At 43.9% G+C, this 72,089-nt stretch overlaps 1 protein-coding gene across 1 annotated transcript; it reads right to left on the reverse strand.

The window, feature by feature from the left end:
* Positions 1–35,897: 35,897 nt before the first annotated feature.
* Positions 35,898–57,316, reverse strand: BMP7 (bone morphogenetic protein 7). The gene is made up of 6 exons (XM_027646061.1): positions 57,069–57,316; positions 46,560–46,708; positions 42,277–42,474; positions 40,670–40,746; positions 39,937–40,047; positions 35,898–38,717 (listed from the first exon to the last, which is right to left on the reverse strand). The coding sequence occupies exons 1-6, from the start codon at positions 57,314–57,316 to the stop codon at positions 38,568–38,570; spliced, it is 933 nt and encodes a 310-aa protein (XP_027501862.1). The 3' UTR covers positions 35,898–38,567.
* Between the last annotated feature and the right edge of the window lie 14,773 nt (positions 57,317–72,089).

The raw sequence follows: 72,089 nt of genomic DNA on the forward strand, positions 1-72,089 counted from the left end.
TGAGTCAGTTCTGCAAAGTTTTTTAGGTTCTTGTCTTCGGATTCAGAGATAGTTTGGCACTTGCAGAGCAACCAGGTATTTAAGCACCACTGAGTGTGTGATCTGTTTTGAGAAGAAAGGATGGGAAAATTATAGATGTCTCCAGAGTGTGGGGGGCATAGAGGGCGAGCAGGGAAAGTTTCTCCCAAGGAAACAACAAGGAGGTATCAAAATGAAATGAGCAGGTGGCAGATTCAGAGCAAGGAAACGAAATTCTTCTTAACACATTCTGTATTTAATCTATAAAATTCGCTCTGGAAATTTAGGTGGGTTCAAAATTCAGCAAACTAAAATCACAGGTGGCTGGAAGCATAACCACCTGCATTCCCATGCTCCCCACCAGGAGCCCTCACTGCCTGCTGCCAGCAACCGCTTTACAGACCTTCAGTCGGGATCCCTACAGCCACTCCTAATGCTCCTAAGGAGCCTAAACAGATATTTCACAAGGCAGCTTTGAAACTTGATTAATATGGACAAATCACTCTGACATTTTTGGATGAAAGGGGCTGCATAGTTGCTAAGTCTAGCCCAAAACTCGCCTCGCGTGATGCAAAAGCGATAACTGAGTTGACAAAACTCATTAAATACAGCGCCTTTATCGCACGGTATAATCTGTAAAATGTTGCAACACAAAATGTTGGCGAGTTGCCAGCACACCATCATCATCCCATTTCAGTTACAGAACAGTGACCTCGTGATAAGCTCCTACTTGTTCAGCATCGAGCTCTCCCAGGATGATGAATTAGGAAACTCCCCACTGGCTACTTAAGGTAATGCCGGACTGGAGAGTTCAGGCTCTGCCCCCACCAGTGACTCCACTGTCGTGGGGCAAAGGCTCCAGCAGTGCTCCAGCAAACAGCAAGAGACGTGGGCAGAACTGTCAGAAAGCTGCTCTGGAAAACGCTGTACAGATTTCACAATTAGGACACATGTCAGTCTTTTGAGGATTAAGATGAGCCTGGTCCTTCTCATGCAGCTGATCTCCACTTGAAGGACATAAGGGTTGTTTTTCTCGTTTTGTTGTTACAAAATTAAGGTCTGCATCATGAACATTTTGTCATGGGGGTAAGGAGATTGTAGAAGCTTTTGGCATGGTGATAGCATTTTGGAAACATTTTGTCAGAATTCAGATTTTTTGCTGCCATATGGATGGAGAAAAACTAGGTAGGTATCATGGGGGTGCTTTCCTAGATTTTCTTACAGTAAAATGAATTTTAAGTAAAAAGCCCAGTGTTTTAGCAAAATGATCTGCATAGTCTATTGTTGAGTTCATAGGGAAATGTAACAAACAGTATTTTCAAGTGGTTTTGTATTCCAGCGAGACTATTTCACAAGCTTGTTCTGAGCACTTATGGAACCCTTTATATTTTCAGAGCTCCTGAAAACAACAAGCTTGCTAAAAAAAAATACAAGCACTATTTTTAGCATGGAAATGTCTCAAATAATAACACATTGACAGGAACTTCACCAATTTCAATAGGATGCCACACTGCTTGGTGGTTTATGGTCCCCCTCCAGTTCCCAACTGGTTGAGCTTAGACAGACAAGCCCAGCTCACTCTGTCGAAACCTGAGTGGGCAAATTGTCTGGGCTGACCAGCCCTGCCACTGAGCTGGGCAGGCTATAGCAATCTCTTCCTCTCTGCTGACATACAGCACCAGAAGGTTTTCAGCCTTCCAGTGTGAAGCCTGAATTTGGAAAAAGAGTGTTTTCAACTGGAGAGCTTCTCCCATTTTACTGGTATTTTACCCTCTCCTTGATTTCCCAGTGAAATCTCTCACCATTATTTCTCCCATTCCTGAATTGTTTTCGCAGTATTTTTTGGCAGATAGCAGAGCCTCTCTGCAAGGACTGAGCACCTACTTTGGCATAAAGACATCTGCACAGGGAGTGGGACTGACATGCCATTCCCATCCCTTGGCTCTCTGAGCTGCCATCAGAGCTGCCTCTGGGCAGCATATCCATTCTCACTGTAACCCTGTTGTTTCTCCCAAAATGTAATATGAATCCAGGAGCAGCTTTGTTGAACTATAATCTGGGTCAGCAGTGTCTGGTAGGTTGAAAGGTCATGTTGAAACCCCATCTGTTTTAGCTCTCCGTTGGAACCATGAAAGTACTTTAAACTTGAGATGTTCTGTAGCATTCCTAAATTATCAGTAATGTGTAGTGACACCAAGAACTGTGGTCTAGAAATGCCATGTTTCTCTCTTTTTTTTTGATCTAACTGGGTGAAGCATCAGATTTAGGAAGTAAATTCAAATCAGCTGGACATAGGTCAGTGGCTGTGTGTGGAAAAGGACTGTATGGTAGGTGCCTCTGGCCCATAAAAAGTCTGTCCTACTGAGATCTGGCTCCAGGGCTTATTAAATACCAGCCATTTTTGACTAGTAAAAGACCAAACAAAATGTGCTTTTTCTCCTTTGATGATTAAAATCAGCCTGAAGTGAGTGGCATCATTTATATAAACACTTGCTTTTGTGCATGTGCTGTCCTAAGAGATTAGCACACTGCATGCTTCCTTGGAAGGTTTTTTTACTTTCAGGTGATAGCAAATGTTAACCTATAGACTGAGGGACAGGCTCACTAGACCACGTTGCTCAAAGTCCCATCCAACCCGACCTTGAAAACTGCCAGGGATGGGACAGCCCCAACTTCCCAGGGCAACTCTTTCTCGATATGTCTCCTCCTACCAGCAGTCCCTGTGCTGTTTGGGGTGGGTCAGACCTGCCTTGGTGCAGGGCAGCTCCCTGTATGTGTATTCCCAGCACCTCACTGACAGCCTCCAGTACAGTGTGGGTTTAAAGCCGGGCTACAAACCAAAGACCACACCAGTTTCTATTATTTATGGCTAACTCAGCAACGGTGACACCCTCAGTGACCTCCTCCTGCCACCTTTAACCTTTCAGCTCTGTCTGCTGCCTCCCCATCCTCAAGTAACACAAAGATGAGAACCAAACTCCTCACTCTGGACTACAGTGTGATAATTGAGCGGAGTCACGCTAACGACACAGAGACAAATCTGCAACTGATTATGAGGTTTTCTTCTCAATTAATTGTCAGAAGCAAAGGGATGTTTGATGTTTAATGTCGTCTTCTTCTTGTTAAATACATTCCCTTTGCCACCCATCCTCAGACAGTGGGAATAGGCAGAGCTGTACAATGCAAAGCTGTGGAGTTGTCAGTGTGTTCATGTATAATCTGTCTCCAGCGCTTGTCTGCTGTGCACAGGTCTCTAGGGGACCTCAGATTTAGGTTTACTGACAAAATAACATTGACATCTTACTTGGAGGCACTGAATGAATCCTAAACCAGAGTTCAGGGTGTGAGATTTAGATGCTCCACGTGTTCTCTGGGCCAGGAGAGGGAGGATGTGTCTCTTCTGATTGTGAGCGTGTCCTCACAGATCTGTCTTTGGATGGAGGAAGACAATTCCTCTGTCTGAAAATCTTCCTTGGAACTGATGTTTCTTCATGTGGTCTGAGCCCAGGAACAGCCCTTTGGCTGTCAGGAGTTTATGCAGAGAAAAAAAATAAAAAAATAAATAAGACAACAGGAATGGGAAGGAGGTTAGTGAGAGTTTTAAACAGGAGAGGAATCAAGATGTGCCTTGTGCAACTGAACAGCAGAGACATCATTTAAAGTGAAAAACTTGGACCAAAAGGACAGTTAGTGTGTGAAAGCATCTGCTTTTGGGCTTATTTAATTTTTATTCTTAAAAATTGTGAGAACACCAGCGGTTTGTGCACTTTTCGCATCTTACAAAATAACAGACTCCAGTGTTCTATAAATTTAGAGGCTTTACAAAGGGCAGGGGACTAGCTGCTCATTTCTGAGATAGGAGGATGAAGCTGAGCATCCTGGGGTACCTCAGTCTTGCTGAGGTCATTGCAGGAACATCTTTCTTGTTCCCAAAGCAGCACATCTCCAAGCTAGTCCTGTGGGGGAAATCCTGATCCAGGTGAAGTCAGTGGCAAAACCTGTGCTTGTTCCTACAGGTCTTGATTTCAGCTCTAGTGTCTCCCATAAGGCTGCTCAGTACCACTGAGACTCAAACTTGAAGGATTTAAACTAACTGTAATTCAGCAAATTACTGGCAGAGCTCTGATTAAATCTTTAAGAATTCCTGGCTCACAGTTGTCTGCTGCATCCAGAGATGGAGTTGAACTGATTACTAAAAAATCTTTGAGAGGGTCATTATTTAAATCTAGTATTTTCAACTTTCAGGAAGATCAAATGTAGATCAGAAAGTAATGAATAGCTCTATGGAAACATCATAAAATAGGGACCAAGCTCTTGTAAAGTGGAAATCGCCAGAGAAAACAAGTAGATCATTCTGCACTAGACTGTATTTTAAGTTATGAATCGCACCAATTATTTAAGATAAATATCTTAATTTGTCCTGTTTCCGAAACAGCAGGAATACCATATTTCACTCAAAAAAAAGTCCAATAAAAACATATTCTAATAAAAACTAGATATTGTTTTCCAGATTTTTATAGTGAATCTCATGTTATATTAATGGTGGTTTACATTCTACTTTAGCTCTTTATTGCAGCTGGAGGGGAGGTTTCTATATGTATGTTAATACTTATATATGTATATAAAATGAATAATTTGGCAATTTTTGATGTGCTGAGCGAACTGATGTGCTGAATGGGATGGGGAGCAGGACCAATTCAGAGGAAAGCCCAGCCCTGCATATGAATCTGCCTCACTGATGTTTCTAGTGCAGTTAATAATTTCCCTTGAATGCTCTGCAGAAGCCAAGTCGATAATGATTTGTTCAGCCCAGATGCACAAGCCAGTTGTGCATTGTGCACCGTCCAGCTGGCATTTCTCCTGCCTTCTCTGTGCTTTTCAGGGATACAAGTGCAGAGATCCCTGACTGTGAGAGGTTAAGGTTTAACTATCATACAGCTAAACCTCATCACTGCCTGCTTTGGTGGGAGGTTTCGGTTCTCTCTCATGCCTAGGGAAAAGATTACAGGACTTAATGAGGACTTTTGTTTTGCCTTTTTTTTTTTAACTTATAAATTAATGAAATGTTTAAATGCGCTGTCAGATTTGATTTCAGCTGCAATAAAAGTTCAAGTCACTTCTTGTCTTATCCAAAACAGTGCATCCCATCTTTACCTTATGCACACACAACCTCTTTCAGATGTGTCAGATTGAGCAGCCGAACTCATGAGTGACTTTTGAAAAAACTGGGCAGCACAAACACCCTGTGCCTCATTCAAGTGGTCTGCCTCTGCTCTCCTAAAATCCCTCCCTGTACTTCAAGCATGGGAGATGCCAGAGAACAGCAGCAAAAAGCAGAGAAGCATTTCACATTACGAAAATACCACTTCAAGAAGTTATTCAGACCAATTCCCCCCAAAATGTTGCATGAAATCATCTGTTCTTCTTTCAGGTTTATCAAAGAGACCATCAGTTTCCGGATCCCAAGGGATATAAGGACAAGTTCAATTTGCATCGTCCTTCTCAATTTCCTTAGCTGACATGTAACTTCCAGTTGGATGCATCATGTAAGTAGACACAAAACCTTGCAAGAGACTTTGTATACAAAGTCCTTCCTATGAGTTCATGTGGGCATTATAATATACATGGAAATAGTGTCTCTAGGCAATCTAGGTTTTGTAACATTTTATTCAGGTTACAAGCAGCAATTAAAATCTGTGCAGAAAGGAGGGAGAAGAAGGGCTTTTCAGATAAAACTAGGGTGAATATGTTTATTTTCTCACTGCAACTACAAACTTAATATTTCTGTTCCTGCTGAAATTTGTTAGCTGCTTAGGACAAGATTTGCCATGCAGAGTCTTCTACAAGAAAAGAAATAACAAAAATATAAGCCCAGCATCAGGAAACACTAACTTGCAGATGAGGATGGCAAGGTGTTCTTGTCTGCTCCAAAGTTTAAGGTAAGAAAGACGTGGGAAAACTGTGTTTGGTTCCATCTTTGTTCTGTTTTGAAAAAAAAAATTAATGAGCAAACACAATTCTGGACCTTAGAAATCACCTCTATCATCAAACTATTTGTGCCTTTTCCAGGAACCCCAAAAGCTCCTGCTGGAATTGTTCCACTAAATCACTTCCTTAAATGATCACTGAATCTGGGAGAGCTGATAAAAAATGGGTTTCAACATCCCCTCCAGCACTCTGAAGCTGGATCTCCCCCATTCCCATCTACCTGCTCTAAGCACTGACCTACACAGAAAGGGGACCATCTCCCTGGGAGTGGGACACCTGTCTTGGAAATATTTCTTTTGTTTGAAATTGCAGAAATGGCAAAGGGTTTTGCCTGCATCTAGTTCTTGGCAGATAAATCAGCTGGTGGGTTTGTTATCGGGGTTGAAGCAAGGTCCTGACCGTGGCTCTGGCACTGCAGACAGACCCCCAGGTTGTGAGGTCTCCCACCACCACCAATAACAGATGATGAGGGAGGGACGTGTTTCACCCACCTTCTCTGCTCAGGCAGTTCAGCTGAACTGCCAGGACATGGTTCTGGGTTGGGTTTTTTACCTTTGCCCTTCGTACTGGCCCAGTGCTGACTGGGGAAGTTCATAGTCTGGCTGTAGTCACACACACGTCATTTTGACTCCTGTGGGCGTAAGGGAGGCTGACATGTGGTTTGTTGGGCTCACTGTGTTATCTCTCAGGCTGGGCAGGGAGGCCTGCAGGCTCAATGCTGAGGGTCTTCCAAAACTAAGCCTCAAATCAAATGCAGCAAATTAAGCTACGGCATATGCAACACATCATTTCAGTATTTATGTTTGCAGCCTCCAGCTCTGGTATCAAAAAGCCTCGGAGACGAGTGCAATAAATAGCCAGTTCACAGAGGAGTTGGCAAGATTTATTATGTTTATGATTCTGCACGAATAGTGTTGACAGATTTCTTTTGATACAGAGATAGTTTGTGCACTCAGATCACTGAGGAGAGTTAGACTTGGGAGGATTTGTCCCCAGTAGAAGCCTGTATATTTAGGTGCCTATAATGCCTTGCATGCTGTGTTTTAAACTTTGCCATGTAAAGGGGCTTTATAAAGTCAGTGATTTTATGCTGCCCTTCTGAGATGGCAAACCCAGCATTACCTCCTTGGCTGGTGTTATGTCACTACAATTAAATGATAATCATTACTGGCTATTCAGCAGAGTCCTAAATGTGCATGGTGTGCTGCAGTAATTAAAACACATGGAAAGCATCCCATTAAATTTACAATCTGAGGCTTTAGTACAAGTGCCATGGAATTAATGGGAAGTTTTTCCTTGGTTTCAGTAGGAGCTGGATCTTGCCCAAATCGCGCAAAGCAACCTCCCACGCTCCAGAACAAATACAGAGACATATGGTTACTGTCAAGGGAACAGGTGGATGTTCATATGGTTTGTAAAGGAGCTGGAGACAGCTTGTTGCATTTTGATAAGGAGGTTATTCCAGGCAACTGGAATAGTGTAAAACCAGAGAGAATTACAGCACTGGCAGCCGAGGCAGCAGAAGCAGGTACAGATAAGACTGGGATATGAGGGAGAGGGGAAGCCTGACAAAGCTATGCAGAACTTTGGAAATTAGGAGGGAAAGCTCAACTAAATAAGTGGAAGAATTGGAGGGAAAACTCAGCATGTTTGAGAGTAAAGGGCTTTGTGGTGTTTTTTGCTGAGGTTGGAGGTATTTGTGGGGGATAGAAGGAACAGGTGAGTGCAGTGGGGACAGCACACTGTCCTTCTCAGTACAGGAGGCTGCACCACGGCTGCTGCTGATTTGCCACCTTTCTTTCCCCTGACAAACATGTTGTCAGGGGAAAGCAGCCAGGGCAGCCCACCTTGCCCAGGGCACAGTGCTGAGCAGTGCAGGGGTATCTGGGGTTATCACACTCAACAGCAGCACCCTAATGCAGCCCAGACTCCCTGTTGCTCAAGCCTCTGGAGAATAGTAAATTAGTGGGCCAGTAGAATTGCAAACAAGATCCTTTTTCAGCTCCTGCCATTCAGCACAGCAGGAAACCAAAATCTTCTGATGGCAAAGATGAGATATGGCTTCAGTGGGGCAGAACTGGGAACAGGGACCCATTCCTGTGCACTTGTCCCCACCATGAAGCTGGTTCTGTGGTCCTGGAGCACAGTCAGTACAGCTCACTCTGAGAGTATTCTGCTCTTTCCTCTGCCCCAGGCTTGGAATAATCTTTGTGTGTGACAGGACTGGGTGGACAGGGTTTGGATCAGCTCAGGCTGGGAAAAGGAGATAATCTCAAGAAATGAGCAAGTGAAGGGATTTTTGTGCAGCAAACCTGACTATGGGTTAGCCTGTTGTGTCGTGATGAGATACTGCAAATGCTCAAAACAGAGCAAACTTTTATGAAGTGTTGCCATACAGTAGATCAGAGATCTGTTAGAGATCTTGTAGAGGCTATCCCAAACTGTTCCATGTAGTGAACTCCAGTGCATAACTTCATAATGGGAGCCATTGTATTTTTGCCATTTGCAAAATGAAGGCAATAAAATGTAATTAAAAAAATGAAGAAGAATCCTGTGCGTATGAGAGAATTTTGTAACTGGAACTCCTTGTTTATACATGCTCAGCAATTGAGCTTCTGTGATGCTAAAACAGAAGTGTTAATAATTTGGAAATGCTAAATCAGCACCATAGCAGTTATTCCTCTAAAGGATGTGTTTGAGAAGGTATTGGGAGAGATAAGTGAACCTTGTTGCTATTATTTTATTAACTCAGGAGTGGCTTTAAGAGTGCTCTCAAGTATTTATCTGATCTGTCTGCCAACCCCAAGGAACGATTTCTGTGTGAACAAGGCCACGTTTCTGCCAGAGAAGGTGCAAACCGGTCACTTGTTAAAAAAGGCTAAGAGAAAATCCAGTGAAGAATCCTCTGGTGGTGGTGCAGAGATGTCACAGAGGCTTGTCACTGTGAAAATACTCCTCTGTGCTCCAGGAAAGGTTCAGGTTGCTTGTCTTTGAGACTAAAATTTCACTTTATTCTAAAACTTGAAGCTAAGAGCAAAGTTGAAGGGAACCCTTGCAGATCTCTGTGAGAGGGAAGTCACAGCAAAGCGAACTTGCAGTCCTGCAACTGAGGGCTTGCGTCAGGCTACCAATACTCTGCAGGGTCCCTGCCACCGGGCACTCCTTGGCACAGCAATGGGGGCACAGCAAAGTGGCCTCGGCTCCACCAGCCCAGTCGCCCTTCCAAAATACTACCGAAGCAATGGGGCCTGAGACGGGCTGGCACGGACCCGGGCTAGGCTGTGTTTGCCTGTCCCATTCGCTCAGGCTTTTGCAGTAGGTGTGAGCGGCGGGCAGCGGCACACGAGGGGCCGCGCTCCCCATTCCCGATCCCATTCCCGATCCCATTCCCGATCCTGTTCCCGATCCCATTCCCGATCCCATTCCCGATCCCATTCCCGGCGCCGGGAGCGAGCGGCGCGGCGCGAGCGCCGCCTCCCGGCGGCCGCGGGCACTGCGGGCACTGCGCTCACAGCCCGCCCTGTCACACCCCGGGAAAACCGCGGGTGCAGAAGCCTTTTTTTTTTACGTCCCGTGAACACAGATCGCTGAAAGGAGGGGACAGGTGGGTGAGCGCAGTCCTTGCACCGTGCCCACCCCGGTCTCAGCCCGCCCTGGGCTCCGCACGGTGGATGCTGTGGCACAGCGGCGACTCCCAGCGCCAGTTCTCCCGCTCGCTCCCTCCCTATCAGAAAGTAAGATCGGCATCTAGAGTACCTTGCACAATAAGCACGGCAAAATATTTACCTAGGTATGGCATTTCAGTGAGGTGAAAGGTTTGTGGGTTCCCGTTGGAAGGCGGATGATGCCAAAGCCACAGCTCAGGAGTGGCTCAGGGATGCTCTCGCTGGGAGGAGGGAAGAAGCCTGACAGCGTATTTTCAACAGAAAAATCATGCAAATATAGTTATGCAAATGAAAATATAAGGTGGCTGGAGAGCAAGCAGCGTAAGAGGACCTGCAGACCAAACTGGTGACCTGAGTGATGTGAGATACGGCGTGAGTTGGACAGCAAAGGAAAAGGAACACTGCATCTATGTAAAATGTGATAAAATATATATTTTTAAATTAAAGCAGGGCTATTTATGGTGTGGCTAACTAAGTTGTTGGTTTCATAATTGGTTCTGTCTATCCTCTGTTAATGCAGGATGTAGCATTTCTATGGAATACAATTGGCATGTGCAACTCCCATCCAGTTTGGGAGCACGGTCAGAGTTTCCACTCCAGCGTTGTGTGCAGTATAGAAACATCACAGAAGTTTACTTGGGCTGCCAACGTGGAGTAGATGGAAAATGTTCTTATAAGAAAAGTAACAAACACACTTGGCAGTCTGGCAGTGCTTGTGCAGGTTCATTCCCTGTCAGTTTGGGCATGTTATTGTTTTGGCCTTGTGCATCAAACCAGAGAGCAGTGATCCCCCGCTCAGGCTGGTACAGAGGGCATGCAAAAGGCCGTTGTCAATGTCTACAGAGTGTGTTCACAGAGTTTCACCTTCCAGGAGCAGTGCTGGCCCCGGACAGCTGGTTCATGCTCAGCCACCCAGCGCTGCAATCCACACCCACCCATCCCTTGTCTCCTCCAGTGGCCTCTGTCCATACCAGACACGTGGTTTGGGGTGACTTTAAACTTGTAGGGACACCTTCTGGGGCAAACAGACCCAGCCTGATGCCAGCTGAGGGGCTTGGTGAGCACTTTTTAAAGGAATCCAGACGGCGCTTGTTTTCTCCAAAGCATTGCCGAGAGCAGCGTGTGTGGGCTGGGCCGGAGGGGCTGGAGGACAGCGGGGGCAGGCGGTGCCTCAGGAGAGGTCGCTGTGGCAGGGATGGGAGGGGTGCCTTGATTCGTCGGTGTTTCTAAACTCTGCCACTCTCCGTTTTTCACGCCTCCTGCTAACACTCCATCCCGCCGCCTTTCTTGTTGTCCCTGTTTTTCCCCAAGAGCTCTTGGCTCTCCACTTGCTCCCGCAGAGCAAGAACACGGAGCCCACCAGCCCCATCCCGCTCCGTTTCGGAGCCATCTCCCACTGCTCGTGCCAGCGGCTCTCGGGGGCGGGATTTCCCATCCCGGGGATGCTGCGGTGCTGCGCTGTTCCCCAGCTCTGCCGCCAGAGCGCAGCAGTCCCCCTCCATCGCCGCGAGGACCCTCTGGGACCCTCTTTGGGACCCCTCGATACCGCCGGGACCACCTCAGGACCCCCTTGGTACCTCCCGGTACATCTCGATACTGCCAGGACCCCCTCCTTGTACCCCACCCGGTGCCTCCGATACCTTTGGGATCCTCCCCCCGGACTCGTCTGGTACTCCCTGATACTCCGGAACCCCCCCGAAGTATCGCCAGGATCCCCCGGAACCACCCCCCTCCCCCGGGACCGCCCAGACCCCCTGGCATCGTTCTTTCTAGAGTACATTGAATTCTGTCTTCATCTTGCTCTACTTTCAAGCTATTGATTTTACCCAATACAAATTTCTCATCCATTCCAGGGTGCTCTGCTGGTGTCTAGGTTTGACAAACTCTTCTTGTCAAGGCTTCATTTATTAATAAATATAGATAATGTAAAAGATTATTTAAAATGTAATTAAGATCGTGTGCCTTGTATACTGAAAACACAAACAAAAATGTGAATATGTGTTAAAATAACCTCTGATTAATGAATTTCGTATCTGTGTTGTTCATAAGCAAATGGATTTAGTCATAAATATGCATTTAAAACTTACAGACTTAATGAAATCTTATTTTTTTCCCAGAATCCAGACATTTCAGGTCATAGATGAATGTTCTCAAAGATGGCTCCTATCAAATGCTTCATGTTGTAGACATAATCCCAAAAAATGAATGATCTGTTTTCTTGTTGGAGGAAGCCCTTCTGTTCATCTTGATTGAGCAATGGTGATTCTTTTTCACCCTGTGCCACTGGGGCAGTTTTGGCAATCAAAAGCTGTTCAAAGTAAGCCTGAGAAGGAAGGTTGGTGAATGAACTGGTGTGTCTGGAACATGCTGTGTCTGCTTTTCTGAGGGTTTCTCAGGAAAGGAGGAGGGTGTTGGGATTTTCCTTCAGGGTTGGGAACATTCCTCACTCTGACAGAGGAGTTAATTTACCTGCTGTCTGTTTGTAGGTGCCTGGAGATCTTGGTGACAAATACTGGCCAGAGGGACAATGTGTGAGTGGCACAGGGACAGGCAGGTGGCATTCCCAGGACAAGGCTCACTGAGTTCAAAGAGCCTTACGAGAGCATTTCTGTTGCAGCTCCACTTCCAATGGCAGCAAGTACAATAACGAAAGCTCCTGCAACCTCACTCTGTGAGCAGTGTGAAATAATTCCATTTCAGTCTCATCTCCAGAAGGTAAGAACTGTTTGGCTCTATTCAGTTTGTTAAGGCAGTCAGTAAAAGCATTCTTAAACCTAATGAGTGAGATGATTTTACCTAAGCAGAGCAATATCCATTGGTACCACTGGCAGTGAGATGGTGCAGAAATGGCAGCTTTTTACCTCTTTCATCCACAATGATTCCTTAGTGAATAGCAAAATGTTCATTCTGATGCCCCAAACATGCCACCTCTAATTAAGGTCTAGTTCTGGCAATCAAAAGAAGCAATTTTGGTTTTGAAAAGCTCAGAAGAACTAGACTTGTACTATGGGGAAGATATTTAGATCACAACGACAGGAGATCTGAATGCTTATTCCTGCTTGATTTCTGAAATGAAAGGGGTAAGGAGGACCAGGAGTGGGAGCTGTGTGAACAGTGTGATCCTCCCCTTCTTATTCAGCCCTCTGGGACACTGCTCATCAGCTACTCTGTTGGTAATAACAAATAACAGCATTGCTTGATTCTTCTCCAAGGATTTTGAAGTGATTACAGTGGGATTACATATTGTCCCTGAGTTACAAACATCCCCACAGAAAAACAGGATTATGTGGTCCTCTCAGTTTAAACCATTGGGAAGGACTGGCCTGTAAGATGAAAGAGACTTTTATTCCTGGAAATCAGGATTTCCCGAGGCCAGGGCTTAGCAGAGCTGTTCCAGTGGTGCTGGTGTAAGCTGTCCCCAGCCTGCACCCCCGTGCAGGACTCGTGTCCTTCCCTACCACACAGTGCCAGGGCTTTGCACCAGCCTGCTCAGGTGAATGCAGGACTAGACAATGCACTCTACTTCCCCTGCCTTCTCTCTCTGGTGCTGCTGGGGCCTCCAGCCAGGGCTCTGTGGGATTTGTGGCATTCCTGGAGGCATTTCCACAGTGCTTTCCCAGCTACTCCCAGTGCCTCCATGCCCTGGTGTTGGTGCACAAAAGGATCAGGAGAGCAGGGGCTGACATTGCCACAGAGAGCACACTTGGTCTGGTCACCTGCATGTTCCAGATGTCCTGGTCTTGTTGAGCTCCTTTCCCATTTCACTTCTAACCACCACAAAATCAGTTTTTCCACCGGAGTCATTTCTCTTTTCTTCTCCCATGAAAAGACATGTGACACTGAGCACTCATTTGGGAAGGAGGAAATTCTCCAGAGATACCCACAATTGTCACTAAGCCCCTCTGTCCTCACAGTCTCCCTGATTTGGTTCCCACCCTACATGTGGACCACCAGCAATCAGAGGGGACCTGAATTCCCATCAAGGTGCTTCAGCATTTGCTACCTGGGACTCTCTCATTCATCAGACTCCTTCCCTGCTTCCCTGTTCCTGCATTAACCCACAGCAGCTGCAGTCTCCACACTCCAGGGCAGGGCTTTAGTAGGGTTTAGTTCTCTATGATCTGGTCCTCATCAGAGTCAACCTGTGCCATGAGCTGCTCAGCCAGGAAAAGCTGGTGTTAGAGATCATCTCTGGTCCTTACAGGTCCTGGACAGGGAGGAGTACAAGGTCCATGGGACTGTGCATGCTGGCACTTGTATGGAGGTGAGGTTGATCCCTTAGAAAAGTTAAAGCCACACTTAAAAATCAATGATTTTTCTCTTCTCAAGTCACATGTGCTGCTGCTGCATCTCTGCTGGCCATGGGACACTGGGGAGCAGTGCCCATCTCCAGGCAAAGTCACATTGAGGAAGCAGTGTGATGGATAAATCATAAAAGCAGTGTTGAACATCTTTTCCTGTTTCCTTTATGTCATATAACATTGACCAAGTGTTTTAATCAATGCAGATTCTCCGGGGATATAAATGAGCCCAGCTCAGCAGCCTCCTGGGTAAGGTATTTATTTCCTGGAAATCTGGTACTAAGTCCTTGTCTTTAGCACAGGGATGCAATCTTTTTTTGTTGAAGGAAGTTGAAATGTGCTATTGTTATTATTGATTTAATATGATCTAATTATATGATATTATACAATTTGCAGATTCTACCTCAGATGTTTTAATCTCAGGTTTGTCTATTACTTTGATACATTTAGATAAATATTATCACAAAGCACCCATTTATTCTCTAATCACCAGGTCAGTTGGAAGTGCTTTATAAATGCGTGTAGAGCGATCTGTGTTGTGTGTTAACGTTTTTAATTCTTCTGTGCTAAGATAGTTGATCATAACTAAAAGCAGGGAGTATATTTTTCATTTGTAATTTGGATTCTTTTCACTGGTGTCAGTTAGACACAGCATACCAAAAATAGCACGGACACAGTTTGGCTACTTAAAAAAATGCCATGAGAGATTAGCAAAGTACACATAGACACAAGCCATGTGGAGACAAGAAAGAAACAGGACAAATCAAACCAGTTTTAGCAGGTAAGGACCCATACAGCAGCATGTGTCATATATCAAAGAGGCACAGACTGTAAAAAGCGTCCTGCAGTTGGCAGTGAGTAGAAAGTCTCCCAATAAAAGCTTGATCATCCCTCTTCTTTGGTTTCACAAGGTGTTCTGGATAGTGATTGCAAAATTGAGCTCTAAGCATCAAAAGGAGACTGGAGTCATCCTAAACCATGTCTGTAGGTTTCCCTGGGATCCAGGAGGGCAAGAGTACTGAGTGCTTGGAAAATGCAGAATTCCTGCTCACTTGGGAAGTTTCTCTTTGCTTCATACCTAGAGCTCCTATACACACTATGAGGGAAAACCAGGTATCACAAGGGCAGTTCTGCTTTCTTCTCAGCATCCATAATATAGGTGACATTCCTAATTCCCTAAATAATACTAATTCATTAAATAATACTAAATGATATGATAAAAATAAGCCAATCACTAACTGACTAACACCTGAAGGGAAGAACTATGAACTCCGTTTTTGTTTATGCACACACACACATAGTAATATACACACACGTAGTAATATAATGAGAGAAAAATGTTATTTATTATTTATGTATTTATTCAACTTCCAACTGGTTTGACTTATTTTCAGAGCCTTTCACATTTTAGTTTCCTGAAGTGGGTGAGTAGCAATGCTGGGAGGCAATGCCATACAGCCAGGAGGAATATGCAGTGCACTCTTTTATGGAGATATTCCTTGTTTGGTGGGTTTCCCAAACTGAAATGAAGGTCACTGACTTCACATGTGCAGATGGTCTCCATTTAAGGAGTGCATGGCTTCTGTTACTGCATGAAATTCAAAGGTGGTTACAGGATTATTTTTTGAGGTTAAAATTATCCATTTGCCTCCTGTTTTCTGTGGGAGTATATTGGTGTCTGAGGGCAGCGTTTCTGTTTAGCAAAGGAGCAGCAGGGAAAATGTCAGGTGTCTTTCAAGATGTCCAATACTCAGAATAACTCTGCTGACCCTGGTGGAAAGACCAGGGTCAAAGGGTGGAAAGACCTGATGTACCTCAGGCTACATCAGTATGAGAAAGTGTTGGATCAGAGCCTGTATAAATTAAGATCAACACAGCTGGAAATTCTGCAAAATGTTGAGCAGCTTGGGCTGACATTGCTCCAGCTCCGAGTCATGGCTCGGCAGGAGCAGGTCCCCAGTGCCCGAGGAGTCAGGACTGCCCAGCTTCCCAAGCCATATCCAAGCCCAGCAACTCCCTGGGGACAATAAGAACTCTTTCAATGCAATTAGGACTTGGGTTACAGCCTGGCTTTACCGTGTAATTATCAACATTACTGCAGCATTCTCAAACCAGGATTTCACTGCTGATCCGGTGGATAATCCTTACCTGTGTGAAAGGAAAAGCTGCTGCTCCTCCCCAACCTCAGCCAACCACCTCCTACACCTGTGCCTGCAGTGGGCAGAGCACAGGATTTCCCACCGCAGCTTGTGTTTGCAGTATCTGTTGTTTGCTGAATTATCTGCTTTGATGAGCACATGGTGCGAGAATGGGCCAGGGCAAAGGAGGATTCTTTCAGTTTAGCCCTTAACGAGGGTAGAAGAATAATAGCAAAAATTAGCCAAAAATATTTGTGTTTCCTGCCAGTCCCTCTCAGTGATTTCTTTCTTTTCCCTTCCTTTTTTCCCCTCCAAGTTTCACACAAAGCTCCGTCTTTAGGATTAGCTGTCTACAGGCAGTTCTTTGTATTCACCTGAATTTAAGATTATGGCTGAGCCATAAAAGGGGAGAAAGGTGACACTGGAGAGTTTCTGCAGCTGTAAATCCTGAAATATTCAAGCCCATGACACTTTTGCAGCTTTGAAATGCTGAGCAAGACATATCTGGTCAGCACTGAAGCCCAGACCTGGTTAGATTTCTCAGAAGAACCTGCTGTGAGTCTCAGGTTTGAGTGGCATCATATACATTTAAAGAGATCTTTCTGGTCAGACAGTGAAATGCTGTTTCCATTTGCTCTGCTTGCAGTGATTGCTGAGAGGTTTTACACTGGTCTCCAAACAGTCCTGAGCTGGTGATAGCTATGGAATACTGGGATGTGTTTCGAGTTAGGTGTAACTACATGTGTGTACATCAGTTAACTCTGAAGAGGTAAATGGGTTGGGGCTATGCAAATCCAAGCAGCCTTATTCTGGTTCTGGTTCATCACTGGAATGGTATTAAATCAAATTCTAGTTACAGATACATGTCTAATTCACTGAATTTCGATTCACAGACATTGAGACGAAGAGGATTATTAACCTAATAATAAGAGGATTAATCTTGGGGATTATTAACCTTACGTGCTTACCACAGGCTTCCCTGCTGGAATTCCTGTGTTAGAAGTCATATTTATCCAAGGGAGTCTCATATAGACAATGAATTTTAACTCCAAAAATCGTGTCTTTGGTGTTCAGAGACAGGAAGGCAGCTTGAGATGTGGTTTCTCCCCATATCTAATCAGTATTTTTACAAGGAAATCTACTTGGTCAGATGCTTCCAATGACTCTTTAAAAGGCTTTGGATATGTTTAACAGAGTACCAGAGCTCACCACAAACGGGAAGAGGAAAAAATTTATGAAGTCTGAGGCTTTGTCACCATGGTGACATCTATTTGAGTTTGGAAGTTGCATTAGTTTGAGCTCACAAATTTTTCTTTTCCTGTCATTAAAGTCACGCCTCTTATCCTCTCAGTTCCCTCCTCCTTCTCTTCCTACCCCATGATGACTGCATTTAAAAGCCATATTTCCTTTCAGGGAAAAAAATACACAGGATAAATTGCCTCCATCCATTACTGCCTCCAGCAAGCTGCAGCTGGTGAGGTCCATATCTAAGTGAACCTTATATATAAAGTGAGGGGGAAAAAAGAAAGTCTCTCTCCTCCTGTGCCAAGAAATCGAACAGCTATGATCAGATGTGAGAGGTCTTTATCCATCCTACAGTAATCACAGAGCTGACCACATTCGCCCCTCCAATGACTCCACTGGATTAGGTGGAGTTCATGGCAGAGATGGATTTGACCTCGTAAGTACATCAGTGGTCTTTTGGGTTTGCTTTACATAGCACGCAAAGAAGCTCTTCAAAGGTTTGTGGTACAACATAACCTTGACTTCAACTCTAGTTTTAATGGCTACTTGGAAGATGACAAAGACCACACTCTTTGGGAGTCTGCCGTAGGGTGAGAAGCCTCAAAACCACACGGCCAAATCTAAGCATAGATGGAGTCTGTGCAGCCCACACAACTGCAGTGGCAGCTGTCAGAAGGATGCCAGAGAAAGCCCTGCTCCTGGCTGACAACTGCAGGGCAGAGAGTCTGAAGCAGAACTTAAAGGAAAAATGTTCCTTTGATGGATATCCAAAATTGGTGACTGCTTCCTTTCAGGATGAGCATGCTGTGCCTGGGGAGATGCCGATCATCTCTCACGACAACTGCAATCAGCATGGATTGATGGTGTGACAGGAACTGTGATCCATAGGCAATGGCACTTAGAGCACTTGGTTTTGATGAATTTGGGCGTTTGTTTAAGTTGTCAGAGGGAGAAGCCAAGCTGTGGTTGATGGGTAGAGCAGGACCAGGTTTATTCATTTGCTAATGGTTTTCTGCCGCTGAGAAGCTTGGTCTTAAACAGCAGGAATTCTGTCCTAGCACCTGGGGTTAGAAGGAATTTTCTCCCCTGCACTGACCAGCATCACAGATCATCCCCCCCTGCCTTGGCTTGTACTCACAGTCTAGTTCACTCTCGGTAGCATGTATTTTATTAAATTTGGCTGTGAGAATGTCACCAATTATGAAGGGAAAACAAGAGTGAAGGTTAGGGGGGAAAGGTGAAGGTTAAATTCAGACATTCATGACTTTATGGGGCAGTTTGTCCTCAAATCAAAGCCAGGCATTCATGTCGAGCTGCGTAAACAGGAATAAACACTCGTGTGAAACTTGCTTAAGAAGCAAAAACCCATAAGAATGTTTGCTACAAAATAATGTGCTTTCTTCTCCCTTCCTTCCCCTCCTTTTGGCCCCGAGGAAGGACATTGCTCACAGTGTGTTTCTAGCCTGGACAACATGATACCTCCAAAGATAAAGACAAACCCACCCTTGCCCACAGACACACATTCATGCTCTGAAGGCTGCTGTCTTCTGTGGCCACTGCTGCCAGCACAGCCTCACACTGGCCAGTGTAGGATCCCAGAGCCCTGGGGTTAGGAGGACGCATTCCAGTCCTCCTTGAGTTGTCCAGTGATGTCTTTCCTCCAGTATCACACTCTGTGAAAGGTTTAACTCAAGGTAAAGATTTGGGAAGGGATAAGAAATCTGGTGAGAGCATTTTTGAAAAAACCAATTAACCTCGGATCCTCAGGTACCTTTTATTTACCAAACAGAAGTTTCTCTGTGTGATACACTTCTTAAATTATAGGTTTCCCATTTCCTGGTATCCTAGTAAAGTCTAGATGAATGATGAGAGAGTCTGCTGGGAAAATGAGTAAACATCTCCTACTGTCTGGAATGTAAGACGACTACTGTCTTAGCCTTTGTTACAGGTTGTTAAGATAAAATTACCCTATATATCAACAGCACTGTCAATGAAATTAGAAAGGGCATTCTACCTCCACCCTGCCCAGAGGGTTTGAGGAGGGAGGAGGGAAGGCAGTTGCTTCTTTCTTTATTTTGTGTTTTCTTTTGCTGTGAAAGAAAAACAGAAAAGGGTTTTGTTTTGGGGTTTGAGGGGCTTTGTTTTGTTTTGATTTTTTTTTCCCCCTAATGCAAATGGAAAAGAGGAGAAAAGCCCAGGAGACAGGTTTGGATGTTTCCCCAGCTATGCAAGCAGGAGAGGAAAGAAAGTGTGGCTTGGTGAAAATCCCAAGATAGCCTGAACTGCAGTGGCAGCAAGACTTGGGTGCAAAGAGGCTTTGAAGATGTAATGCTGGTCCCAAGTAGGGCAAGTACTGTGAGTCCCTGAGCTGAGGGCGCTTCCCCTCCCCGTGGCTTTTTTACCCCAGCAAACATGGAGTTTTAGCAAGGCCTGCCTGGTGTGCAGTGTCCCTAAGGATGCTTTTCTACAGGGAATGTGGGTGGCCAGCAGGCAAGGAGCACCCCAGGATGTTTCACCTACAACACCTCTCCCTATCAGTGCTTGAAAATCCCTCCTATCAATGTGGTTAAACATACCCAGTGGGTGGAAAAGTTAAGAGGTCTTGGGAAGACAGAGACATACGTGCATGACACATTCCCTGGAGTCTCATTCACATGGGAAGCTGACAAGGAACACTTTCCAGACAAGTGTCTTCTTTTCAATTATTTTCAACTCCCTGTAAATAGCAAAGGCTCCTGGGTTAATGTGTGCATGCTCTGCTCACCCTAATGAGCATTAGCTTGTGCAGTAGGTCCTGCTGGTGGAGAGCCAAGGGCGTGTGGCACTGTCCTTCCTGTTGACTGTGTGTGACTGCTTGGAAGGCAAAGCAAACCCTGGCACCCCTGTTTCCACAGCAGCTGTCCTTGCTCCAGTGATGGCCCCTCCGGTCCCAGCAAGACTGGCTAGAGAGCAGGGAATGGTGCAGACTAGCTGAAATGCTGGGAGGTGAGAGTGGAAACCTTGAGAGCATCATTTGCATTTCTGAGAAGACCCAATCTGCTCTGATTTCTAATTCAGCTCTGGGATGTGGTACACATTTGGTGTTCTCTCTAGATTTCCTCAAGACCCCCCTCAGCCTCAAGTTTTCTCCTGTGGTTTGCCCCATTTTTATTTCCACCACTCTTTGTCTGCTGCTGCAAATTTGTCAGCTGCAGATTTTTGAGCACCATCTTGCACATCCCTGTAATCCACTAATGTGCCTCTTTTATCCAGTCTTAATGCTTTTGCAGATTTACTGGTCTTTAGAGAGAAGATCTACTTCTCCTGGAAAGTATTTTCTGGAGGTGTGAGTCTCAGGAGAGTGCACTTGATTGCCAAAATACTAGAAAACAGTCTACATTGTCTGCCTGTATTCAGGAGAAATCCAGCACTGACATGTTTTCCTTGTATTTGGACTGTATTGCCAAAGTAATTACCTGATTTGGATTTCTTATATTAATTGTGTCTTCAGCTGTCAGTACCCTTGAATCCTATAACCATGAGACTTATTCAAAACTTAAATCTCACTGCCGCTGTTCCACACAAAATTAATTCTCTGCTCCAGGAAACCTTCCCCAGATGGTCCCTGTGCTGCAGGAGGTGCTGGGTTGTGATGGAGCTCAAGGTTTTCTTGTGGAGGGACTAGGCTCTAGTTTAAGTCAAAGACAGCCCCATAACTTCCATGTCCTCTCTTATATCCCTATCAGCTTTTGTTACAATCTCACCCCTTTGCCTCTTTTTTCTCTGTTTATCCCAAGCACTTCAGTTTGCTTCCTTTTTTAAGTTTTTTTCCCATTTTTGAAACTCAAACATTTCAGACTTGGAATATTTTTGTTTTGAAATCAGAAAAAAAAAAAAAAAAGAAAGAAAGTAACTGAAAACAATACTGGAGGAAAGCTGTCCATAAAAAGTTGAAGTTGGGTGAGAAATGCTCTTGGATTCACAGAGCATTCCTCAGTTCCCCCATCTCATCTTGTAGCATGTCAGAAACCTTACATGTCACTCTCTCATGCCCTTACATGTGTGTGCACACATATACATATGAGAATTTTCTCTGACAAGCTGTAGGGCTTTGCTACAGATTTTCCATCCCTAACCATGTCAAGAAGAAAATGTCTTAATGCTCTATTCACAAAATACTTTTGGCCTGTTTCCATTTGAATGTTACGCTTGTTTGCATAGGCAATTCATAGGGGAGTTCATGAAACCTCATTTTGCCTGAATTTGTGAATGTCTGCCCACTGCCTGGGCTTAAAATGAAATTACACTGGGAAAGGGACTGTTTTGGGATGCATACGTTTTGCACATATCCTTTAAATAACTCAGATATGTTTTCAAAGGAGGATGTTTTTCCTATGGACTGAAGGACATGTTTGTACCACCTACGAATTTCTTCAGCTCCAAAACAGCACTAAGTAAACAGTTGAGGTTTTTTGCCACCGCAGTGTTTCCAGCACTTGTATCTTCCCATTGGAGAGATCTCTCATTAAAGGACAACCTCTTGCTTTAATTCTTGCTGTTAAATTCCAGCAGAAATTCCCTTCTCCTGCCTCAATTCCCAGCGTAATACTGTGACAGTGGGGACAAAATCTTTCCACAGCCCCGCTGCCCAGCCCTGACCTGCCATGCCAATAACAGCTGGTCCAAAACGGATGTTTGTCTGTATTAATCATACACACACAGTCTGCAACCTGAACTGTGTACAGAAACGAATGGAAAAAGTGCAACCTGACCGCAAAAGTATTATTTTATAAATAAGGTCCTTTAGTAGTAGTTAATTGGATGCACATTTTGCTAGATTCATGGAACATTAAAAACTATCATATCGGAATTGACTGACTGAGTTCATGTTACATCTCCAAATTACCAGTGACCATTCTGCCTCGCAACATCAGACCCTGGGTTCAGCAATCTAGCTCGAGGGCCTTTTTTAAGTACATGGCGCTTTTTTTTTTCCCTAATAGAGATTGATTTAGTGTATGTTTAATGGCCCCATAAATCACTCAACATGCCCAACTCGCATACAAATTCTGCCAAAAAAAAAGTTTTCAAGGAAGCAGATGCCTTGTTCTTGGAACCAATTTGCCTTGCTCTCTGCATGTGCGTGAACCCACCATTTCGAGATCCTCCTTATAAAAATGTTCTGCTCTCCCAAGTCTGAACATTGGTCATTTGCTCTGGGGCTGCTTTCTTACCATGCCAAGTTAAACTCGGGTGATTCCCCCGCTGTGCCCGTTCTGTTCTAGTGCCTTTTAGATCAGCAATAAATAAATTCATTGTGCATTTCAACAAGAAGAAAAAGCAAAAGCCGGAGTCTCATTGTGCTTGCTCTTGTGAAGATCTATTGTGTGCAAAGTAGTGCGCTATCGGATGGCGTAGGTCATTTTTCATTACCCCACTGAGGATGCAGCTCAAAGCAGAGGATTATAGAAACTCATTTCCTTTGGTTAAGAAAAAAAAAAAAAAGAGTTAACATTCAATAAACTCAAGGGCTATGACGCAATGTGGCCCTCAGAACCTTCCGAGCAGAGCTGTTAATAGCTTCCTTTCCCAGGACGCGGGTTTGCCCCATTCACTTATCGACTTTGATGCATTAGTAAAAGAAAATATCAACCCCTCATAACTCTCAGAAATGATACAATACATCACTTGAAAGTAAGCTAGGATCAACACATTGTTAACTGTTTGATCTCTCGAGTCAAAATTAATGATAGGTGTTTTGCACACAAAAAAATGAATGTTAAAAGCCTATTTAAGCTAACTAAAGACATCCCTACAACATCAGGGTTGAATTGGAGGTGATTTCCTGCAATGCAGCTGTTATAAGTTTATCAGTCTGCGGGTGGCAGTAACCAGTAATCATAACCAGATTGCAGAGGGGTAGGATGGAACTTATCTTTAAATAGAAGATCTATCTAACTAACTAACTACAGAAAGCTGGTTGGGAACTAAGTCCACGGTATTATTCACTGGAACACCCAAGGGTCTGGGAGAAGCCAGTTTTCTGTATATTTTAAAGAAATGAAATGATTCTGAAGGTTTAACTGCTAGGCAGGGAGAAACCAAGGTTCATAATGATTAACAGCAGACCTCCTGTGCTCTTGTACTCGCAACATTTACACAATAATGATAGCTAATAAGAAATGGCATTAAGAAATGACTTCAACTTTCTCTGCTGAGATGTTGCCATAGGCTGTTGATGAACTTTTAGCTCATTCTCTTGTGACATGGAAAGATCTGAAATGTAGCATATATTTCAAGCAGAAAAACGATTGAAAAAATTCCAAGAAACCTCTCTGAAGAGCCAAAGAGAAGTGTTGCACTGCGAGACAATGCCTCTGGACAATTACAGCCTGTTAGTTTTAATGCATCCCGAATTGCTTCCGCCTGCAGCTAATCTGACCACTGGAAACAGTCACTTTTGCAATGCCCTTTAATTTTTCTGATTTGCGTGTGGGCGGTATCTGTTGGTATTAATATGACTGTTTTCCGGATTGAATTAGAGAAAACAAGACAAGCTTTCAAAGTAGGCTCAACTTTCTTTGAGAAACGTGAACTCAGGACCGTGTACACAGCAGCTGCTTATCCGTGCGGATGGTTTAGGTCTGTCCCAGATCACTGGTGTTCAAACAGGAAAAAGAAGGACAGAGAAGTCCCACTGGATCCTCAGGTGTCCCCAGCACCCCCATACAGCCATACTTATCCTTAATTTTGCCAGACACTCATCCATTTCTGGGTGCAGCTTCAGGTGCTCCAGCTCCACCCATTAGAGCTGTGCCCACAGCCAGCAGGGATCCCCCCAGTTCCCAACTTCCTGAGCCACACAGATCCACTGTCTTCTGTGAATGAATGAATCCCTTAAACAGTCCAGGAGTGAGCTAAAATCTTCCATCCCCCAAGTCAGACAAATACACAATTTGTTTTTACACTGACCCAAGTTTCCTATAGATGCTGTGTGAGCCTTTCCCAGGTCCAGCTCCCACCTGGACTGTCCCCTTGCCATTGCCTTGTAGGAACTGTCTTGTGTCTACACTTAAACCAGGTATATAGAAACTGCAGGTCTGGAGGAGTTCAAAGTTGCTTTTTTTATGAGGAACAGACTGAAAAATGACAACTACATTTTAATATAAAGATCTGATAAAAATTAGTATGTTCTTAAAAATTCTTCACAGAGCTTTCCTTCAAATTTTAATGAAAGTTTAAACCTGAAATAAGTCTTCCCCATGTCTGACATCTGTACTTTATTTATACAACACGTTTTTTAATAGAGGGTTTTTTTTTATTTCAGAGGTGTTTTTAAGTGCAGGAAAAGGAAGTTATTGATAAAACTGAAAATTTGAAATATATATCAAGACCCTCAGTCATTTCCACTTTCTTGTTTTCCAAATCTTACTCAACAAAACCTCTTAATCATTTCTCCATAGCAATGGGATCAGCTCACTCTCTTCTTCTCCCTTCTGGGACTATAAAACCCTCAGCTGGCAGATCTGACTGTAAGCCAGGCTGTGAGATGTGACACATCACAAATATCTGGAGAGGGTAAATTTTCCATTCAGCAAAGTAGGAGAGAAACCATTGCATTGCCTACATGAGGACAGGTGAATGGTGGCCTTTCAATTTTTGACTTGCTATGTGGTTTCCCAGTTACTGCTCTGGAAGTGACCCACCCCAGGCAGTCTGGTTACTGGTCTGGGGCAGATGGACTGGGCAGGACCTCTGGCCACTCAGTGCTTGCCCTCATGCCTATCTGCTCACTGAGTGTGATCACTCCAGGCTCCTTGGCATAACCTCTGCCCCCTGTATGCAAGTACCAGGCTTTGTGTGATTTACAGCCCATCATCACACCCATTCCTTTAAAAATTCTGCCACATCTGCAAAAATAAAATTGTACGAATAGGGAAACTGAGGCATTGGTGGGTGATTCCTCCTGCCCAAAGTTATGCAGTGGATGAAGTGAAACAGAGGTCGAGACTCCACTAGATGCAGCTCCTTCCATGTCTTCCCGAGTTATGTCTTGATAAAGTTCAGATGTGAGAGTAGCAATTATCAACATTCAATATAAGAACTTTTGCCTTAGTAGGCTCTGAAATTCTCTGATGTGTAAATCATTTAAGTTATAGTAAGGGTTGTGTTAAGACATGGTGTGGTTTGATGCAGTCTTTAGACTCACAAACTCTGTGTTAAAACACAGCCTTGTGCAAGTGTGGGAAGCGCTGCCCATCAATTTGAACTGGAGGAAAATCCTTCTGCAGAAAACAGGGGGATTGGCAAACAACCAGTTAAGTGGTTCAGGCACTGTCACTCTACCCCTGCTGCATCCCAAAGTGCTGGATTCCTAAATGTGGAACCCAGATGCAAAGACAGCAGAGACCACATGAAAGTGGTGCTGATCGTACAGGCTGCGGCTCTGAGGAAAACACGGAAGTGCTTGGGAGGCTGATACAGGGCTGGGGACAGATAGCACAGCCTGCAATTGCTTTTTCAAGTCACATGTGAGGGGAAAAAGGTTTCTGTGCCTCCCTGTGTGCAGCCTTGGGCACCTAAGACCATGTGAATACGCCCCCACAATGTGGGCTGAGTTCCCAACCCCTCTGCAGATGTGGGCCCCCCAATCTTCTAGACAAGCTTGGGAGAGGACAATTTTGGGAGCAATCCTTGTTACAATGAGCCATGAAATGTGAAAAATCTACCTTTTTTTACACCAGACTTTCCAGGGAACCAGTGATTTCACTAGAAACACCCCAACTGCCCAGCTGGCCGTGTAAAGCAGCCCAAGCCATGCTCAGAGGAATGAATACCTGGTCCTCCTGCCCCTCTGGGCCAGCCTGGCTGCAAGAGCCCCAAGGAGAGGGAGCAGGACAGAAGCAGATTCCTCCTGGTCCCCACAGTGATGTAGGTCAGAAAGTCCCCCTGCAGTGGGGCCAGATATGTGTGTGGCTTCTTGTGGCCTGCAAAAGACTCTGAAAGGCTGTGTAAGAACACAATTAGGTGAAGGTGAACACCAGCATGCACTTAGCAATGGATGATTGCATAATTAGTGAGCTCTTTGGGCCTGGAGCCTGTAAGAACAGAAGAGAGAGGCTTCTCCATCCTTAAGCCATATCACCTGGGGGAGAAGGAATGGTGCCTCCTGATTGAGAAAACCTGATGGGAAAGTTATCACCAAATGAGGTAAAAATCAGAAGTTCCCAGAAAGCACTGAGTTACAGGCTTTGAACCAGTCCTTGGGAAGTTGAGCTGAGAGCTTGGTCTTGGGGATCTGGTTAGAGAGGTCAGGATTTGTTCTGAGGAGGAAAAAGTCTTATGGCTCCTGCACTTTGGTGACTTCAGAAAGGTGTGAGCTCTCCTTACCCTGGAAGGACAGAATTCTGGTGCCATCTTGATGTTGCATCCTGCTTCTCTTGAAATGACTGCGTGGTGGAAATGAAAAAGCTCATCTCTGGTACTAGAAAGATAAGCTGTACGTTTTGTATTCCTAAATAAAATGATACAGTAATTTGAAGCGGCTGAGAAACATGGCAGTGTGGCTGATGTGGGGGTAGAGCTGGAGTGGCCAGAGGTGCGTTCTGGAGGAGCCTGGTCATAGGCAGAGCTGGTGCCCTGTGTGGGACACAGCAGATGAACAGCCACTTCCACCTTTGTCTTTTGGTTTTCAGCCAGTCTGGTTATGAATCTGGACACAGAGGTGTTGTGATGATCTGTGAACAGGCTGCAGCTTGAAATACTGTGTGAATCCTGGGAGAGGAGATTCTGTGTAGGATTTTCAGAGCAATGTTATTTTAATTATTATTCTAATGCTTTATTTGCTTTGTTTTCAACTTGCTTTTGATCCTGACCTGGATTGGGTCTGGTTGTGTACAAAACTAAGTAAGGCAGTGGCCTCACTTGCTGTGGCTGGCAAAACCTGTCTATTGGCTGTGTTTGTTGTGACTTATTCTGCTGCTACACACTCTGCTCTACTCAGTGCCAGGGTTGAGTACAGAACAGAGCAGGAGGGAAGGCTCCTGTAAGTTCTTCCAACCCTACGGACAAAATAATCCTAAAATTGTGGATTTTGCTGCTGTAGCTTGTCCTCTAGGGAAGAGCGGATGGTGCTTTATCCATGTAGGGGAGCAAAAACATTGCTGGGAACAGGGGATGCAGAAGTAGGAAGACAGGTTCTGTCTTTGAAAGTGAATTTGCTCTTGTCTTTGGGACAGCAGAGCTCATCCTGCAGTTCTGGCTGGAGTGACACTGCTGCTCTGCTCCCCAGCCCTGTGTGGGACGTGGTGAGCTTTATCCCAGAGTGAGCTGATTCCAGCTTTGAGTAATGCTGGAGTTTTGGAATAAACTCATCTTTGATCTTGTAGACAGAAGCCCACAACAGCTGTTCTGCAGTAGATAAGGACAGCCATTCTCCAGGCTGATGGGGTTTGGAGATTAATCCTCAGGATGTTGCCCAGCAAAAGAGTGAGATTACCCTGTTGGTGTGAGCACCTGCAGCTGGGACAGTGGTGTTGGGGAAGGGACCTGTCTCCTGCGTACCAGGGCTCTAACACACTAAGAGTGATGTAAATGGATGAGTTTATGCTTTGTCTCTCTGCTGTTTACCCGCAACTGTTTCCTTGCACAGAGACTGGGGAGAAATGCTATTCTTGCCTGTAAAACCTGGGGCTTGTGCGCTGAATGTGGAAGTTGCTGTAAAGATAGATTTGTTTGTTTGTTTTCACCTCTTTAAAGGCAATTACTTGCCTACAAACTCTCTTCTTAAAGTTTTTAGTAAAAAGATCTTAAAATTTGTTATTCCAAATAGACTCACTAAAATGCCTCTTTGTGCATAACTTGACTTAAATGTTGCTTTGATCTTGCAAGAGAGGGTGGTGTTTCTGATGTAGCCCCTTGGCCTTTGTGTGTCACACCTTCCTTGACACTTGGGGATGTTGTGAGCTGACAGCTCAGTCCCTTGACAGCATCGCCAGCTCTCTCTGTGAGGAGCAACACTTGGATTTGGAAGCTGCCAGAAGTGTGGGTGAGACTGGAAACAACCTTTGCTTGTAGTCAAAGGTAGTCAGGAGCAGTAGTGGACATGACTTCACTGTGCCCACCGCTCAGCATGAGTAACCAGTTCCAGGCATTTCTATGCCAGCCATTAATTTCCAGATGCAATGACTAGCACGGTATTTTCCATTTCCAGATCATGTTTGTACTGGCATGATTTAAAATACTTTGTAATTATAGTGGTTCCTATAGTTGAACTGCTAGAGCAATGCATGGCTCTTAGAAGTTTCTTCTTTAACTGGCAATTTGGGTAATGACAGTAATTCACATAATCTATCTTTGTGGCCTTGTGGCTTTCAGAAGTATAGGGCCTTTTTTTTTTTTTTTCTTCTTCTTCACAGATGTAGCCCAATCTCTATATATAGCTCTGTGGATATCTGGTATTCTAGATGTGTTAAAATAAACTCAGCTGAGGAATTCCAGTCCCACCGCCACAAACTTTGTGCTGTTGCTGCTGTTGTTAATGCAATTGAGTAAGAGGTGGAAGAAAATGGAGTGAGGAGGGGGATATGGCAGTTTGCTCTCAAAGATGAGGTGGCCTTAACGAGTACAACTTCAGGCAATGTAAGCAGTGGAGCTTAATTTTGGCTGACAACTCACAGCACAATAAGTTTTGGCAGCCAAATGTGACAACATCCTACTGAACAGGGAAAATCCTTTAGTTTGGGAAGATGGCTGAATCCCAAAGCTGCTCTCATTTGGTGGTTTAGTCTAGTACCAACAGAGACACTCCTAAACTACTTCTGGGAGAAACTGGTCAGGCAGATCAGAGGCAGACATCTCCCCCCATGTGCAATTAGATGTGCTGCTTCCTTTGAGAAGAGGCCAAAGCAAATGGGAAGCAGCAATTAAGGTAGACATTCAATGAGGACCTAAGTATAGGGCACAGTGTTTATCAGTTGTCGCTGCACAGAAAAGGTCTCTCCTTAATTTGACTGAAGCAGGAAGAGCTGTAGTTCAATGTCTTTGTGTATTGATTCTGTTATTTTTCCCAGAAGATCCTCATATGTAGAGGAGGGTGGGAGGCACAGATGTTGATTAAATGTAAACTCTTCTGCAAATGTGTGTGGGACCTTCGGCGCATGTTACTCATTCCTACACTGTCATCAGAGGAAGGGAATAGAGGTGGGAGGGTTTGCCATGTCTCTGTCCAATTAATCTGTGTATTTTCAGCTAGAGGCTGACAAAACTGGGAGATCTTGAACCTAGAACAAGCCCTTGAGGTCACTACTATTGTACTGACAATAAATCACCCCAAATCACTTTTTTTTAAGTTTTAAGAAGTAGGAGCAGTAAGTGCACTCTCTCTGATATTCTGTGACTATGTAGAACCTTGAAGATTTCAGGAAGGAGCTGGTGAACATGCAGCATGTCCCAGCCAGGATGTATTTGTGTCCATAGTGTATATGGGAAGCTGTGTGTTTCCTATAAAGCAATAAAATCTCATTGAAATCTGGCTGGATTCAGGATCTCTATGTAAGTGGAGATTTGGAGATCAACAGGTTTTTTTGTGGTAACCCATGCATAGGGGTTTTCTGCCACTTCACAGAGATCTGAAAGCTAAAGCTAAATAAAATTAAATATTGTTGTCACCTGGCTCTAGAACTGGGGAGCCTCAAAAGATGCATCAAAGCCCAGGTGGCAGCAGGAGCAGTGAGGGCTAAATTGCTTCTCTGTTTAGTACCTGTAGACATGGGCAAGTAAGTGCTGTGGAAGGTGTTTTGGAGACATAAGTAAAATAGTGCATGTTCCACCTTTCTCCATAAGTGTGTAACTTGAGTCAGCAGAAATAATGTGATCCATAGAAACCTGTTGTCTGGCAAGAGCACAGTGTGCTTATTACTTTTTTTTTTTTATCTCTTCACCCCTTCTCTGCTACTTTTTAGACTTTGATGAAGCTACTATTGGTTTTGAAGCCCTTTTCCAAGCCTAGGTGGGGGTTCAACTCCCCCATTCTTGGGGCAATAATCAAGTTACCTTGCTTTTCTTTATTGCATGTACACACATGATATATTAAAACATGTAAACAAAAACACATATGTGGCTGCAAGGATGTCCAAAGCACAGCAGTGGTGAGGACTTGCCAAGGCAGGCTAAGAGCTGGGAAAATAGGGCAGTTCAGGAAGATGGCTTGAAATTAGTGCTGGAAAATAACCATCAGAAGGGTTGGAGCAAGCTCATTTGCAAGTGTCCCTGGTCTTTACCATCAAGTGTCCCTGACTTGATGAGTTCCTGGTCTTTCTGCCTCTGTTCACAAAGGGAAGGAGGACACTTGAGGAGACACCAGAGTGTGTCTGACACATGGTCTGGAAATGAAGCAACAGCCACTCCAGTATCCTGCAGTGTCACAGAGACGTTTTTCTTTTCATTTTCTGAGAGGTGCTGCAGCAGAAAACCAGATCTACCTCCTCAAAGACTGTCACTCCCATCTGGAGAACATAATATTTGACCTGTGGGCTTAATTTGCTGTTGGTCTCCCACAACTCCCAGGAAGGAGCCTCCATCCCTTTTAACTTGAGGCTGTTACCTCTTGTCCAAATAACAGGTTTTCCAAGGCTTGTTCTCGAACCAGATGAGAAACATGAAATAAATGAATGCAAAATACAATCTTCTTCCTTTTTGACTAACACCAATAAAAAACACTTTGAAGAGGGAATGCTTTGCAAGTGTTAATTAATAGGATTGTCATTGTGACTCCACATTGCCACTGCAGAGGAGTCAGGCTGCAAAGTGCACTGAGTCACTGAAGACACACGTCTCTCTCTGGCTGTGATATTTTTTTATTGAGCATCTCGTTCTCAGCTGCTACTAGAAGAAGGAAATCTCTCAAAGCTGTGAAGAGCTGATATAGCTTGTGTCTCGAATTATTTATGCTTTTCCACCTACTCCTGTGAAGAAATGCCTCCAGCAGCTCTTGTAGGGGGCCATTCCTGAATAAAGACTGAAACGGTTGCAAGATTGTCACTGAGCAACGGAGGTGGTGGAGGTTGGGCTGGAGGACACCTCAACCTACAGCCTAGACTTCTTCCCCAAGCACAGCAACGTCATGAAAGCACTTTCCTGCCTTGTCTCACCCTTTTCTGCGGAGCCAGTGGAAGAAATTGCAGGACCCTGGGACCCCCTGCCTCTATCAAGTGTAGTCTAAGCACACCCCCACTAGTCTGGACTATGAGGAGCTTTTGTTTTTTTCCCTGCAAACCAAAAATACCAACTTCTTTTTTAAATATCTGGAAATAAACAGTTACATGATCCACTGATATTCATAACAAAGGACAAATTGAATCCTTCATGCTGTGTAACAGCCATAAATAAAGGCTTTATGGCTGAGGAGTTGTAGGCAAAACTCCAGCAAAATTGGATTTATTCCCTTCCCACCCCCTGCACTATAAGTCTCTGGGAATGGGGGTTCCAAGGGCTTTACTGACACAACATTAACTGCAGCTTCTTAAACCAGACTCCCTGCCAGTATTTACAGTTCATGTTCTGCGCCTGGTATGTGTGTATATAACTGCACCAGCTTTTACAGTTGATTTCTCAGTAGTCATGTGAAACCAAAACAACTTATGGGCTGAGCTGAACTTGGAATCACTTGTGCATTTCTCTGATTTCAAAAAGAAAAAAAAATAAAGTCTTACCTTGGTGTTAGGAAAAAGATCTCTTGATTACAAGTTGCTCCAATGTGGCCCAGCCTCTCTGAGTGTCGTGGTCCTGCTCCCCAAAACCACTGGCTGGGTCTCCAAGAGAACCCTGCAAGATGGATTTCAGAACCTGGTTGTACCATTCCAAAGCGAGTCTCTGCACACTCTCTTCTCACTAATACTTGGCCCTGCTTCTACTTGCTATCTGCTCCAAAACTTAGCCCTGAGGTGTCATGAAATATGTCTTTGGAGTAATTAACCAAGTCCTAAAACTGCAGTCCAGCCAGGCCATTCCCTGTTAAGGAAGAACAACTCAATTCAGTGGATTTAAGAGCTAAATTCTAACTTCAGGAGCCAAATATAGATCAGTAGTGGCAGTAGGTCACTGTAGGAAATGTATAAAGAAATGGGAAGCAAAACTCACATGTTGGTTTTGTATCAGCTGATCACGTTGGTTTGTGCTCCTTTCTTGTGTGCTTAGTATGTAATCAAATATAGAGCTAAGATGAGGAATTTATTATATCTATTCTCATTAGGAAGTTGCCCAAATATCTCTTTTTAAGGAGGCTGAGTAAGGCAGGCAGATGTAGAGCCACCGACCGCTCTGCTCTTGTCTACAGCTTGTTACAAATGCTGAACAAAATGGCTTAAATTGTTGGGACCTGAGAAATGATATCTTTGAGCTCTGACCCTTCATAACCGAATCCAGACACTGAATGTCTCTGCTTCCACATATTTTATATGAAGCACCTGACACAGCAGCAACAAATAACATGGGAATAAATCCAGCTGCCTGCAACAGTTTGCCTTCATTAGCCAAGCCAAAGGTCACCTTGCTGGTGTCACCAGCAGTGTCTGGCCACTACTGGGCCATTGCCCACTCTGGATCTTAGTGAAGAGATCATGCAATGGAAGGGAAGGTGGGGAGCCAGGCTGAAGGGCTCCCAGGGCCTCTGTGGGGCTTTTTGCACCCCGCAGTCACAGTGATATTCTAAACCTGTATGTGCTGCTTTGGAAATTTAGCACAACCCTGAAGCCCTGGGCTTGAGCCCCAGGTGCTGACATGCTAAAGCACAACAGATCCACTAAAGTCCTGGCATCTCCTCCTTTTTCTTAAGAGCTGCTTAAAATAAGCCCATTAGCCCAAAGTTATCAGCAGCACAGAGCTGCTAACTCAGGAGTCACTTCAGCTCTCAGGGAAGGGTAAGAGCATGTTTTTAATTACGGGCATGCCCATGGACGCTGCAGTGGATAGAGGCACTCGACCCCTCCCAGTTCCAGGCACAAATGCTCCATTCCCCAAATTACTGCTGACTGCCCTGGATTGAGTTTTATTGCAGACAAGCAAGCCAATTCTTTGAGGGTGAGGTTAATTCAAGCAGCCCCATGTAGAGCTTTATCCTGCAAATGGTTAAATGCTTAACCATGCCTGCAAAAAGTAGTCAAGTGCAAAGCTGCCTTCCTAAGGGTTTGTGAGCCCCCTTTTCTCCTCTAGTTTCTCCAGTATTTTTCCATGGTGGAAAAAAATGTAAAGTTGATGAACCTGACAATGGCTTGTCCTGTTTTCTTTTTAAATATAAAGCCAAACTCAAGCTTTGTGTTTAAGATTGTGTTGTCTTCATTTACAGAATGAATTCATACATCAAGATTCTATTAATTGGAGAAAACAACAGATTTTTCCTAAAGTGGCAAACCTTACAATAAATAAATTTCAAAATATTAAGATTTAAAAGTGTGCTCCCGTTGTCTGGACAGGAGCAACAAACCCTTGGAAAACCCATGTGCACACTAGGAAACAAATCAGTGCATTAAACATGTTATCCAAAACTCCTGGGCTTTCTTAGATGCTGGTTAAGGAATACAAATTCCACAGCATTAAGCAGGAAAAAGGAATAGATATTTTTATTTAAAACAGAGTAACTAAAAGTGGCCATAATAAACCATTTATGTTGCTTTTGTACTTGGGTAATGAATGACTGTAGTATAAAGTGCTCCTAGTTTTTGCCTCGAGGTCTTGTCAATCATTACCTGATAAATAAAAACTTCAAACAGGCTCCTTTTAACTTAATTGGGAAAAATTTCTCTCTGAAGGAAAGGCTGAATACAGAGAATAATGTGTTTGTGGCAGCAATGGAAGTGAGCAAGCAGGGTATTTGGATGGAAGCATAGAGAAGATGCAAATTCTGAACTCAAAAGAGGAGTTTTGGGGGTTTTTATCTGTTCCCATTGCAGACAGAGGTGAAAGGACTGAGTCCAGCAGCAAAGGAAATCCCCCAGCCCTTGGCCTTGCTGCTGAGCTGCATTTGCCCGAGTTCTGCTCTCCCTCTCTGGTTTTAGGCTTTACAGTTGACACTTCCATAACAATCAGAAATCTTAAAATTACACTAAGGCTTATTTAAATCATTATTTTTTTATTCTATGAACATTGGCAGCAACGGAGGCAGCTTCCTGCGTGGGGACAAAAGGGTCCTATTGTCAGTACTGGAGTAGATCTGAAACAGCTCAATTAAGCAAACATAACATCCTCAAAGTCTGGCCTGAAAGGAAGTTAAAATAACTGATCTATAAAATGTTTTAAATGTGCTTTAAAATGTCATTACTCAGATAAATTTAGCTGTTTTGAAGCTCGTTCACTAGAGTTTTATGGCCCTGCCAGTTTATGGCAGCGCACGTATTGATGTCAAGAATTCCTCTTCCAGAACAGTAGATGAGGAGACAAAGCCACGGGAGTGCTGCAGACCAAGGGGAGGCTGCAGCCGGCTTGGGAACACGGTTTTGGCTCCCAGGCTGGGAAAGCTGCTCCAAAGCACATCCAGCAAGTTGTGTGTATTTGTGGCAGAGCTGGAAACCAACTGATATTTCATGATATAAGGCTGGACGTGTTGAAGTTAGTGGTAAAGCTGCTGTTGGCTGCAAGACTGGCCCTGCAAAGCAGCATGATTGATTTATTTTATTTTTCCTCCCCTTTCTGGAACTCCCCTTGACTTACACTGGATCTAAATGCAGAGAATTGGGACCATAATGAGAAATACCAGAGGATCCTTCTTCTAAAATTAGTCCAGGCCTACAGAAGCTGAGGAGGTATTGGTTTAGCTCAGTAAAGGTCTTTCCACTGATGCTTTGCTAGACTTCTGAGCAGTGCACAAAGCAAATTTACTTATGAATTTGTAATTGCTTGTGGAAGATGGCAAATTAACTCCAAAATGCTGATGATTTAATCCTCTGGCTCAGCAAATACATCTACATAAACTGGCACTACTCTGCTCACAGCTCAAAGTAAACAAGAACCCCAAAATTGCTGTTATGCCCCGAAGATACAAAGTTTAGTTAATGAGAGATTTAGCCCATTATTTTTTTTCAGCTGCCTCCATAGCAATGCAGTGTGGTATCCACAGTAGGAAACCTCATGCCAGCAGCATCTCTGAAATATGCTAAAACAATCTAAATTAGAAAATGTCAGCTTCTTGGCTGATGTTTCTTTGGAGTTTCTTTCTTCCTTTCTTGTGCCTCTATAATTTTATTGGGATGACTAAATCTCTGAACTATGTTAGCAGTAAACAGAACTAATTTACCCCCTGCTTCTTTGAAACAGCTGCTGACAGCTGCACTATAATTCAATCATGGATCTTTGCAGTGCAGACTGCAAAACACATTCATATTTTTTGTATTCTTCCCTCCCTGTTGTATTTGGACCAAAGAAGTTGCACCAAATAGCAACATGTGCTGGGTTTGCCCGTACATAGAGATTGAGCTACATGAAAACAGAGGCTCAAGATGAAATATTGTCCAGCCAAAAAGGTTCTTTGACTATCAGGAGAATAACCACACAGATACACAATGTCGTTGGGATATCTTTTGTAAAGTTGCAATGATTTATTTTACTAGTTTGTACAAAAAGGCTTCTGACAACTGCTCTATGAAAAGAACCAGAAATGTGTATGCATTTTTGCCAACTGTTAATAAATATCTTCTTAAATAAGGAAACAAATGTGTTTAGGAACCGAGAATCATCTTTCCTGGATGTGATTGAAAAGGAATTCAGAGATGGAAATAAATAATTCTTCTTCCGCCTGTGACAACTATTTACATAAAAATGTACAAACAGTGAAGCTGATGTTGAGCCTAGCAACAGAAATCTTGTTATTATGTTTAAAAACAACAACAAAAAAACCCAAACAGAAACAATCCCCACATAATATTTAATATACGAATCCTATACAGCAAGATACTGTGGTCCAAGTTAAAAATGCAATACACCAACACAGTGACCACCAACACTGAAACACCCAAAAGAAACAACTAATCCTTGACTACTAAATAGTGGAAGTTTAGGCATGATCAGCTTTTAACTTTCTAGGCAGCACCTTCACTTCCTTTAGGAGGTTTACAGAAGCACTGGTGTATATACGTATGCAACGTCAAAAGATGCTTCCCATCGGTGTGATTTCAATTCCTCAGCCTAAATAAGTGATGCACTGAGGGCAGTTTTGGCTGTTTATCAGGACATGGTCATGTCTGCAGGTTCCAGGAGAAATGGTCTTTTGGCTTCAGCTGTTGCCCTGCCGTGGGGCTGTCTGTAACTCTTTGGCCAAGGTCTCACCTTGGGGTAGTTTACGGGAGTCCTGCCGGTGGAACGTGCCTGATGCAGCCAGGCTGGTCCTGCAGAGGTTGGAGTTGCCCAGGTTGGATGCCAGGCACATCTGCCAACGTAGCAACTGCTCACCAAGGCCCCGCTCCAAAACCTACCGATGTCGTGGATGCACTTCCACTTTCCCATCAGCCTAACCCTGCTACTGAGAAAACTGCTGGGAAAACACCAATTGACTTAGATGAGATTAGAATTAGACCATCATAAACAAGTTTCCAATTTATTTCATAGACAGTAGGGGTTTTTTTACTTCCTTTACTTATTCTTTTTAAAGTGAGGCATCTGGTCTGGATTTGATCTGTGACTTAAAGGGAGAAGAGCAGTGAGTGATGTCCCAAATGGGGTGGTTGTGTTCATTTATCTTCTTTCTCTAACTCTCCTCTAAGGCAAAATACGGAGCCAAGTTCCCATTGCAGCTACATTGCTGAGCAGAGACCCATCTCCAGGGATTTATTATGTCCTGGGCCCATCTGTTGGAGGTTTAGGTTTTTGAAGTTTGGAGATTTAGAGCTGGGTGTGCTGTGGACCTGTTGTTTTATTGGGCAGAATTTTCTTTTTATCCCCATGGCGAAATTTATGCCAGTCCTCCTCTGGTAACCAGCACATGCCAAAGTGGGGAATTGGTTTGTGATTGGTTGCTGCAACTTTGTATTCTTCTTTGCAATAACTTTAATAGAGTTTTAATTACTTAAGTGTGATGTTTGTGTAACCTGTGACTTTTAAAGAAGGAAAAACAAAAGCCTTGAGGGGACATTTTCTTGCTTCTGGTTTCAGCTTTTTGGGGGCTCTTGAAAGGGACTTTTTTTGTGGGGTTTTTTTGAGGAGAAGCAAACAGAGCAGAGGGTTTATCAGAAGCACTGCCCCTGGGAAGGAAGGTTTCCCAGCTTGATTCTAGTCTGTGTGGTACTGAGTGTATGCCCCAGCTTACAGTACCTTCTGCACTTGAGCCTCCATGTTCTCCAAAAAGTGTTGGAACTTGTTCCCTCAGTGAAGTCAATGGACATTTTCCAAACAGCAGTGGGATCTTTAGCTGGAGTACACAGCTCCATAACTGCTCAGGATACCCCAGCTAAAAGTTAGGTTAATCTCTGTTTCTCAGCATTTTGCTGCTTCTTGTTACAAATTTATAGCAAATTCAAATACTTTTAGTTGCAAGAGGAAATTTCCTTCCCTGTTGATAATAAAAGTATGCCCCAGAAGTCTTGCTCTTTGGAAGTATTTCCTTCAGTTCTTTTGCTTGCCAATTAATTATTATTTTCTTAGCCTGGTCTGTGCTTTGAATTTGTGTAAATCCACATCCAGCTTTTGCTACTGTATTTTAAAACTGGAAGTTGCATGTAATTATCTTTGGGTTTGCTAATGAAATTGAAGCAGAGGGATGGAAGTAATAATTCTCTAACAAAATACCTGTTCACTCCAGGTATATTTTGTTCAGTTATTTTATTGCAAACTGTGTTACAGGAACTACACACACTTATTAGTCACAGCACAGTCTCACCTCAGATAGATTATTACTGTTTAACTCACAATCAACACTGGTGAGTTTGCAATCTTCAGAAAGACTCATCTGCAAAAGTATGTATTGTAGGAGCCAATTTTGTAGGCAGATTAGGTTTTAAACAGTTTCTCTGGCTTGTTTCAGTTTACAAGCTCATTGTCTGCAATAAACTAAAACAAAATGTGTTCAAATGCCACTTTAGATCCAGAAACTGTTCCATTGTCTGATCTTTCAGAGGCCTGGTCCTAAAAACTGTTTGGGATTTTTTTAAACCCATGGCTGGAGCGCTAAAATTTTCCCCTCCCCCACATAGCCATACAAACCCACTCTTTACAAATAACTTTTTTCTTTCTTCTTTTTCTTTCCTACAAGTCTAATGACAGCCACATGCTCGTACCACCATGTTCCTGTATTTTTTTAAGATAACATTGGAGCTGTCATCAAAGTAGAGCACTGAGATGGCATTGAGTTGTGTAGGAGCACAGCAGGGTTTCGGCACAGTCTCTGGGTTTATAAAGTGAACCTGGGGAATGAAAGTAGAGGCATGTTAGGATTTACTTCTCCCCTCTCCTCCCCCAAGTTTTTCTTTCCCAGAAAACCTTCTGTCTGTCCCACCCCCTCACTTGGACATGTTTGGAACACCTGGTTTTGTGTACAAACATCTCGAGATGTCCCCTGCCTGTGTGGAGGCTGACGCGCACGCCCAAGGCTGATCTAGCTGGAAATCTTTCAGTGAGGCAGGTTTTCATTAGAAAACTCCCATTTGTCAGAGCAGTCAGTGTTCTGCAGTGGGTACTAGTTACGATAAACTCTGTGGGACGTGTGGGTGGGGTTTTGTTAACAATCCTTTCAGCCCTGGACAGGGGACCCTGTCCCTGTGCCCAGCAGCACCAAGACTCAGTAGGGGCCAAGGGATCCAGGTCCCCTGTGCTCCAAGCTGTGGGACCTCCAAGGAGAAGGGGGAAAAGGCAAATAAAGGCAATCTACCAGGAGAAAAACATGCAGATATTTCATCCCTTGGAAACAGTTGCTTCTAGTTTCCCTAACGTTGCTGCAATGTTGTCTTTAGATGTGCACAGGACATGGGATATCGATGAGAAGGTGCAGTGAGCCTCCTTGTGCCCTGCAGATGTGTGCAGAGGTCCTGGAGCCCAGCTGGGTAGGGGAAGGTGTCCAGGCAGGCAAGTCAGCTGGGGGTGTAGTGGCTTTGGTGACACAGCTGGGCTGGGTAGCCCCAGCCAACAGTTTCCCCAAACACAGGTGCTGTGTTATGAGCTCAGGGCTCCCATCTGGACAACTTTGCACAACTTCATAAAGTAAATACACAGCCCAGCTGCTCTGTGCATGTAACTTTGGGATTCACTGACCCCTTCCTCAGTCTGCCCCCAAATCCACATTCAGTGGATCCTCTTACAGAGCTCTTCCAAGGGATGCTGACAGTGGGTCTCACATCTTGCTCTTTCATTTCCATGCAGTGGGACTAAACCCCCATCATGATGTCTATCATAGGGCCCTTTCAAACTAGAGAGAGCATGTCAATGCTTGCAAGCAAAGACAGGGTAATTTCTAGCCAACTATTAATTCAGGCCACTTGGCCAGACATGTTGAGCAGATTCTGCAGGCATCGTGTGAGCTAATGCAGACCTTCCTTCTTAGGTCTTGGAGCCTCTTTTGTGTATAAACTTCTTTCTGAACAGCACCTATCAGATATAACCCTGTACCAGGAGCTACAGTGCACCTACCAGTGTCTGTACAATGGCATGGTTTGTAGCATTCATGTATGAATTCAACGGGAAAGCACATTCTCCTTCACAGTAATAGGCAGCATAGCCCTCCGGAGCGATGATCCAGTCCTTGAGTAAATTGAAGCCATTAGATTGTGGAGAAAGACAGAAATATTGTGCAGTGAAACAAAAAACCAACCAGCACATAAACCTATCCATTCATACGTCCATGTACAGTTGCAGTGGCCTGCAAAATAAACATCTGGCACACTGGCCTTTTTAGTGCTCTCTTACAGCCCTCTAAAGCAGCTGCTTTTCCTGGAGGGACACATTCTCTTTGCAAATGTGCCCATATTGTAGCTGAACATCTGGGTTTAGTCGTTTATCCATTCATCAGTATCCTCCTGGCTTTCCACAAGGATCACTTCACCCAGCACCACAACACAGACACAAGCTTTCGGAAAGGAAAATGTTTTTAACCAGGTCTAAAAGAACAGGTAGCTGAAAAAGGACAGCCTTCAGCAATGCCAGGGCCACAGTCTGTCAAAAAGACCTAAGGGTGTTGAGTTTCCAGCCAACCTCATGCTAAATATTTGTATACCCAACTTAGCAGAAGCACTTGAGCGTGCTAAAGGCAATATACAATTTTTTCGCCCTGAGAATTATAAAAAAAATCCAGTTATTCGCTTGATCTCACTACTCAGCTGGATAAGTGATGTGCAAAGTCACCCCAGTGACACACAGCCCTTACCTGCCACCCCAGGTCCCTGAAGCTGACGTAGAGCTCGTGCTTCTTGCAGGCCTGTCTCTGGTCACTGCTGCTGTTCTCTGCATGGGGAGAATGGGTGGCCATGAGCTTGGGCTGCCCCAGCACCCACAGCCCCCAGCGGGGAGTGAGGCATTGCTGCTCAGCTCTTGCACATGGGGCGCCTTTTTAACCATTTCAATTTTAGTCATAAAATAATGGCAGCATTTAACACATATGAAACGCCCTTCTGGCTTCTTGTGCAAAGCCAGAAAAGGTCTGGGAAAATAGCTATTTTCTTTTTCCTTTTTATTTTTTTCCTCTGACCTCCTAGTAGCAACACACAGATCTCTCTGATTATAGTCCACGACACAGAAGGACAATCTATGAAAAGAGTGATAGGGAAAGGCACCCTTTACCTATTTTCTAAATTCCTGTCTTTGAATCACTGCTGATAGTTGCACCTTCAGGTCTAAAAAAGCAACATGGGACATTAAAGTAGTTTAGAATCTGCTTTTCTGTCCAGCGCAGCTGGATCCAGACTACAGATTCCTCGCAATGGCTGATAATGATGAACCAATGAATAAAAGCTGAATCATGGAACTGAACAACCATAACTCTTCATGCAGTTTTGAAACCGTGTGCCCATCCTGGACATGTAGCCTGAGCTGGAGATTCAAGTAGAAGTACCACAAAGAATGGCTTGAGCAGAGTTTTTTCATGGAAAGGCTTGTCAGGCGTTGGAACAGGATGCCTGGGGATGTGGTGGAGTCACCATCCCTGGAGGAATTTGGCACTTAGTGCTGTGGTCTAGTTGTGAGGTGGTGATGGGTCAAAGGTTGGACTCGATGATCTTGGAGGTCTTTTCCAATCTTAATGATTCTGTGATTCTATAAAAATACGACTTCAATTCCTGTTGGAAGCTGTGTTTTCCTTTTCCTCCTGCCTCCCACAAGCTCTCCTTCCATTCAGTGAGGCTCTCACAGAAACAGAGCTGGAATTTGCTGCTGCCTCTGCAGTGGCTGTGCTGTGGCTCCTGCTGGGACCATCACCAAGGGCCTGTTACTCTGAGGTATCACATAATTAAGCCACATTTCTATTTCAAATGCCTGATGGAGTTTTCTTCCATATTAGGAAGCAGAGCTCCCCCCAGAATAGCTGTGGTTATCCTAAGAAAGAATAGGTTTTCCTCTTCCATGCAAGACTTTTGGGACTACTACACTCTTTGGGGGCTAAACTTAAAATCACAAACTCTGAATATGGACAGCCTTTGGATTCAGACCCATTGAAATATTGTTTTCATGACTTACTCATTTCTTTATTGTAATTATCTTCTATTTCAAAATGAGAATTTATTTCATGTGGAAGCAACAGAGTTCTTCTGGTTAGGTGGGGTTTTTTTCATTTGGATTAAGAAATCCCTCAATTTAACGTTGCACCAACGAAACATTCTTTTTCTAACTTTTTTGAAATAATCCCTAATCCCACGTAGTTTCAAACCAACAACTGAACGCTACTGGTGGACCAAAGAGACAACAAGCGGACATCGTGGGAGAAACTGTTCCCGCGTTATCCCACACCCAGAAACACAGCCCCAGCAACCCACAGCGTACCTGCAATGTTTGACACCCGGAAAGCTTCCTGGTTCTTTGGCGTTTTGGATCGATTCTGGCTCCTCTGCTTCCCTCCCGTGGAGCGAATGCTGCGGAGATGGACCTCGGTGGCTTTGAAGAAGGCGACAGTGAAGGGCTGCTTGTTCTGAGGGCCGTGCCTTCCGATGAGACCCGCCAGCTTGGGGTTGATGCTTTGCCCTTGAAGCAGAACAGACTGATAAGAGGGGCTGCAGCAGCTTTTCCAGCACGGTCAGGATAACAAGGAGGAGAGCTGCTGGCTGCTAAGGGTGATTCCTGTAGGCATTGATCCACCAAGGACCTGGACTCAAACAGCAAAGCTGCTTCTGACAAGAGCAGCTCAGCACAGCTAAACTTCATTTTATATCTGCGTGTAAAAGTTACATAAAATAGCCCTATATATAATTATTTTACCCCAAATCCGCTTAGCATTAACTTTTCCTGCATTCTTTAGAGAGGTTTCTTTAAGTTCACCAACCTATAATTTGAAGTGATCCTATAAAAGGAACCATAAAACTCAGCCCATAGGAACACTAAATTCCCACTGGAAAGTTATTAACTTAAAATGCCTTGTATGGAATGCTGACAGAGTTCCAGATATACCTTAGTTGAAAAAATCAAATGTTTAGAGACATTTTGCTTATTGCGGCATCTTGGCACTACCATATCTGATTGCTTTGTTGCAAAACTGCTGGTTACCATCCATGTGTCCTTCATCTTGGGCTTTAAAATAATTTGATTTTTGGTAAAAGACAATTAGGTGGTTTCTCTGTAGAATTCATTATTTACAAAAAAGGCAAGGAGAGGCTGGCAGTGGGAAATTTAATATTTCTCCCTGTTGCCTCCAAAAGATGTCTGGGTGCTGCTGTGAAATGCAGGAATGATATCCAGGATTATTCTGTTCCAAGCTACTGAGTGCTGCTGCTAAGTCCAAGTTATGTTAATGGCTTTTGTGATCCTTTGCTAAGGACAGAGCTGGGTCTTGTCAGCCACAAATCAAATGTGCCAAAGGACAGCTGACACTTTCCTGGAGAAGCCCTGCAAGGCAGCCTGGCTGGGGAGAGCAGGAAAGGGGTTCTCAGTCCACTGACAGAAATATCCTTACTCTACTAGTTTCTGATTAATGTGTGAAAAGAAGCTGGTAACCTAAAATATTTCTCAATGATATTCTATAGCTGCTCTTTTTAAGATGAGTAGAGTAAATGTCAAGGCTTATAAATTATTGTCTTTATGGTACTGTTTTTGTTTTTGCTCTTGGATCTGTCCAAAAGATTGGTAAATATGACTACCCAGAAAAGGGGGCTCTAGTCAAAGCTCAAGGCCAAGAATGGACCGGCCTTGACTGCAGCCCATTTTATGTTTTTCTAAAACCATGAGGAAGTTCCAAGATCAGTAGATGGGATTTGTGAAGAGGGCTGGATCAAGAGGTGTTTAATAGGACCCTGGCAGCAGGAAAACTGCCTGGCATGGCCAGGCCTCACAAGCAAGATACGGGAAAACTAATCTGAGAGCTTGGGTGAAAAGAGCAAATACAGAAACTTCTGGCCATAGAATTATATGTGGACACTCATCAACAACTCCTTCACCTTCTGCTTAAGCTTCTTTCTGGAAACTTGTCCAAATAGTTTTTATTTTAAACATTTGTGGCTGAACCCACAAAGTGCTTAAGCAAGCAGCCAATATTAAATATATAAGTAGTTCCACTTGTGCTCAGGCTTTGCCAGATTTGAGCCTTATTTCGTGAAAACAAGCTCACCTGCAGGCATTAGAGCTCACTGAATGCTGCCCCTTCAAATGAGCCTTTCTGCTTCCCAAAGCTGTTTAAACCAGCCCACAGCTGTGGCTTTTCCAGTGTAAATTATTTTACCTTTCCCATGTCTCTGAATAGAGCAGCAGTATGCATGAGGGGACCCAGCTTCATCCTGATGTTTAATGGATTTGCACTAGAGCAGCAATAAGTGTCATTTGACCAGTAAAATACCAGTGTAACAGCAACACATCACATTCAAGGCCAGTATGGTGGCAGTGTTGCCTTAGGGGAAAAAAAGGTAATGCTCTGTTTGTGAAGTAGTATATTTCTTTTTAATTGAATTGGGGAAAATGCTCTTTCTACCTTTCCTACCCACCCAGAAAGCAAGGTTAAACACAAGGACATGTGTGTAATCACCATTAGACAATGAAAAACTTGTCCCACAAAAGCAATAGCTGTGCTCATGAACCAGAGGGCACAGCTTCATCTGCTCTTCTGAAGGTGATTTTTTAATACTGTCAAAAATGGGATCTAAAGTACCAAACCAAGTAAACCCAACCCATGTGCTGGTGCTGAGAGGGGTCCTGTGGGTGCTGGGCTGAAGGCTACTGAGTCACTCAAGTATTTCTTCTGCTGTAGCTGTTCCCTGGTCTCAGAAATAAACAAAACCTCTTTGATTCTACCCTTATTATACACGTTGGTAGACTTATTTGGCAAGGTTATAAAGAAATACAAAGATCAGTTAAATTTGCTTATTTTGTATCAGTTCATCTGGACAGTGCTTGTCACGTCAGATTTTTTTTAAAGTAACTGTATTTGCTTCATGATTACAGAACTCTATCTGTAACAACAGATACGAAGAAAAGTTGGGTTTGGTTGTGTTTTGTTTTTCTAATTCACTTAAAGCCTTGGGGATTGCCCAAGCATATAGTGTTGCATCAAAATCCTGCTGTGTTTGCAGCACATGATTTTCATATGAAGTCCAGGTGTAAAAGCAGCTTTTTTGTTAGTGCACACAATTGGTCTAAATCCAAAATGAAACCTGGGGAGCAAGGAAGGACATGTCCTTGCCATTCAAAATAGAAAGAAAAATTCATGTGTATGGAAGAGAAATGTGAGTGCAAAGGTGCGCTGCCAAGGAAATTAGTTACAGAAGACAAGCAGACAATTGGGTCCTGTATCTCTGTATTTACTTACTGAACACTGCAGTTGGATTTTCTAATTTTTAATGACAGGCTGATTAAAGTATTTTGTTAATCTGTTTGGAGAAAGCAGCAAGTTACTTTGCAAAGTGTTTGAAAAGGGGTTAAACTTGGCTGTCAATTTGCTTTACTGTTCTAACTTTAAGAGTTAAGATTAACTTGTAAATCAGGTTGAATTTGACTCTTTATACAAAGACGTCTTTAGGGTGGGGACCACTAACTTCCATGGTGAGGCTCCTTCTTTGTGTTTGGGTTTCTGCGTTCACTGATCACTCAGAAAGGGCAGGTTAAAACAAACCCTGTGCACTTCTCTGTGCAGGTCTCACATGAGTTAAATCACCCTGTCATGTAAATGACTCTCTGTAGGTTGCCTGTTTCAAAACTACTTTGCACAGTCTTTATGCAAAATGCTACTTACTGGAAACATGCAGAGTGTTGCATAAAAGCCAAGAGCAAGTGATATCATAGACACAGTGTGCGGAGAATGCAAGTGTGTCCTTAGATAACTACATCCAGAGTATTTATAATTTTGAGCTGGTTTTTGCTTAACCATTCCTGTGGGGCAGCCAGGCAGTTCCAGGTGGTCCCAGGTCCTGGGAACCTCCAAGAAGATCCAGGATACTTTGGTTTCCTTGCACAAATCTCCAAGTGAGCATGAGGGATCTTAATGTTAAGACAAAGCAGTATGACTTTTTAGTTAAGACCTGATTAGGCAAACTCCACAGCTGACTCTAAACACATCCTTTCTGGAGATGTTTCAGAGCCAGGTCTTCCCACTCATTCTGAAACCTCACAGATTTGTACTATACACTGCAGACCTTGGAATCCAGACCATGTATGACTTTACCAGTAAGTTCTGCTGCCACAAAGGAAATTAAAACAGTTCCTAGCTGTCTTCTGAATTTGAGAGGCCTTCTGTGCCAACTGACAGCAGCCTTCTACATCACTCAGTTGTGTCTTGCACATAGCAAAGTTTACTCCTCTCTCCTTGACTGGATTGCACTACCTGCAAATTAGCCAGCAGCATATTCTTACCTTGATGGGGATGTGTACACAGCTAATACTGGAATTACTGCAGGCAGGTCATCAATCTGTAACAGCATCTGAGTACATCCTTAACCTCAAATATGTCTAGGGGCTATTTTTTTAATACTACTATTATTTCCACCTTAGGCAAATTCAGGAAAAACATGCTTAAGAAATCCTGTTCAGAGGAAAGAGTGATGAATGCTTAGGGCTTCCCCTGGCTGGGACTCAGGTACCTCAGACAGAGGCTCACTGATTGCAGTTGCTGTCTGATGTCTGACACTCACCATCAGTGCCTTCCACAGAGAGCTGCAGGCCAAGGTTGTGTTGGGGATTCACCACCCAGTGATTGCTGGTTGCAGTAATGTCAAACACCAGCCACCCTTCCTCTGCAGCCCAGATCGTTCGAGAGTCGAGCAGGAACAAATCTGAATCCCTGAAAAAAAAGAAGCATAATTCCCATTTACCCAGGCTTTCCACTGGAGTCTCTTTAGGCAGTGTCCTGGGTCAGCCTTTCAGTGATATCTTCCCCTCAGACGAAGCTTCTCTTCTCTTCAAAAAAGGGAGGATGGCCTGAAGCAGATTTGAGGTGGTTTTGGGTTACTTTGCTGTTACAGTTAACCTTAGAGCTCCTGATGCAGCTTCAGAAAAAAGGCTTGCCAGGTACAGATCTGCAAAATTACTGTTTGCATATGTAAACCTGGTAATTGGGCAGACAATGCTGCTCATTTGCCTTTCCACACATAATTTCCTGACTTTTATGCATAATGGTAGCACTGGTGCAAGCCAACTGGAACACTGGTGTGCATATATTAACATATGTAATGGTTTTTTAAATTTGTTTGTCTGAGGTTACAGATAACTGATTGAGACTCTACTGCACTGCTGTGGGTCACAACTTTCTTTCAATTCATGGCTTATTTTTTTTAAAGATCACTGTTCAGTTACTCCAGGTAAAGAATTAATACCAGAAAATAAGAAAGATCTGCAATAGAGAGGATTCTGTGTATTTGAGGGGTGAAATCAACTTGGATTTACAAAATGTTTCCTGGCAAATTTTTGAAAAATGAAAACTAGAAAAAGACAGGTTCTGTAAGGGAAAGAATGTGTTATCAGAAATCAAGAGAGATAAAACTTGGATGAAAAAAATGGATAGTGGTGCAGTTCCTTCATAAAAAGAGTTTACAAGAAGAACAAAGGCACAGGGTGGAAGTGTCTAGACAAGCCCTGTAAGAGCTGCTTTTGTACCTACAGTGCACAAACATGGTAACTTGTTAAAGCGTAATTATATCCTTTTGAATGAAGAACCAACCTTGGAAAACCCTTTAATCATGCCCTCAAAGCTTAAAGAAAGCCTTATGAATTTTGTCACTACGGATTTGTCAGTGCAAATATATATATTTAGCTTAGTATACAGTGCCTCTTCTTTACATGGAATATCAAGTGATCAGAAATGAATCTGAGAAGTATTTGAGGCACAGCTTTTAGTGATTCTTTTCCCTGTGAAATACCAAGAAATTAGAGGCTTTTGTCCAACACAAAGCAGAAATGGAGGGGTTTTTGCAATGCTTTTACTGTCTAGCTTTGCTTTCAACCTTTGTGAGCCAGAGAATATAAGAGATGATGCATTTCCTCCGTGAGCTAATGGGTGTCACTGCTTCTGACTCTCTGATGGCTTAAATGAAGTAAAATTTCTGAAATTGGTTCCTGCAGAGCACCTGAGCATATGGCCCAGGGTGTGTAAGAGGAGGACTCTGAGTTTGCTCCCTAAAGCAGGATCCCTTTGGATACCACACGGCTGATTGTGCAGATCCAGCCAGTGCTGCTCAGGGTGCAATCAGTGCTTTCTTTTAAGCAAAGTCTTGAGCTTGCTGAAACACTTCCTTGCTACCGAACGGGGATCCTGTGGGGAGTGTTTGGGCAGCCCAGGTGGATGGCTCAGGAAGGGGCTGTGGTGCAGCGATGGAGAGGCTCAATGCAGGTGGTGGGAGCTGCTCTTCAGAGCTCAGTCAGCTTTGCTGGGTGCCCTTAGGAAAACTGAAGTTAAATAATACAGATAACTCCCTCTCTCCATAGACACATTAGTTACAGGAGTGCAAGATGCTTGAATTTCAACAGGGGGACAAATTTCCTGGGGTTTCATCCCCATCCAGGAGCAATGGCCCAGTTCCCACAGCACATGACACAGCAGTGTGGACATCTCCCACCCTTCCCTGTTTACAACACACTGAACAACACACATCCCAGAGGAGCCAGGGATGAGGGAGTACTATGGATTGGCCCATTCCAATGGCTGAGGCCAAGTTTCCAGAAGTAAAGAGTTTTTATATTCACGTACTGCACTATTTAAGCATGGCCCCCAACTGGAAGTCATGATTCACACAAGGTTTGGTTCATAGGGACTTGGCTTGCTTGGTTTTCCCCCTTGTAGTTTGCAGGTTGATGATACTAGCAATAATGATAGTTTTTTTGGTTTTAGCTACTACTCAACTGCAGTATTATTACTCAGAAAACCCAGCCTTTAAGCTTCCCATGCTGACATGATGCAATCGGGGTAACCAGACAACATGAGGCATCAAGTACCAGGGTGAGTCAGTCTGGGAAATTGTATAATGCATTTGTTTTCCTGTAGTTACAGCAATGTGCAAACAATAGGCCTGGAGGGGAAGCCTGAAGTGAGAGAGATCAAAGGGACCCACAAAAGGGAAATGTCCTTCCCACACACACACTTAGAACATTTGGACCCCAAAAAAGCCCCAGGTCAGATGCTCTTTGGAGAAGTTCAAGCACTCCTGGATTAGCACTTTCCACTCTGGCCCACCAACAGTGGCCAGGGATGGGACGTAAAACCTGACTGGTGTTGCAAGCAGAGGCTCCTGAGATTGACTTCTGTTCCAATGAAAAGAAACCTCTTGTTCTTTTAAAAAGAATTTCCCTTTAAGTGGAAAACCCTGCTCTCCAAAGACAGGGCAAACAGCGTTAAATCACCAGCTCATAGACAGCAAGCCCTTGAGAGATCATTGTTGGACAAGACATAGTAACAAAGCAAAGAAATGTTATTCTGCTTAGACTTAAACAATATGTGCTCTGAGGGCTCACATCTAATGACTTGTCATAGGAGATAGTGCTAGTTAAGTCTAACTGATGTGGCTGGTTTGGGTTTTAGCTTTGAGACAAAGGTCTCAGCACAAAGGGGAAAAGTTTCTAGTACACATCTCACTCTGGTACCCTACCTACCAACTGTACTCATAGAGTGTTCTTGGAGCAATGTGAATAATGGCTCTGCAACAAGGAGGCAGAAAAGCCCTTTGATTCCTTGGCCCTGCATTCAGTCCTTTCGTTTAAGAACTTCAGTGCATGTAAGAAACTGTACCGAGCCTTTTACCGGAGCGAGGGATAGGAAAGGCACATGATACTCCTTTTACAGAAAATTAAGCTGGGACATGGAAATGTTAATGCCTAGATTAGAGTTACACAAATTAAGAAGTCTGGATCCAGACCACAAGTATGTTTTGTTGAGACCACATCAAAATGGCTCAGCGTTCAAAGTAGTGACATCAGCGGGAGTGTCAGAGCTTTTAGCAATGATAAAACACGGGGCTTTCAGCTCAGTTTTCTCAAGCATCAGGCTGTCAGTGGAGTCTGAGATGAGGACAGGAGGTTGGCACTTGTCTACTGATGGCTTTGGTAGTGTCTGGCAGCGGATGCCAGAAAAGAAAGTCATCTCCCGTTAGAAAGCACTCCCAAAAATTTGTCTACAGGTCATATAACTGCCGTGTGGTCTCTGAAACTTCCTTAGTGAACTTGTTTTCTGGACTCAAGGGTGAGTAACAAGCATTGCAAAGTGAGGGTGGCTGGGCAGGATGCATGTGAGATCGTGTCTGGAAAGCAGCTGGAGTTATAGAGGTGGAAGGGCTGGAGCTGCCAAAGGGCCATAGAGGTCTGGTGGCAGGAATGCAGTTAAGAAAAGAGATCATAGGTGTTTAGTGGAAGGGAAAAGGACTGGAAGAAGTGAGGATGAGGGGAGAAATAAGGGAAGACAAAATACAGAAAAGACAAGTAGAGTATCCTGGAAGGAAATAGTAAGGAAGAGTTACCATGTTGCAACACAGTAAAATAAGAGATTAACAACCATGAAGCTTCATGAAAATAGTATGTATGGGCTCTTTGCCTTTTTGTTGGGGTACTTTTTCAATCTCTTTGGTTTGAAGCCAAAAACTCTAGAAACATATCCACAGATGAGAAGTGCAGCATCTCCCTTAATCACCTGCGTTGATGATTTGAGGCACGAGGAGAACACAGACTAGGAAGAGAGATTCAGTGAAAACATGAGAGTTGGTAATTATGCAATAGCAAGAGAACAGGAGATGAAACTGTATTTATAGGCTATAGTGCTGTGAAGTCTACACTGCTTTAGGACAGTTCTCTTGCCAAACAGTCCCTGCTTCAGTGTCTGTTTTCCTCACTCGCTTTCCCCATCCCCCTCATCAGCCCTGTTATTTTAAGCTGCCAGTTGACAAGTGGTAGTAAATACTAATGAGCACTTCCAAGTGGGATAAAAATAAATGAGAAGGAGGACAGGCAGCAGCAGCAAAGGCGACTCAGCAATTTTCATTGCACTGCAAGACAAGGTGATTTCTGTGACATGCCAGCACTCTGGGTTGGGAGCAGCTTTGGAGTCCTGGCTCACCTGGCCACGTCCTGGCAGCAGCCAGGCCAGGGCCACTGCCAGCAGGTCCTGCAGTCCCCTGCCTGTGTCAGGTAATCCACCAGCCCAAAGAGCACACTGAGGCTGTCCAGTAGCTGTGCTGCTCGAATCTCTACCCGATAGTTTGAGGAATTATAGATATAACAGTTTTTTAAACAATAACCACACAGTGACACCTTGCAACAGACTTTGAACAGCTTTACAAATAGACAGTCAACCCTCCTGCTTCTGTTTTAAAGTGGGAAAAATTTGAGGCATGGATATGTTGAATGTCTTATTGATTCAGCATGCAAACCACAGCCTCTAAGCCAAGAGCATAATCCTGTCCTCTTGCTGGGTATTCTAACCCTAGAGGGGCTGTTCAGGTCACAGGCATGGTGCAAGTTTTCCAACAGGCAGCCCAAGGACAGAGTTAGGCATGGGGAGTTAGGCAATTCATGACCAGGTTTGAGCAGGTGGAGGGAGGAGAAGGCAGAGAGGGCATCCTGGGAGGGTTAGAAGACATCTGTTTGGATTAAAAACCTGCAGTGTCCAGATTTCAGTTTGCTTGGTGTCATTGCTTAAAGTCAGCTGCAGCTGTACAAAGACAAGCTTAGGAAAATATTTTTCAGACTTTCCTACTTTGAGAGGGCCCCAGGATCTCCCTGGGCCTCTCCCTGGCACGTTTGCAACACCCTCTGTACACAGACCTGAGGCAAGCCCTCCTCCCACACCTTCCCTTCCCCGTGCCTGGGATCCCCTGCTTATCCTTCCCGCTCCTTCCCCACTGATAAAAGCCCTCTCTGTGCCCATGGGGGCTCTGTGGGGTGAAGGGATGTTCACAGCAGGAATACAGTTTGCTAGAGGTGGTTTCCAAGGACTGGTCTGAAAGCTGACTGTACTGGCAGTGAAACAGATCTGTATAAATTCTGTTGAATCTAGGGAAAAAATAAATTCACTTTAAAATTTCAGCAGATTCTTAATTCTGTGTGTTTCTGGTAGCTATGTTGCCTTTCCTACGCAGTGTTTGCGAAGGGTAGGATCTACGTCTCAAAGGCTGATTAAAAGTGGCAATGGGAGTTTGTTACTGAGAAGCAACATGTTTCCTAAACATGAAGCCTCTTGTAAAAACAGTGCTGAGAGAACTGAGGTTACACACATATCTCTGACGCTTCATATAAAGCTGTTTCTGTTCAGCATTGAGTCACTGTTCATTAGTGCATCACTTAGCTGAGCAAGAACCCACTGGGGTATGCAAAATGCCTCCTGCAGCTACTCAAGTGCCTGTGAAGAGCTGTGCCTTGCTTAGCAAGTTCAAGATTTGTCAGAAGTTTTGCAGGCTGCAGTGGCTTTTAGGAATGGTCTGAAGGAGATAACTAGATCCAGCTCTGCTCTTGGAGAGCTACAGGGTTTCCATGCTGAAGTTCTCTTGCGACTTGCTGATAAATGAATACAGTTATCAACTGACTTATCTATAAGTTACCAAAAAAATAATCAAAGCTATTGTCAGTACCTTCCTAGATGCTGTTGCAAGTACTGTCATGCTGCTGGGGCACATCATTAAAACAAACTCTTCCTTTCTGTACTGCACCATCCCTAGAACAATCACGCTGGTACTTGTAAAAGCTCCAAAAAAGAGGCACATCTGCTTCATGGGTTGGGTGGGCCTAAGCCTTTCTTAGTTACTAGAATTACACATTTCAACCCACAACACGCAAACAGACTCCAACGAATGGGAAAAGGGGTCTGGAGAGGGGCTTAGGTTTGATCTGGGTGCAGCAGTGGTGTAGTTTGAAGCACAAGCTAAAGCATTCCAGCTGCAAGTCAAACCCAGGAATGCATCATGGGAGATCTGATTTTTCTGCAGGGCTGGTAACATGAGCATTCAAATCATTCACTGCCTTTGAAGCCTGTGAAATCCATAATAGCCACAAAGTGAACATGTAACAACTACATTTCAATTACTAAAGGCTGGTCAAGTACCTGGTTTTATTCTTTCCAGTAACAAAACTCCCATCGACTTCAAAGGGGTTGGGATTCACTCTGCAGTTCGAGTGCTGGGTCCAATGAAATAGGAGATGCAACTCTGGGATGAGGTATTTCAGCTTCTGAAGGTGCAGACAGAAGGGCAGAATCGAGCTCTGATGTTGAGGGCAGCTATACAGTCTGCATGTTTTCTGCAGCTTCAGGTTAATAAGTTGAGGGTGATGCCTTGATTAACAATCTGCCCCAGAACTACATGGGTACTTTTGGAAAATATGCAGGTTCCTACCAACTACAGTAGGAGTTACATATCCAGGCTGCTTAGCTGCTGTTAGAAATCCCACTGCATACCTGTGTGTCTCTTCTGCACTTAAATCCCTTTGAAATTCTTGCTTTGGCCATTGCTTACAGAGGTGGAGGCTCTGAGGGTAATGGATATCTCTTTTGCAAAGTGCTTCACAAACTATTTCATGATTCCAGTGTAAAAGTACCGAAGTTCATTTCTCTCAGGCTCACATCCATAAGCTTTATTTTGCCATGTTCTGTGCATAGATGCTCAAGATAAATTACCTTCAATACCTTGTGCCCTGTGGTGTGTGCTTCCTAGCACTGGGATCTGTTTCCTTGCCCTCCTTTTCCAGGAGGGAGGAGACAGAGGCTTGAGCAGCACTCGGCTCCCCAATGGCCACCTTCAGCTTCCCCTTAAAAGGGTTTGTGACCACAACAGGGACCTGATGTCCTGCTGCTCAGCACCCTTCTAAAGCCAGTCCTGGCTTTGTAAAGCACTTTCCCAGGCTTTTGGGTGAGTGAGCCATAAATACCAAACAGAAGTTGGACCTGAGTCACTGGATTTTGAGCTATGCACACGAAAGCTTTGAGACATGTTATATTAGTCAAAACGTCAACTGTTTTTACAGTGTTTGTGATATTGTGAACATTTTTGTTCATGAATGTACTTGTTTGCCTAAAGTGAATAACTGATGCTGTGTGCCTGAAGAATGCTGTACATGCCTTTTTATGAAGGAAATGTTGCCAGTTTGAAGAGCTTGCCTTGCAATGAATTCATAGATTTGGAAAGGCCAAAAAGAATATTTGATCATTTAGCTTGGTTTCCTACAAACATTTGGAATAATATCTTCAGTCTGACAGAGATATAATTTCTATTAGTCTAAGTCTGAGTGGCATCTCATCTGCTGCAAAGGGCAGGGCTGGGCTCTCATTTTTCCTGCCAGGCTTGTTATGTGTCTGCCCTCAACCGAGGTGGATGAGGGAGAGCTTCTACCCTCTGTCCAAATGTTGGTACTGTTGAGGGAAAGGATTTCAGAAATAGTCAGCTGGGAGTGCAGCTGCTAGTCTGGAGAGACCTATGCCTGTATTTTACCCTGACAACAAAGTGCAGGCAAGAGATGTTGATGGTCAGATACCAACTTGTCTGAACTCATTAAGTCATTAACTATTGAACTGCTCATACCAATGGTTTATTTGAACCAAGGGCACCATCACACCTCAAACTAGAGGCTCATCTGTGGTTTAACTGAAAATCCAGCCTTCAGCATGTCCCTTGGTCTCTTCACACTCACAGGAAACTATCCCTAGTCAGCCTCAGCCTGGGCTTTCCAGCTACACCCTGTGCTGTTCTGTGGCTCTAGAAGGTGTCCTGCTCTCATCTGTGTGTGACATGATGCTGAGCTGCCCTTGGGCAGCCTGGCAGGAGCTGCTGTGCCTTGGGCCACTGGAACAGGAGCAGCACAGGCTTGGAGAATCCCACGTGTTTCAAATCTCAAAGGGCATTTCCAGCAATCTCCTGGGGGAATCCCACTGCTCTTGTGTCATCATAAGCGCACAGAGAGAGGGGAACCCGTTTGGTTTCCTGCTGGCCATTGTACCTGTGGAGCTCCAGGGAGAGGGATCCACAAAGCCAAAGGCGAGCAAACGTTTCCCTGCCTGCGTGGGGGAGAGGGTTTGGCTTTGTTTTGCTCTTGTTGCTAACAACGTCAGATGGGTCTGACTTTCCAGCCGGCTCGGGATGAGACAAACAGCCAAGGAAGCATCAAAGTGAATGGGTGTTTTTTGATCAACATTGGAGAGAGTTTGTTTTCTTTCTCCACTTGCCCAATGACACACTGACTTGGATGACTGGTCTGTGACAGAGCCGGGTGGAAAATGTCAGTGGAAAAATGCAGAAAAAGAGCAAATATTTTTACAAATGTTAGTGACAATATTTTTACCTTTGGTCAATCCAAACCAACAGGAATATTTTTTCAGGACATACTGTTCAAAACTCACCATAGCCTGTGCCAAAATGTATGCAAAAAGGGAATATGCACGAACGCTCATTAAAAATAGTGTTCCTGTGGTGAATATGATGCAGTAAAATTGCATCTCATCTTGTGGCTGGAACATCTGTATAATTAGCAAGATTCCTCACCTCTTCCAGCCAGTGGTTCATGCCTGCACTTTGCATACATTTTTTTTGTTCTTTAGGAATAAGAATTTGTGGAGGAGACAGTTTGCAGAAACACTTTCTGCTCCACACAACTATCCTCAGTGGTACCTTGCCACTCTCTCTAAACAGAGTTGTAACCAAACTGTGGATGTACCATTGTAAAATGAAGGTACTAAATATCATTCTAACTCTGTCAGTAAGATTCCTAGTGGGCACCTACCTCACTCATCAGGGTCTGAGGAAGAACTTCCCGGGCATCTGATGAGGAAAGTCATTTACTCCAAGAACAGGTTTCTGGCATTCCCTAATACCCTGACACACTGGTTAGTTTCTGCTCTTCCCAAGAATGAAAAGTTATTCCTGCAGGCTTGTACCTAAATAACCTATTTAAGAAATACAGCATAGGGAGGCTTCTACTTCTGGAAGGGCTTAAAAGAAAAAGAGAATAAACTGAAATGCTTATGGTAAGCAGGACATCTAATGGGTCCTATGCACACTTGTGGCTTGTTGCCTTCTCCTTTAAGGAAAACCTGGTTAAAATGTATAGTTTGAATTATGGCTGTTTGATAAAAACAGATTCATTTTAGCACAGACCCCAAACCCTGCAAATAATTGTGTCATTAGAAATGCCAGGAGAACTGTGAGTTTTAAGCTATAAAACTAGAATTTCAAATGTGGAAGAAAACACACCAGTGGTTAAATATTTTTACCATACAGCAAAGCCAGTAGAAATCCTCACCATTTAAAAAAACATTGATAAAGTTTCCTGTCATATTTCATTTTTTTCCCGCATTTTTATTAGTGCTTATAAAACCATAAAGCCAGAGTCCTGATTCCACTTTTTTCTTACCCTTTTGGGCTTTCCCCTTTTCATAAACCTAAATTAGGACTGTAGTATTATTAGCCCATATTTAGTAGTCCTAAAGAATAACTTCTGACTAGAATGTGACTGTAAATACTTTTCATGTAAATAAATGCAATCTCACTTTTGGTAGGATTTGTATGTAAAAGAAATCTGTGCAAATGAAACTAAGTGCCTTGGATAAATGGTTTGGGATTGCTGATTAATTGGAACTCAAAACAGATGAGAATATTGAACATATGTTCTTATTCAAGTTCCCCGGAGGATTTGTCAGGGAGCTTGGCATACATTAATAATTGCTTGGAATGGATTTAATAGCTCATCTTGTAGTTTTGCACATGCAAAACAATCAGTCAGTATAAAAAGCATGGTGTCATCTGTCTTTGTTAATTAGGGATCTCGAATGCCTTTGATAATAAAGGCTAGCAATTAAGCTACAATTCCAGAGGAAGCATTTGGTTTTGTCACTTCAGGATGCATAAGCAGCAGGAGGAAGCGGGGAGGACTTCCAGGAATCTTGAGTTTATGATGTTTTCCTGCACTAGCACATGGCCAGGCTTGTTGGCTCCTCAGCTACTGAGTGCTCACAGGGGTGAGAGTGCTGGGGATGCTCCCTGGGGCACGTGGAGGCTCACAGGGACCTCTCCCCACGTCACCCCACGTTGCAGCTGCGTGCAGAGATTTCACTGTACGAACCCGATGCCAAACCCAGGCACTTTTGCTGATGGCACCAGTATTTCCAACAATATTAGACATAACTCCCCGAAGGAACACACTGTGCTTGTGCTCTCATCAGGTTTTCCCTGTGGGTCACTCACCTTCCCGGGTGCTCCTGGAGGACCTGGTAGACGCTAATCTGGAAGGTTTCATTGTCGAAGCGTTCGCGGATGTAATCCTTGTATATCCGGAACTCGGCAGCCGTCACCGCTTCCCCCTCTGGGATTCTGGAGAGATCAAACCTGAACTCTCGGTAGTGGCAGCGCTGATGGTGAAACTCTCTGTCATGCTCCACTGAAACAGAAAACAGCCCATTAGCCACCTGCTTTGTTCCCTTTCCCCTCGCCATCAAACACGCTTGAGAGTTACCACAACAGAAAAGGGCAAGAATATCTGATTGCAGCATCTCACGCTGTCACTCGGTTCATTAAAGCACATAGGAAATACATGACTTTATCTGGGCTATTATAAGCATATATGTGTTTATCAGAATCCCTTTGAAACAGTTTTACAGCTGGCTGGTACAGGGTGTGGGGGACTGTTGTGTTTTAATGATTTTTGGCAGCTTTGTGCTTGACAAGTGACTCTGGACATTTGCCACCAATAACAACCAAACTGCTGTGGGAAGGAGCTGAAAGAAACAGATGGGGCTTTTCAGGAGTGCAGGTTCTTGGCCTGGCTCTGCTTCTGAAAATCACACAGGCATACACACATACCCACACACATATATACACAGATTCCAGTCCTTGAGGCTTTTCATGCCAGCGACCCACATTTGGTGCCAGCTGAATTCATCACAAGCTCGCGGCTCCGCTCCGAAGGGTCAAAGCTTTCATGTTAAAGGATCTTTAGTCCTTAGGGCTGTGAGGCAAATGTTCAAAGTGAGGACCTTCTTTCACCTCCCAACCCTGACTGTGAAATAACAAGGAGTGCCAGAATCCTCCCAGGACAGTGTGGGGATGGTGCGTTATCCCTCCGAGTGACAGGCCTGCCTGTCTCCTGACGGACAGCTGATGGTCTCGTGCTTGTGGATACGGAAGCGAAGCGGGGGGTCAGTGTTGGGAGGAAACAAAGACTTCAAGACAATCCTCCAGCAAGGGGGAGGCGAGGTGTCAGTGCCCCAGCCCGACACATGACGCAAATCACCCTTCTTGGGACAAATTCCAAATTAAATAGACAAGTCGGACAAAGGAAAAGGGGGAAACGGAGGTATAAGGGAATGAACTGACTCGCCCAAGGTCACACTGCATGACATTTTAAGAGCTGAGGTTTGAACCAGAGACTTCCTATATGTCCCAGTCCTGTCGTCTGTCCACTTGACCTCTCTGCAGCTTGACTGCACAATTCAAGTAGTTAGCTCTGAGATTTCCTTGGCAAAGAATGCTTGTCTTTCTACAGGCCTGATTCTCTTCTGGCAGCAGTAAATCCATTGTGTAAATCCATTGACTTAAAGGGAATTACTCCTGAAAAAAGGAGTTTCAAGCAAGAGTCTGGAAAGTGTTATTTAAATTTACAGCGCTGCACGGTACAAATGTACATCAGCACCTCGTGGGGATCTCCCCTGTGTCAGGGACAGGGTGTGGGGAGGCTCTGGGAACCAGGCTGTTCCAAGCATGGAGCAGGTTCAGCACTGCTTTGCTGGCCAAGATTCAGCTGCTGGCCATGGACTCTTCTTCCTCTCTCACATCCCTTCTGCAAGGAGTCCAGGGCTCACAGTTTGCCACTGTGTGATTGCTGTTCAGGGAAATACTTCAGAGCTCTTACTCATAGCTGGGATTCATCTTAGAGTTTTTTAGGTATGAAACCTCTAAACTTTCCAAGACAAAGGTGATTAAGTTCAGCAAATGGTTTTATAGGTTGGGCAGTTTCACCTCTAGCTAAAACATCTTGTAAGCCTCACGGAGATTGTTCAGTGTCTCATACCCTGACATGGGAGAATATTGTGAATATTCACCAGTGTCTGTAAAACATTTGGCAGGCTAAAACTGCCCTGGAAGTGCTAGCAAAACTGTTAAATGTGCCTCAATCCCTTTCCTCCAAACTACTCCTAATAGAATAAGATACTAAGAATGTGATTTCAGTCTCAAAGGAATTTGTCTGCATCTAAATTATAGGGGGGAGGGAAAAACACTGTAATATAAAATAGCTCCTTTAACCACAACTACAGAAGAATGACTATAATGCTGTGTGGTTTTAGTTGTATTACAGATAACACCACAGGCAGGGTGTTAGCAGTAGGATGTACCAATATGATTTGCTTCCAAAGACGTGGGAAGGCTAAATTTCCAAAGGCAGGTGGGTGCACCTTTTCAGTGTATATGTGTGATGACAACTACATCAGCCAACACTGGTCTTTAGCTGCACTTTTTACACAAGGTCTGACAACAAGCACATAAAGATGAAACTTTTTGGGGTGCTGCTAGAGTTCACAGTGATTTCCTCTGCAGAGCCCTAGAAAAAATGTGTCATATTAGTATGAAAAATTAACAACCAGGGTCATAAAATAAAGAGCCCCAAAGTTTGAACTTTCCCATGCTTTGCAGATGTTGGGATATACGGTTTTGGCCTGAGCCATCTTTAGTGTTAAAGCAAACATTCCTGTGGCTATAGTCATTAAGATCATGAAAATATGTGGATATGTAACTGAAGAAAGAATCCCAAGAAACCCTTCAACTCAGTGTTTATTGTTTTTCCCCTTTTTCTTTGCACTCTGGACCTATCTGCTGACCCAGAAGTAACAAATCCTTTCAAAACTAATTTATGAGAAACACTGACCCTGAATCAACATCTGTTAGATGACTGCAGTAAATCTTATTACATAATTAAACACCAAAATCTATGTTAAAATAACGTTAAGGGTCTGACTCGAACTCATAAAAGCAAGACTCTTCATTATGAAGGCTGAAATCCTATCCCTAAGTCATACTGCTGTGTGTTGGTATTTGGGAACATATGGTACAGTATATAGGATCGAGCACTTTTTGTAGACCCCAGTAATACCTTCAGCACAACAGCATGGGGTAAGCAGGGGAACGCTCAAGGAGCCTGAGTTTCCTGGGTTTGATGGGTGTTAGACTTTTGACAATACTGCAACTGGGTCATTTCCAGTTAATTACCTGAGGAGTTTGAAGGGGGAGAGTGAAGGGTAGTGTTAAGGAAAAAAAAGGAATGGGGGAAGTGGTATTTTAAGTGTTCAGTGAAACAGTTGAGAGAATTGCAGCGGCTCTTTGAATGTGACTGTAGTTTCTCCAGTAGATCTATAAAATCCATGATCCTCATTGACACAACATACCATAAGAATGTTTTGATCATTCTTGAAGAACTCAGTCTCAGCTGTTTGTCAGCCATTACATGTTATATGCTCCCTTAAAAGTCACCAAGCAATATATTTGCTGGATTCGATTCATAGCCCTTTTGCCCACAGAACCTGAACTCTTATTTGTTCCAGGTCCACAGTTCTTACAAATCACTACTACCCAAAGGCTTAGGTGAATGGTTTTAGCCCAGATCCTACTTGCAAACATTGGAAATTCCAGCTCACAATTCAAATGCCTTGGCAAGGCAGCTGCTTGGAGAGGAAGCCAAAGCTCTGGATGTGCAATCAAAGGTTGTAAAATAGGAAAAGGAAGAACACCCTTGAAAAATAATTCTGCTGTGAAACAGACTGTGTGCCTTAGCTGTGGGAAAACAGCAGACTTCCTCTCCTTAAAAAACAATCCAAAGTCACTCACAGGTGGTGCATGTGTAAATGTGTGCCTCTCCTCATTCTTGGAAGTAGTATCACATTTTGGAGGTGCAAACAATTAAAAAATTCTGACCTAACTTAACACATGGCTCAAAATTTGCAGAATAACTCTGGGCATGGTGAGTGTGGCAGTTAATTGGAGCTACAGTGGATGAGACTCATCAGACACTTCCTCTGGCATAGTCCTTTGGGAAAGGAAAGGTTGGGATGGAGTTGTGAGCTATGGGATGGAGATGGACAACAGATTCACGAGAAAATAAGCAAGACACCAAAATGTACAGGACAATTAAGGTGATCCAGCCAAAACAAGCAATATCTCAGGTTAGTGGTTATCAGCAACTTCACCACACCTGTCTCAAATATGCAAGTAAGATCAGCATCTTTGAAAGTTTGGCCTTGCCTATCTGTGCAGGATCTGAATGCTGCACAGGCTACACTATCTGATAGAGATAGGGCTCTGAGCTCTCTGAAGTCTTTTGTCTCTCCAAACCGACTCTGTTGCGGCCTGATGGTGACGCAAGAGGAGACAGGACTGGCATAGTTGTGTAAGGACAGGGATGGTCAAAAGAAAACAGGATGGATACATGTGCTCGGGTGTGAAGTAGCTGGGTATCAGATCAAAAAATATGGGAAAGATGGAGATAAAATGTCAACAAATACTGGGTACTTGTTTTGACGTGTCCTGAAGTGTACTTTTCAGATATAGAACTTGGAAACATCAAGATGCAGGGATGAAAAGGTGGAGCTATTGACATCAAGAACTCAGAGCAATACAGTTGAAACAAGTACTAAAAAAGCAATGTTGGACAGAAAAGCTTGTGGTCCTGATTGAACACCCCAGGGTACCCAAAATGACACACCAGCATAAAACTTAAACTTAGGCTGATCCCATGTTTGGCTATTTTCACAGCAAAATACATTGAGACTAGAAATAAGCGCCCCAACTGTTTTCAGCTTCTTTGTAAATCACTGCTGGTAAGTGAAAAGCTGACCTGAGCTAATTCTGTAAACACTGGTTGGACCTCTGGGTTTGTAATATGGATTGATGGCAGGCAAGGCATGACATGTGACAGCAGAGATTATGCTGAGACATAGCTTGCAGTATTATTATTTCTCTCGACACATCCTGGTTCAGCCCTTGTACCCAGCACAGTAGCACCATGTCAATCATCAGCTCCATGTGTCCAGCAAAGAACCAGTGAATCACAGCAATATTTTTCCAAGAATTAACTGTGTTAAATAACAATTATTATGGAAGCATTTAAGAGCTAATCCAAACTCCAGGGGAGTCAAAAAAATTATTTCCACTAATTTCAATGGATTACGTGGGAGGCCAATTACCTACCCAGGTATTTTTATGCTCTTGTTTTCTGAAGATGTAAAACTTCTTTTTCACAAAGAAAGTCAACACCAGATGAATAGATTCTGTGCTCAGGCTGCCAAACTGGGAAAGCTTTGGTAATTCCATACTTCCTCCTCCCTGGCACATTTGGGTGATGCACTTGGAATATATTTTGAATATATAAACAAGTAAAAACATACATTTTCTTGTTAACACTTTTGCCTGATAATATGTTAATTGTTTTTATAAGGCCCTTTAAGAGTAGTTGTCTCATTTATTGTAGTGCTTACAATTTGAGCTACTTGTTTCTCATTTACAATGAAAAAAAATACTGGGAGGAATGTGCAGTAGGGTGTCTGTAACTTCTTTACTCCCAAAAAAGGCCAGAAGGGATTTGTAAAGGACTTTAATCTCAAACAGATTAAAGGTCCTGAATTCCTGAGACTAAAAGATAAGTCAAAGGAAAATAGATTCCAAAAGACAACACCCCCTTGCCTCAGCCTCTCAGCCAGGCGGCTGCTGAGCCATCAGCAGTTGCCTAAGCAACCCCTCAGAGATTTGGATGGCAAAAAAAATCTGCCACATTCTGGTATCAAGGTCTAACAGGTTTTTGAAGTCTACCTGTACCTGCCTTGCCCCAAGGACGAAGTCATGTAGGTGAGTTTAGCAGGTAGGAAGGTCTTTATCTGCCTTCCCTGCGATAGCTGCAGAGCTACAGAAAATGGACACTGTTTCTTCAGAGGTGGCTGGGGGCTGCCTGTCTTGTCCTGAGAGCCAGTGGATTGATCCTACCCTTAGCATTTCCATGGAAGGGCAAACTACACTCTGCGTTACACTATTTGCATCCACCAGTGCAAAATCTTGCTTGAATTTTCTGGGAAAATTTACCTTTATTTCCCTCCATCACCACCCCTTGCAATTGAAGCCAAAACTTCAGAAACTCTGTTGCATTGTTTCAGTGCAGAGCAGGACATTGTCAGAAACCAGCTGCCCTGGGACCAGCTCCACCTGGGGTCCACGAGTCCTTTCAGCCCCTGCTTTCAGAGGGAAGATCTGCTCCTATCTGCTGCCTCACCCTCCTGTTTCCCTTGGGAAGTATATTCAACTGGAAAATAATTTTCCCTTCCCCAGATGAGATGTCGGGTGGATCCTGTCCTCTCCCAGCTCACCACAGTGAGCCCAAGAGTGGTGGCAGGAGGACTGGGGACCTCCCAACATGGTGGGAGGGAGGCCAGGGCCACCCCTTGGACTCTGGGCCTGTGGTGGTTGTGAAACTGGGCTGTAAATTTTCAGGATGCCAAATTCAAGACCTCTTGATGGGATTCTAATTAACAGGCATTAAATGTTCCCTCTATAAATTGCACTTCTTTGTCTCTAAATTGGTGGATAAAACCATGGCATTTATGAAATATAGGCCTTTTTCTCCTTATGTTACTGAGGCTGAAGAAGGAGGAAACCAATTAAGGGAAGGATCCAGTGGTCTCCGCAGCTGAAAGAACCTACTGGGCTCAGCAGGATGCCTGACTGAGCAAGAAGTGCGAGGTCAGTCCTTATATTTTTCTGAGTAAAAGGAGGACTATAAAAAAGATTGCAATAATGTCATGCCAGGCCACAGTCTGCGAAGGCACATGTTTCCCTCCTCATTGTGCTTGACAGCAAGAGTTACAGGGGCAGTGGCAGGAAATTTATAATGGCAAGAATTTGGGAATGTGAAGTTCTGTGATTGGTTTTCATTTGTTTCATTCTCTCGGCTACAAGATTTACATGCTGACATTAGGCAGCTAAAGCAGCAGTTAAAGAAATATTTGAAGAAATAGTTGAAGATTATAAATTGGAAGTTCTATAAATGGAGTAGAACAAATGTCCTGGGTTGTGCGATGAGTTTTTTTTGTTTTTTTTTTTAAGAGTGATAAAAACAGTATTTGGAGGGCTTTTTACATTGAATAGTTGCAGCTCTCCAAGTCATCTAAAAGCTACCACAGGTTTCTGGAGAAACCTAAGGCAAAACAAATACTGCCTTGATTTTGGTCTGTGAGATAAGCTTACTAGAAAAATAGCCTGTGGTTTTTCTATAACTCATTAATGTATCCCATCGCCAGGGATTGCTGCCATCCTGACACTTCTAAAAACACAGTCCTTCCTTCAGACACAGGCCCAGCACCCCCAGGCACTTGGGGACTCTGGGCTCATCTGCCAAAGCCCTGTCCTGATGGGCTTGTTCCCATCTGCCCTGTGCAGAAGGGACTACTCTGAGCTGAGGCAATGCTCAGCAGAAGAGAACCTGTACCCAGGTGCTCATGGACCCATTTTATAGCCAGGTAGAGGGAGGTGAAGGTGATAAACTATTTCTTCCATGGTAAATTCAGTGTGTGGCAGGGCAAGTCCTGCCCCACCCAAGGGTGGAAAGCAGGACTAACGCACTAATTTCAAATGAGATGAAAACCAGGCTCTATAAATCCTGATCCCCAAACCCAGAGGTTACAAATTCTTTAGTGCTCATTCTGCAAAGTGATCTGGGGTAAGCATTTTTGCCTCAAAAAGGGAAAAAAAAAAACCAAAACCCTCTGGAGTTAATATTCTTCCTTTAGCCATCACTTCATTTTTTCAGCTTTCAGCATGAAGGTGGTGTTGCCAGCAAGACCACCTAGCCACAAACCCAGCAGGGAGCTTCCAAAATTCTTCTGAACACTGACTCCTTGTTATAAATTGAAAAGTGGTAATAGCAACAGTGCATATCACATCTGTGCCAGGCCGGGCCTGGGAAGCAGCAGCCTCCCTGCTGCCGAACACAACTTGGAAAGATCCTTTCAGTCCACACATGTATCAGCATTAGCCATTTCTTTGTCAACAAATCCCTTAATACGTACCCTTTCTATCATGTACAGATGTCCAAAAAATAATGGAATACTGTACTACAAGATTAAACACTTTAATGTCAGCATATGTGTTGCATGACTCCGAACAATGGTATCATTGTGCGTGTACAAACAGCAGGGCGAGGGAAGATGGGTTTAATTATCTCCAAAGCAGCAGCAAGTTCTTCCTGACTAAGTCAAACTTCAGCTAGCAAGGACTGCTCAGGGCAGAAATTGGTGTTTCTCCCTTCCTGATGTTCTCCCAGTGTTGGGGATAGTGTTGTACCCACATCAGGCAGGGCTTTGGAGCACGATGCGGAGCCACCTGCTTCCCTGGGAGCCATGAACATGGTGTGGGGATGAAAGGATGCTGTGAATCACCACATCCTCTTGCCCCATGTGTCAACCAGGAGCCTTTTAAGTAAAAATTCCTTAGTATGGTCGATGGTAAAGGGGAAATATACTCACTGGGAGGAAAAGGACAGAGAGAAGCATGCATGCTGCCTTCTGCATTTGGAGACATTCCCTGCTGGGATTTCTCTGCAGACACTTTAGGGCAATGCTGGATGGTAAAACTATTTATTCTTTAAGAACGGATGTTCTTTAAAAAATATCTGGGCAGGTTATGCATAGGTAATCTATTTTCTTTTCTGAGTGTGCCCTGATTGGTACCAGTTTACTCTGTGGTTTCTCTGCTGAAAGCAGAGCCAGACTAGATGAAAGGTATTGTGAAAAATTTACACGTGGGACTGCTCTGTGAACACTAAAGTCTCCTAATAGTAAACAGACTGATTGTAGTGCGAATCCTGATGCTGTTTGCTGTGTCTGTATGTGTATCTGGGGAAAGCAAAGTTAAATAAGCAGGGAAGAGTTGTGTTTCTTCAGAATACCTTATTCACAGACTCATCACTTGAAACACAGCAGCATATGGAGCTGCAATCCATCTTCAGCTGTTGTAATGCACTGAGGATTGCTGTGGGATTTGGGAGGTGTGAGGGATGGAGAATATGGGCGGGTGACAGGGGAAAGAAATAAATGGGAGCTCATGAAGTTGTTCCTTTCGACAGACTCCCTGTATCTCTACCTTCCTCTTCCAGGAATCCACTGTAAGAAAATCTCCTGCAGGGCCTCCCACACCAGCATCTCAAATCTTGTTTCTCTTCCTCCTTTCATGAGGAAGGACAGTTGCCCCAGCACCTCTCCCATTCCCAGCACCTTGGGGGTGGCATTTTTCCAGAGGGACTGTGGTGATGCTGCAAAATGTGTCTCCTACTGTGTCCTCCCAACTGGCCAGCGTTGTGGCCACCACAAATGTCTCAAGCTCTCGTGCTGGCACTGGGAGAGTGCTGGTATTTACCCTCGACAGACTGCATGGGCAGATCAGGACTGTTGTGTGTCTCCTGCCCACCAAGGGCAACCTCAGCTCTTCTCTGCACCCCCTCTAGTAATGTCCCTGTAGCCAAACTGTGCAGTGAGCAAAGTGACAGGCAAAAGCTCATCATTGCTCCTGCTTTCTTTTCTCTGTACTGTATTGCACAGTATGGAATAACACAGGCTGAGAGCAGAGACATGCTGCTGTCTAATACGTCCCCTCAACACTGAATCCTCTGGATGCAGCTGTGGGAGGCATGTAAAGATGCAGGAATACATTTTTGTTTTTCTCATTTGAACAGAGACGACTCCTACATTACACTGCTTGCTCTCTCCTTGTAATGCAGGGGGAAGCAAGGCTGCTTCCCTGGTGCTATGAAATCAGGGAGTTGTGTCTGGTGAGTCCAGTTTCCCAGGGAAGCTGTGCCAGCATTAGGTGTGAACTCCAAGTCACAGATTTAGCCAGTGCATCCAAGGGTCAGGGAGATAGTGGCAGCCTGGGGGGGAGGGGGAGGAATCATGATGAGGATCAGGACAGTGGAGACTGAGATGGCATCCACTGCACAGAGAAGGGCAGTACTGGTCTAAAGGAGAAAGCAGGGTGGTGGGTGTCTCAAGGGTGAGGAGGCTGGAGAGCACAAAGAGGGAGAAAAGTTAGTGACAATATGGTTCACTGAGAAAAATAATCCCCCAGTCCAACCAGCAGACAAATGGGGCCCAAGGTGCTTCCTGCAACCTGCTCTGAGGCTGGAGGCCTCTCAAAAAATCACTGATGCAAAAACCAGCAGCCTGCCTGTCTGTTTGTACACACAGTGTTCAGCAAATGGAAACACATTCCCAGGCCCAAGCAAGGAGAGACAAGCAGCTGAACAAATCTGGTCAGAAACAAAGTGTATTCAGCCAGGGGAGATAAGAGGTAGAGTGAGAGACTGCTACAAGCAAACCCAAAATGGGCTATTTGGCATGAAATGCAAATTTTTGAATAAGAAGATTCAGGTCATTCTTGAAAGCTTCCAAGTGTGAAACAGTTCTTCACCTTGGACCAAATTTCAGAGCAGGGAGAAGGTAAGAAAGGTTCCCTGAAGTGTTTTTAGCCAGCTCTAACCTAAGCTCAGGTAAAGGAAGACAGCCCACAGTGAGTGGCAATCTGGAAGGGAGCTCATCCCTGGAGGGCTTCCCTGCCCTGTGTCTGCACAAGGGAAGGACTAAACATCTCTGCAGGAAGCTGGGAGCCTGCAGCACAGGCACCTTGATCTGCAAGAGGCATGTGCAGAGGACATGCAAATTAAAAACAAATCATCACACATGAACTCTTCCATGCAGAGATGCAACAGCATCAAATTATTCTCTTGCATTCCTGTAGCTGCACTGGGGCAAAGTAAGAAGTCTTCAAATGTATTTGATAAATTAGATACTATTCATAACAAACAGCCTGAGTCAGTAATCTTGGGGAGGTCACTGCCCGAGTGTCTCTGATGTGTTTATACAAAACAGACAGAAATGGGTAAATGTACCAGTGGTGCCTGGAGAGTGAGTTCACCCACATGGCTGGGCTCCTCTGCCTCACACTGCCCAGTCACAGAGGATATTGCCTACCAATCTACTTTCAACTTTTCCAAATCTTGTTTCCAGGGCAAAAAGAACTTTATGAAAGTTGTGCTCATAATCTGATGCTTTCCAAGCTTATAAGATGCTAATTATCTTCCACTACATGATTTTTTTCAAGCTGCCCTCTGTTTCTTATTACTAATGCTGTATCATTATATAGCATAAAGTTACTTAGACAGCAAAAGATTCAACAACACTTGCAAAACTGATAGAGAAAGTAGGACTGGATTCTGGACTGGTACAGCTGGTTTAAGGTATTTTAGAAGTAAATGAAATCAAATGAGAATTTATAATCCTTCCTGAGGTCTGGATTCCATCAGACTAAACTCATTAGGCATTAAGGTGCAGGTGCAGCTAAATAAAGGATTGTTCTGCTTTCCTTAATACCATAGATTCACATCTTGAGTTCAAAATAAAAGTCTTTTAAAAGCACATGTATATATTGTGCATCTACTGGCAACACTTGAAAGAGAAAGTTCAGCTGATGGAATCTTCAAATGCCTCATTTTTGCCAAAGGAATGTGCCCATTTCTGCACTGACTGTGCTAAGGGACATGAGTGAGAAGTGACTGGACATTGGCCTCTTAAGGTTTATTCATTTCAATTGCATCAGGCTTCCTTTCATCTACTGAACAGCTGCCCAAATAAATAGCCTAAATCTAATTAATCCTCCTTTAATATTGTATTGCCACAACAATACCAGCATCCCCCCCAAATACTAGAGTGTGGGTCTACACCTGCACAGGCTCCCTGGGAGGAACACCGCAGGAGTCGCAGGGAATCCAGCCTTTCTTGTGGCTTACTGTGATAAAAGGAAAATTCAAGAACCAGTTTCCCAGGTTTGAACCCATACGACTTGCTGGATTTCTCAGCTGAAATCCCAGATTCTGGATTTGTTGAGAAAGCAGTTTGTGGGCTATTACAAAATAACCAGTCGATATCAGGCACGAAGCCATCAGATAAGAATCTCAGCCTTTGATTGTAATCAGCACTATTTCAACTTGGAATGTATACACTGAGCTGTGCCCTAAGACCATGATCAGCCAGGCTTTTCGAGCTTCCTATGCACTAACAAACATCTGCAGCTCTCGGCCAGGCAAGTGCTGGGAGATTAGGGGGCAGCAAACTATTCAGGGGAAAGGTCTGGCTGCCCCGGAGGGGAAATCCCTGCTGGAGCAGTGCTTGCCCTGCACCCGGGCTGTTACAGCTATTGCACATTTCTCAGGTGTTCTGTGTGTGGGAGGTCCAGTGATATTAACACCGTTTATAAACCAGGATTATTCAACAGAAACACAATATTTGGAGGGATGGGAGGAAACATTTTGGAGAATAATCATTAGATATTTCAGTTACTGCTTAAAAAGATACTGCAGAGTGCCCTCGCTTGTGCAAGTGTGACTTCATGACCTAGTTCACATTTTTCTCTAAGATCATGATGTTTCCTCTGTGCTGCCAAGAGAGCCGAGCTCAGGTGGGGCACTGAGTTTGGGACACAGGAGAGGAGGTCACTGCCTGGAATGATCCTCCCTGCTGGCCACTGCACATCTCCCACTGTCCTTTTGCCTGCGATGGGACTCGTAGCTTATGTGTGAGATGGTTTTGCTTTCTAGGAATGTTTGCTGTGCTACACATTTAGTTTTACTGAGAAACAGGCAGGAGGCTGTATATTCTTTTAATAACTCTATACAGGCCTGAGAACTATGAATATTAAAGATCAGGGAGTTGATGACATCCACATATATTTCCGCTGGCAGATGTAAAACACCAGTGTCTTACAGTGATGGCAAGTTTAAACTATTATTTCAGAGATGTCCTCAGGAAGGCAAACATATACATGTACAGAGTGTGTGCACGTCTGTCCCCTTTGCACTGTAAACGTTGGTGGCCAGTGCCTGAGGCAAAACGGCATCTGATATTGAGGCAAAGATTTATTTTCGGTTTAATTGCCACCCACGATCCCTATTATACAAGAGGAATTTTTTTTTTTTTGGTACGAGATAAGCCCATCAGTGACATCAGCAGCACCTAGCCCTGCATACCACACTGCGGATCAGGGCTGGATTCCTGACACTGAGCCTCTCACTAGGGCTGGGCCATCCCAGCCTCCTGAGTCAGCCCCTAACAACAGCATTTTCTGTTTTGTTTTGGGTTTTTGTGTATCTTCAAAAGCAATTTTGCAACTGCAGTTCTGGGGTAAAAGATCAGCTGTTGTAATACGCCCTCGTGTCCTCGCATGGGTTTGGTATGAATGAAGGGAACGCAGTTCACGTCCTGTTGCGTGCAACTGGTAAAAATAGCACAGAAATGAGTGTATGGGGTTTATGAAAGAGTCTCTGAAGGAGCAGGAGCACAGATCATCCTTCTCCAGCTCGGTCCCTCGCCTACCAGTCACTGCTCATTTGTTGGACTACAACTGCCAACACAGGCAGGAAAGACTTTCAGTGTATTAGACACACTGACTTAGATTTCCCCCCTACTCTGTCTGTATATTTTCAGTGAAACAGCTCCCATCTCACAGTTGTGGACTGATGAGCAAAATGACAGTTACTGTTTTCTAAAAAAATATTTGGGATTTGCTTGAATGCGTTTCTGCGTCTTTCTGGATTCTTTTGAGTATTTCTGTATTCCCTGTGTAAGGTTTTAATGTAGTGTAACAGTCAGAGATTTCCATGGATATGGACTCTAATATTCTGGTAATTTGATTATAATGCATGCCATGGATTGCAGGAACTGTTGTATTCAGAGGTCAAAGTTGTGTCCACACCAGTGAGAGAAGTTTTACACCGCATGTCTGATTTGCTTCTCCTTTTCACCTGTCTCTGGAGACAAATGATTCATCACATAGTGCTGAAATATCTTCATCTTCTGATTTGGGCCAGGATTTTAGAGTGGTTACCCAAGAGCTTCTCTTTGACCTGAGGAGAAAGATCTGTGCTGAATGATTCTTTTTCAGTTCTTCTTTTCTGCAGTTTATTACAAGTATATTTGTGTAATTAGGGGGCCCAGTAGTAATGTTGTTAAAATACAAGTGGGCACGTTTATTGTTTCCTCCAAAAGGAAACAACCAGTCTCTAGCAGTTCTGGTTTTTCCCTGCCTCAGCTGAACATTTACTGCTTTATGTAGCTAGCAGATTGTGAGGCTAAAGTTACTTCTTTTTTTTTCCCCCTTTTATTTCTTTTTGTTAAAAAGAAAAGAAAAAAATCCCCTCCTTTCTCTTAACAAATGCTGGATTTTTTAAGGATATGGTCAGAAAGGGGAACTTAAACTCAGCATGATGTTTATAGTGCCACACAAGCTTCAGGAAAAGTGATGTGCAGTATTCTTTATTAACATCTAAAAAGTCCCTGTGGGATTATAATGACTGCAGAGTAATAAACAAATAAAAGTAGCAAGATTAAATTGTTCAGAATATTTTTAGTGATGGAAGCAATAAGTTTTAACCTTGAGAACCAGGGGAGGAGCAACTAGCATCGAGCATGTGAGCAGAACAAATACAATTGGGAAATGATTCCTGTTAGTGATGACTGGTTATCACTGATGGCATTATAGATATTTGGCTGATGAAAATAAATTGTTGAAATATTGATACACAACAATTTGAACACTACTCAACTGTAAGCACTAGAATTTGGAATTGCTAAATTACAGTAATTTTTAATCTCCCATTTCAATGGTAGACCTGAACTCGCTTTCCCTTGGGGTGCCAAAAGATTCATTAAAGTCAGTGGGTGTTCCAGGTAGACAGGGAGGGAAATATGACCAGCCCTATTCCCAATCCTCACGAAGAACCTTGTCTCTCCATCAGAATTATAACTCCCAACTACTGATGCTGTATTATTTTATGAGCATTTTTTAGTAGTTCTCCCAGAGTTCTTTCTGATCTCTTTTAAAAAGTTTTACTGCCACTGTGCTGCGGGAAGAACAATTGGTAAAAACGAGACGGCCCTGACAACGCCAGGGAAACGTGGTGGCTGAAGGCAGGATTTGGCCCAGTGGCTCCAGTAAGAGAGTCAGATCTCACCCTGATTTACAGCCCCCCAGACTGGGCACAGGACACTGTGCCAGCTCCTCGGATGGTGTCAGGGGTGGTGACTTCACCGCCGGGGTGGCCCAGGGCCAGGCTGCTCCAGCTGAGGATATTGCCTGGTGACATCAGTGGGGTCCGTGGAGGTGTGATTCAGCCCAGCACCACGCTGGGAG

This window comes from Corapipo altera, unplaced genomic scaffold (genome assembly GCF_003945725.1).
Source record: "Corapipo altera isolate COAL_440 unplaced genomic scaffold, ASM394572v1 64, whole genome shotgun sequence".
Taxonomy (NCBI): Eukaryota; Metazoa; Chordata; class Aves; order Passeriformes; family Pipridae; genus Corapipo; species Corapipo altera.

Bases quoted from the DNA above. Each gene is read 5' to 3' on its own strand.
- BMP7 (XM_027646061.1), bottom strand. From the start codon at position 57,316: ATGGCGAGGGGAAAGGGAACAAAGCAGGTGGCTAATGGGCTGTTTTCT. The intron at 42,475-46,559 runs GTGAGTGTCAGA...TTCTGCTTCAAG, and splicing joins CTCTGTGGAAGGCACTGATG to GGCAAAGCATCAACCCCAAG. The intron at 38,718-39,936 runs GTAGGTGCACTG...TTCATTCCCCAG, and splicing joins ATGCCATTGTACAGACACTG to GTTCACTTTATAAACCCAGA.